Source organism: Bos taurus, chromosome 8 (genome assembly GCF_002263795.3).
Source record: "Bos taurus isolate L1 Dominette 01449 registration number 42190680 breed Hereford chromosome 8, ARS-UCD2.0, whole genome shotgun sequence".
Taxonomy (NCBI): Eukaryota; Metazoa; Chordata; class Mammalia; order Artiodactyla; family Bovidae; genus Bos; species Bos taurus.
Genome location: NC_037335.1, coordinates 74,303,459 through 74,364,406, shown reverse-complemented (window position 1 = coordinate 74,364,406; position 60,948 = coordinate 74,303,459). Strand labels below are relative to the sequence as shown.

At 43.4% G+C, this 60,948-nt stretch overlaps 1 protein-coding gene across 3 annotated transcripts; it reads left to right on the top strand.

The window, feature by feature from the left end:
- Positions 1 to 449: 449 nt before the first annotated feature.
- STMN4 (stathmin 4) lies at positions 450 to 24,147 on the top strand. 3 transcript variants are annotated; one of them, XM_005210294.5, is made up of 8 exons: positions 450 to 558; positions 15,864 to 15,942; positions 17,293 to 17,388; positions 18,070 to 18,150; positions 18,656 to 18,864; positions 19,779 to 19,970; positions 20,665 to 20,718; positions 23,556 to 24,140. In XM_005210294.5, exons 2-7 carry the CDS (start codon positions 15,930 to 15,932, stop codon positions 20,683 to 20,685), a joined length of 612 nt encoding a protein of 203 aa, XP_005210351.1. In that variant the 5' UTR covers positions 450 to 558; positions 15,864 to 15,929; the 3' UTR covers positions 20,686 to 20,718; positions 23,556 to 24,140.
- The last annotated feature ends 36,801 nt before the right edge of the window (positions 24,148 to 60,948 follow it).

Below are 60,948 nucleotides of genomic sequence, written 5' to 3'. Positions count from 1 at the left end.
CTGACTCACTGTTCAAACCCACCAGCCCTTCTGAAAGAGCCGGAAACAGGCACGAAGCCCTCCAGGGAGCTATTTTTAGGGTTCATCTGTTCTTTTTGATTTCTCCTCTAGATTCTATATTCTCCCACCCCCAGATCAGAAAAAGCTAAAGATTCTGGAAACCAGTCATCAGTCCCTCTGTCCAGGTGCTCTTCCTTTGCTGGGCAGCTCAGTTTGCAAGCTGGGCCCTCATCCCCACCTTCCCATACCACTCCTTCTCTTTCTTCTTCCCCAACCTCACCCTCTGGTTCCCCAGCTCCAGAGGCAGTGCAGAAGGCAAGCTATTTGTCTGACATCATCTTCTACTCCCTGGTCTGCTAAGAGTTACTCACTCAGGCAATCCCTGTTCAGCCAGAGGAGACTGTCCAATTGCCAAGCAACCCACTGTTGGCCAATCACAGAGCTCAGAGGTGATGTCATGGTGAGAGCTGAGCAGCGGTGCTGATGTGGAGAGAAGCCCAGGGTACCACTAATTGAGGGAGTGAAGAAGGCAGCAGCTCGCTTCTAACTGGACTGCAGGTAAGTAGAAATGGAATGCAAATTATTTGAAGCTTTACATACAAAAGAAAAGAAAAACAGCAGCTGTAGAGAGGAGAAGCGAGGAGTCTGGTATCTATTGTGTTGCCTTTTGGTTTCATTCAATTCAACTTTGCCAAATCCTGGGGGCAATGGGGTGAGGCAAAAAGGATGGTGCCTGGCAAAGGGGCAAGGGTGGGCTCTAGGAGTCTCTTCTATTCTGGACCTCAGGGGACAGAGGATGGGTGGGAATTGCCAGAGCTTCTTACAGATCAGCCATCCACAATGAGTTCTTTCTGCATAAAAATGTTTTGTTGCTGAGGGAGAAGGGTTTTATTCAGAGTCTGGCTTTCCCTGGATCATCTCTGGCCCCCCAGAGCCCTTACGAACTGAAAGCAGACCTGTGGTTTACATTTCCTTTCTCAGCCACAGTTATTCTGTCTCCCTTGCCCATTGGCAGCCTCCTTTGCTTTCTCCTCAGTCTGTACTGTGTTGCTTTTTTCTCTTGGTTCTAATAATACAATGAGCTCACCATTTCTTTCGCCCCGCCCCGCCCCTGAGGTCAACCTGGTCCTACCTAGGCAGGGACAGATGGCTGTGAGGCTGCAATCTGTGGGAACCCACACCTGCCACACCCTGTTCTCTGCCTGTAGCCTCAACCAGGGCGCGACACCTCCCCAGCCCCAGTGCTCAGCCCACTGCCTTCACCAGGAGTTTAGGCATTGTCCCCACCTCATCCTCGGGGACACAGGGTTTTGACAGCCAGCGGCCAGCTGTGTCCCTGAGTGGCATGCTGCCTTTGTTTTATTCCTCTTGGAAGGTATGGTCAGTTGTGGAGGAGTCTCATTGTCCTGAAAAGGTCAGGACCCCCTAGGGCAGCACAGAAATATACCAATAGCACCTGTCCAAATGCCTGGAGAAGGGACCCCAGAGGCTAGAACAGTGGTGGTGGGGGAGAGGCAGCCAGCAGTGACCTGTGGGGTGGGTGGGAGGTTGAGGGTGGATGTGGGGGAATCTAGTCTCCACCAAGGCTGAGGCTCCCTCAAGGGGGCGGAAGCCTCTCCTACAGTCAGGAGTCAGGGTGCCAGCGGGGGATGAGATCATCCTTCAGACTAGGGGATAATCCTAGTGCTGGAGCTAGCAGAGAGGACAGGTCTAATCGACAGTTCCACCGCAGGGAGGTGGAGTCGCCCGGAGACCCTGCCCCACCCTTCAGGGCCAGCCAGACCTGCGGTGCCTCGGCTCTCCCACGCCCCTACCTTGCCGCTGGGAAGACCTGTCATTTTCCCTGAAGCCCACTTCTCATCCATAGTGCTGGAGCACCTGTCAGCAAGTCCCAGCCCATCTGGGATCCCTGGCTCCACCCAGGCTGCTCTGGGAACAGGTTTGAAATGGGCAAGAATCCTTAACTGCTGAAGGTTCTGCCACAGAGCAAAGGAGAGAATGAGTCCCCCATCACTGGAGGCATCCAAGCCAAAGTCGGATGACCACCCAGCAGGGTAGCTATAGAGGAGATTTCTGCATTGTCTTGGAGATTGATCTGGATCAGTGTTTTTCAAACTGCAGACTGAGACCTGTTTGTGGATTTTGAAATCAATTTTGTGGGTTGTGACTTGTTATTTTCTTTTTTCAGATAAAATGGGATAAAATAGAGTAGGAAAAAAGTAAAAATTCATCCCATACAGTAGTGTTTTCCTATACCATTTTTAGTTGCATATTCTCAGTTATGTTAAATATAAATATATTATTATGTTTATAAATAATTTAACAAAATTCATAAGCAGATATGAATATATTTATGTTTATATTTCAGTTATATATATGTGTATGTATATACATATACATAGATATATACATATGTGTGTGTATATATATGTAAATACATATATATGTCAGTATCGTGGCATATATATATATTGGATCATGATATAAAATGTGGTTCTTTATTGTGGATTCCAGTAAGAAAAAGGATTGAGAAAAACTGGCCTAAATAACCTCTTACCACTTTTTCTAACTATAAGACTGTAAACCTTTGGATAACTCTTACTAGACTACGAAGTTCATTTAAAATTTTAAAAAATTCTTGATTGTGGTAAAATACACATAATGTGAAATTTACCATTTTAGCCATTTTTAAGTGTTCAGCCAGTGATATGAAATACTTTCACATTGTTGTGTAACCATCGCCACCATCTCCAGAACTTTTTTCATTTTCCCAAACTGAAACTGTCCTCACTAAACAGTAACTCCCCATTCTTTCCACCCCACCCCTGGCAGCTCCCCTTGTACTTTCATTATTGCGACTCTGAGTACTTTAGGTCCCCCATCAAAGTGGAATCCTACAGTAGTTATCTTTTTATGACTGGTTCATTTCACTTAGCAGAGTGTCTTCAAGGTTCATCGCTATTGTGGACTGTGAGCTTCCTACAAGAAGAACTGTTTTATTCATTAGTGCCCCAGGTACAAAATAAGTGCCCAAACTCCAAGTGTTGCTTTAAGTGGAAAACTATATCTCTTTAGGGAGAGACGATTCTAAATGACCCATCAAAGACAGAGAAGTCTGGTGTAACATGGTCCCCTCTGAGCAGACTATGGAACAGATACTATGCTGATGGGTAGTGGGAGTGTCTTTTATTTCTGGCTTCATATCTAGATTTCACTGTGGCTCAATCATAGACATTCTAGGGACAAGTGAGGTTAGCTGTCTTCTCTTGTCCAACTAGGTCGTTTTAACCACACTTTCCCTGTGGGACAGACGTGAGCTGACTGGCAAGATTTAAAATAGAGCAATAAAGACATAAGCTGAGATCCAGTGAGCGAGGTCCTAGAACAGAAAAGAGAGACAATGGCAAAGAAGGAGCATAAGAGAGAGCTAGAGAGAAAGTGCCTACATGAAACCAACCATATAGAATGGGAAAATTCAGATCTTTGGGGTTCTTGGTTTTAAATCATTGAATATTTTTTAAAAAGTCAAGATCAGAAACAAAGAAAGGCTTCATTTTTCCTGAATTCCTAAGATCCTCTCTCCAGATCCCCTTGCTATTTTTATATTATTTCCCACTTACCTGGAAACTATAGTTTGGAGATACAGAGATACAGAATTCCCAGAGATTTTGAAATCCTGAGTAGGTGGACATTTTGGAGGGTGGGGTGGGAGGAGAAGAGAAATTTGGAGGAAAATTCTAAAACATGCCGTGTGTGATGGCCTGTAGGGAACCAGACTCTCTCCCTTCCCATCTCACCTCCCCTCTTTTTTGGCTTGGGAAATAAACATGCATCATATATAACTTAATTTACTTTTAAAATTAGAATTTGCTGTATTTAGAGATGTGGTAGTCTTGGGAAAAGGTTACTTTTTGTCCTTTTCTTTGAGGGAAGAGTGAGAACCAAAAAAAAAAAAAATGTTCCTTGACATTTTAAAAAGCATTTTTGAGATTTGTACATTTTCAGTCCCACGAGGAAGACAAGGATACACACAAATAAAGGTATTGGGTTGGCTAAAAAGTTTGTGCGGATTTTTCCATCACATCTGGCTAAAAATCCGAATAAACGTTTTGGCCAACACAATACACCATGCCTGCATCCCGATACACAACGATTCTGCTTCCCCAGTAGAACTCACTGGTTTTTTCTATCATTGCAGACTGATCATTGTGTGTCCACTCTTTTAGGGTCCTGCTTTTAGCGGTGGGTGGTGGGCAGAAGCCAGACTGAACAGATCAGAAGGGGTAGGAATCTGGGGGTGGTGGCCTAATTTATGACAGGGCACAGGTGACCTGAGAGCTCAGAGAACAAAGTAGTGAGTGTGAATCCTGAGAAAGGAGCTAAGCGCAGACTCTGTGTTGAAAGACCCAGCGGGGTGGGGGTTGGGCAGAGTGCAGTGTTCCAGTGGGTCATTTGGGTATGGGGGCCCAGAAATCCAGACCGGGTAGAGAGCGTGGTTCAGACTGTGTGTGTGTGAACAGGTGGACCGACTATCTACTGATTGCACAAACCAACTGGGCTGTTGATCCCACAGTAGGACTGTCTGTTTCCTACACCTGCCACCAAACCAGATAGCAAGGACTCAACAAGGATTCCATGAACCCCTCCTGGAAAAGAATTACTCCAGCATAGTCTAGATAATCAGAGTTTTATCACATTAAAGGACTCAAGTACAAAAAAGATGGGGTATTGATAATGACCACCAAGAAAGAAAACACTAGAATTTAGAGTCATTGCCTAGTTATAATCAACATGCTCATAAAGGTGAATGCAAATGTTAAACATCTGGAGGCCAGGGAATATATATATATATATATATATATATATATATATACACATCATCGTATTTCTCCTTAGTACCTCGCCTTGTGCTTATAGTAAATATTTCTCCAAAAGTATTTGTTGAATGAATAATGTAAGAAAGAAATCAATAATGATACTCTAGAACTGAAAATCCAAGTCACTATGACGAAAGTCAGGTTTGTAGGGAAAGGAAGTAAAAGTGTGCTAAAGCTCTTATCTCCTAAAGAAAATCATTAGATACTATTCTATTCGTCTAATGAAATTACATGCATTCCTCATTTTATTGCGCTTCACAGATATTGCAGTTTTTACAGACTGAAGGTTTGTGGCGATCCTATGTTGTCAGATGATGGATAACCATCATTTTTTAACAATAAAGTATCTTTTAGACAAAATGCTACTGCACATTTAGTAGACTCTAGTATAGATAAACATACCTTTTATACCTACCAGGAAACCAAAAAATTCATCTGACTTGTTTTATTGCAACATTTGCTTTATTGTGGTGGTCTTCAGTTGATCCTGCTATGTCTCCAAGGTCTGCCTGTGGACATAAATGATTTTAACTTCAAGATAAAATCAAGATGTAAAACTTACAAAGCATCGGAGAAGAATGAAAGAACAGAGAAACAGGAGTAATATTGCAAAAGAGAAGAGTCTCCCTCTCATGTAGCTAGACGTGGGGCCAGAAACCAGGCTCTGCGTAGTCTTGGGAACAACACTGGACCTCTTGGGTCCTCTGTCTTCTTTTTGAACACAGATGTGAACCAGACACACTGTAAGATCTCCATGGCTCCTCCCATTTATGGGCACAGAACTTGACCCCTGGAAGTGTTCACAAATCTATTGCTTGTTCTCTGCTGACAGTGAAAATGATTTAATTGATTGACTTGGTAGGTCATGTGTGTTCATTTTAACAGGGACTTTCTGAAGCAATGCCTAACGCAAAAGAGGGCTCAGTGCTGAGACTAAGGTACTTGTGGTTGGGAGGGAGAGTTGGGACAGGCAAGCTTTTGTGTGCCCTTCAAACACATGCCCCAGGCAATCATTCATCTTCCTTATGTTAACACTTGGCCTCGAGTCTCAGGAAGTACCATGGAACTGTGATGTTGGGCTGACCAAAAGTTCATTCAGCACTATCCATAACATCTTATGGGAAAATCTGAATGAACCTTTTGGCCAACCCAATATAAGAAGACTTTGATAAATCCCATTTTTATGGGATCCCATAAATCCCATCTTTGTGATTTTCAACTTATATGACTTTAGGCAAATCAAGTCACCTTCCTGAATTGATCATCTGTAAAGTGGGTTTAATAGAATAGAATAGAATTTAATTCTCTCTAAATTCTATTGGGTAGAATTAATAAAAGTGATGATAATGATGTAAAAATAATAGACATAAATAGAAAACTAGAAGGAAATACCAACAGCAAAGAGTAGCAAAATGCCAGAGATTTGTTTCCTTTTCTCTGTCACACAGATGATCTGAAATGTATTAATATGTTTGTAATTAAAACATTATCAGTAAAAGGAATATATATATATACACATACACACACATATGAAAGTGCCTGGCAAGCTGTAGAGCACTATGAAACATTCCTGTTGTGACTAGGAGTAAGATCACAGGGATTTGCTCTATGTGCTGATGCTTCCAAAGGCTTTGACCCCAGGATGTGACACAGAGCTGGGTCCCAGGTCCTTGTTCTCCATCCAGCAGCCCTTCACCGAAGCCCATGCCCCTGACTTGTGTGTGTGTGTGTTTCTAAGCTTAAAAAAATTTTTTTATTGGATTATAGTTGCTTTACAATGTTTTGTTAGTTTCTGCTGTATAGCAAACTGAGTCAGCTATACGTGTATACATATATCCCCTCTTTTTTGGATTTCCTTCCCATTCAGGTCACCATAGAACATTGGGTAGAGTTCCCTAAGTATACAGCAGGTTCTCATTAGTTATCTATTTTATACATAGTACCGTGAGTGTATATGTGTCAGTTCCTCCATGTGCCTGATTCATACTTCTAGTATGTTGATTCTCCTGTATCTATTGAATGGAAAATAAAACTAGCCCCCAAAGCACCATCACAGTGGATTATTTGGGGCTTTCTGTTTTCCAGACTTCATTTTGCTCCTCTGGCTTGCCAACAACAAGGAGGGGCCCCTCAGCCTTAGGCCATCAGAGCTCTGCATTTGCCAGCAGGTGATGTCTCCTTGTTTCCTAGAAGCACTGTTTCTAGGAAATGAAGCTGCATTTCTCAGCCTGCTAGGGACAGTCTGGAGGTTATTCTTGGCCAGGGCTCCCACCATTTCTTCCCCTTGGAGCCTCAGAAGCAGACCCAAGCAGGTGCTGATGAGACACTCGTCAGTTCCCCAAATCACTTAAATCACAGGTTGCACATACACGGGCAGGCAGGGCCCACTGAACCACACCAAGGACTTGAGCATCCAGGGATTTTGGTATCCACAGGTATCCTGGAACAGATTCCCCCATCGATCCGGAGGAATGACTATATTCTGCTTTGTCTAGTGTCTCTCTGCAAGTCTCAACCCACCGTTCTTGGCCCATACCCTAATACCTATTCTTTCTTCCTTTATAACATGGTCCTTATTATTGCCAGAGATTTGCCCAAGGCTAGCAGAAACTTCTGAGACTCTAAATTCACACCCAGGGGACCCATTCATTTTTTTCCTTATTGAAAACCCTTGTGGTTATTTTGGGACCTGGCTGAGGGCTTGGCATGGAATTAAATATTCAACAAATATTGTGGAAAGAATGAAAACCACAATCATGAAAAAATAATTTATCTCTTCTTTTAAAGAAAACCCAAATGAGACACATGACTGCCAATCAGAGCCTTTGGATCAACATGAAATAACCAGGTTTACTGTACGGACATGATATGATTCCATGACATTTAGGCAGCTTGTGCAGTGTATTTCAGGTTAATGTTATAATTTCAACAGGACTTTAAAAAATACTGGTAATTGGCACAAATCAAAAGAGCCAGCTTCCTCTACTGCTTGTGGGTAAAGGAACTGGGTCAGAACTCAGAGCTTCTACAACATGATTCTATGAGTTCTTTTACTGTCTCTGAACACTCTTTCCAGGGACCACTCTATTCAAACCATTTGGATGCACATTAGCTTTTTTTCCTCTGGAAAATAGTCTACAGGGGATTTGACACATCCTGATGGCATTTTCTGGGCAGAGCTTGCAGTGACAAATAAAATGCTTGTTCACTCGGATCATATGGATGGTCAGAGATGCCTCCGGAGGTCAGGCATGCATCCAGTAAATGGCCATATGGCATCTGAGAGCTGGATGCTCTTCTGTATTGGCTCTTGGCTATTGATTGCTTTATAGAAAGCCTGAGGGCACGAGTCACAATTTCTGGTCTTGTAAAAAATGTCCTTCAGCATCCCTATCACCATCAGTGGCTCTGGTGGAACCCCCACGTCTCCCCCCGCCCACCCCGCCACCTTGTGGGATGTTCCTGTTGTGTGGGAGGAGAGAGGGAAAAGCACTGACTCTGGAATTCAGAGGTTTGGTTCCATCTCTGCCACCAACTCAGTGTGGCGTCTAGAAACCCAGTCCCCAGGGAGGAACACACTGGCGTTATGGAAGGGACAGTCGTTGGTTGTGTGGGATTGTTGTGTGCCATGAAGGACGTTTAGGCTACCTGGTACCACAGGGATGCCTGTAGCACCTCCAGTCAAACAGTCCTCCAAAAGTCACATGTATTTCCCAGGAGTGAGGTTGCCCCTAGTTGAGAATCCCTTAGTTAGTGATGGCCAGTTCTTCCTTCCCTGACATTTTCATGGTCTTGGGGGAACTGGAGGCTCTGATCTCTTCATTTTCATTTTTTCCTCCCACCAAGAGATCCCTCCTCTGTCAATAGCCTTGATTCTAGATCTTCATGGTCAGCTGCCCTACCCCCAACCAAGATTTCCTCCTTCTGTGTCTTCTGATGACCTAGACCTCAGCTCGGTGGGATTACCGCTAACTGATTAATTTTATCAATTGTGCTAATGGTTCAATCCATCAACAAAAATGTGTAAATGCTTGCTTTTCCATACACAGACTCTTAGATGCTGGAGCTGGACTAAGAGTAGGGAGCAGTTTGCAAAGGGGAAAACAGTGTCGCATGGGATGCAAACAGTCCAGGGTTTAGCTCATTTAGGCAGGCCCTCATCCCTTTGGGCCTCACCTCAGCTCCTAGTCTTCTTCTCCCAGCAGTATAATCTAAAGAGAGAGATGGGTTTTAGACTGAAAAGTCCAGCCTTGCCCCTTACTACCAGTAGGACTTAGTGTACTTAACCTGACTCTGTTGAGCTCCAATTTCCTCATTATAAAAGGACCTCAGAAAATAAAACTGAGATAATGCCTATGATTTTTCTGGTACCAAGGAGGTGCCCAAGAAGTGGTAGTTATTATTATTGCAATGATCCTCAGCATCACCATTTTTCCTCTTTTTTGTTTGTATTCAAAAGATGCCAGTGGCTTCCTACTGAATAGAAGATAAAGTACCTTTCCCTGGTCTGGAGGTCTGATCTTCCTATTCCTATTCTAGCAACTGGTCCCAATGCATCCTTCATGCAGCCCAGTGGGTCTTCTCTGTTTCACCGGTAAACCCAGTTCACACACCCAGCACACAGGCAAGTTCTAGAGCCACTGCAAGACTAGAAGCCGGCAGAAGCCACACTGCATCATAACCCCATCACCCTCTCACCTTTGCCACCTGAAGCATGAGTCCTCTCGCCACTGGCTGAGCTTGATTGTACCTGACAGCAGAGGGGTTGGGCTGCCCAGGGAGGCCCTGCCTCTCCAAAAACCAGTCTGCACCCATCAGAAATGTGTGGGAGTGAGCACCAGGGGATGGGACAGGGGAGGCAGGGGCGATTGGGAGGCTGTGGTCCTGAACTCTGGCTCTGGTTCTGTGGTTATCAGCTGAGTGATTGAGACATGTTCCCATTCTGTTGCGGCAGGCCCCTTTGAGCTTCTATTGCTAGATATGGTCAGTTTCCTAGTCTTCCTTAGGGGTAACCAAGGAAGGTTAGGGGCAACCCAAGGCCTGGAATTGGCCTCTGCCTTAATAGAAAACATGCAAGGACACTCTGGGAGGGCCAGAGCTGTGCCTCAGCAAGGGTTTTTGCCAGATGATGTTCTGATATCTGGTGTCTTGGATAGAATCTCCCACTGATGGGCCTGACTTCTTAGCTTTACCCCCTACTCTGGCCTCTATGGTCTTTTAAACTTCACCTGCCTCCCTAAATTCCTAGCATTCTGTCCTCCCTGACCTTGGCAATAACACCCCTTATTGCCCCTCTCTGGTAGTCCCTGGTTAGGCCTGGTGGCCCCACTCCATTGCAGGTATTCTGCTGTGACTTGACAACCCAACCCACACTGTCAAGCCATTTGACAGATTCCACAGCACTGAGACAAGCTTGCAGGGCCCAGGTCTCTAAACTAATGCTGGTCTGTGGGCCTTTGGGTTCATGGGATGCACCCAGGAGAACGGCCTGGGCTGTTGGTGTTCAAGATGGGAGAACAGAGGACTGAGAGCTGCTTCGAAGGGCCTGAAGGTCAGGGGTTAGCATAACTAGATCTTTCTAGCTGTGAGTGTCCAATCTGGGTGTCACCCACAAGAAACTTGGACTACTCAGGCAGCAAGGCTGAGTGCTGAGGAGGGGGTGGGACCGGCCCACCACCCACATTGATGCCACAGGTTAGTTAGGGATGCAGTCAGGCTCCCTGCTGTGGCCACCACTACCCAGGGACTCAGGACCACTTTGCATTGTTGGCCCTTGCAGAAGAATCTTCCCTCCCACCTCTCCCGCCTTCCGCCGCCACCCCCCACCCCCCGGCCCCGTTATATCCTTTCTTAGAACATTCTTTTGAGTCTTAAGTGCCATAGAAGTGACGTGACTATTGGCATGAAGATTTATGAGGTTACTATGTACCTCAGGTACACATACACAGGTCATCTTTTTTTTTTGGTTGAGCTCCAGGACATTTGGGATCTTAGTTCCCCAAGCAGGGATCAAACCCATGATGCCTCCATTGGGAACCCAGAGTCTTAACCACTGGATCACCAGGAAGTCCCAGAGATTATCCTGAGAACCAAATCAGACCATGTGAAAATACTGGTAGCTGAGATACAATGAACGAGTGAATCATGGATTTGAATGAATCCTGGCCCTGTTGCTTATCAAGTATATTAGATTGCTTGGGCTACTGTAAGAAATGATCACAAACTTAGCGGCTGAACACAACAAAAATTCATCCTCGTGCAGTTCTGGCGTCCAGAAGTTCAGAAATGAAGATGTCAACAGGGTCTTACCCCGCCCAGAGACTTGGAGGAGGGTTCCCCCTGCCTCTTCCAGTTTCCAGTGCTCCAGGCCTTGCTTGGCTTGTGGCAGCATCACTCCAGCCTGTCTCCACCTTTCCAAGGTCTTCTCTCTGTGCATCTCTCCATGCATGTTTCTTATAAGGGCACTTGTACCACCTGGACAGACAGAATGATCTCATCTTGAGATCCAACTTACTTAAACGTGCAAAGAAGTCACATCCCCAAACTGCAAGGGTTAGGATGTGGACAGGTTTAGTTCGAGGACACCACTCAACACACTACACTGAGTGACCTTGGTAATGCCATTTAGCCTCTCTGAGCTGCAATTCACACCTCTTTAAGACAGGGGTAGTAAGTCCTACATCACAAGGTTATGATGAAAATTAAAGTGAAAGCACTTGTCACATAGTAGATGCTCTATAAATACACATGGTTAATGATGCAGATTTCAACCCTGTGAAACTGAGAGCTCGCAACTGCAAATCTCATGGGCATGAATACCTCTGCTCATCTTTTTAAAAAATTTCTTTTGTTTATTCACACTGCATGGCCTGTGGGGTCTTAGTTCCCTTACCAGGGATCGAATGAACCCTTGCCCCCTGCATTGAAAGCACAGAATCTTAACCACTAGACTACTGGGGAAATTCCCTCTGCCCATCTCTAGGAGGTCTCCTCTTCCCTGCCCTGTCTTCTTTCTCTGCCTATCTGACCTGTACTTGATTCCTCCTGCAATTAAAACTCCTCACATAGTATCTTTCATTGATGTATACAGAGTGCCTAGTACATAGTCTTCATTAAATCATATCCTGAGGTTAGACTGCCTTTCCCTGAGTCCCCAGGACCATGGAGGAAACAGTAGTTAGCATTCAGTCCTTCCACTGGCTATAAGAGATGAGCTTTTAAGTCAGAAGATTTGAACCAGCGCTACACCAACTAGCTGTGTATCCTTAGCTAAGAATCTTAACATCTCTGAGCCCCAAGTTCTTCACCTAAAAGCGAAGCTGACAATGCCTGTCTTATCAGCCCAGCCAGCCTCCTGCAAAGATCGACTGGGATAATGTAGGCAACCAGGACTGTAATTAGTCACATGCTCCATGAGTGTAGGGTCTTAATTATCATTTTCAGCTCAAGCCAAGGGACATAGTCCCTGACTCTAGGTAGCCATGCTCACAGAAAAAGCCCAGCTTGGTATCCTTCCTCAGGGTGTTGTACTTACTCTGCCTCCTCTTTCCTATTTGGACCCCCACTTTTAAAAACAAGTATCTATTTATTTTTCTATTGAATTTTTTGTTTTGGCCTCACCCTGTGGCATGCAGGATCTTAACCAGAGATGGAACCTGCCTGCCCTGCCCCCTGCAGTGGAAGCTCAGAGTCTTAACCAGTGGACCGCTCTCACTTCTGATCCATTACCCAGGTTGAGGTCTGAGCCTGTGCCCTCTCCTGGAAAGGTCTCCCTCCCTCTGCCAGTCGCCCCATCAAGCAGCCTGGTCATGAGTGGGAGATGGTGTGGAATGGAGCTCATGACCAGGGGGGTCGTTTCCGGGCACTCTGCCCGCATCTCTGCTCGGGGACTCACTGGTGCTGCCAGGATCAACTTGACTCCAAGGACAGAGGCCCATTGTATTGTGTTGGGAGGGGCCCTGGCAGGGACCTCTGGCTCCAAAGCACAAGGAGAACACAGAGGCCCTGAGGGGAATAGAGCCCTTCAAGTCTTTTGACCTGGTTTCAAATCTCTGCACTTTCGCTTTCTAGCTGAGTGACCCTGAGCAAGTCACACAAACCCTCTGAGCCTCCATTTCCTTGTGTGCAGATGGGAATGACAGTCCTTACCTGTAGGTGTGTGATACCTGGTAGTGAGCTTGATGTAAAAGGCTGAGGAAAGGAAACTAATATTTATGAAATTCTCCCTTTTGCTGGATGCTTTTCTCATTTCATTTGGACAACTCTGTGCAGAATTAAGATGGGGAGAACAAGGTTAGATGTGTGATGTGACTAGTGATTGCTACAAGAGAGGTGAAGCCTGTGTCTGACCCCACACTGGTCCAGCCTTAAAGCCTTGGTGGAGCCTCTTGTTCCCATACACTCCCCTGCCCATCTCCAGTCAGTACTCCTTCTGATCACAGAAGGAAAACACCCCAGTAAGCAAGGAAAGGGGTTCTAAGTTGGTTCAGAGTCCCTTTCCTTCCTGGGGTGGCAGACAGTGAGCTCATGTCACCTTCTGCTGGCACAGTGACCACTGAGGATGACTGGGTTTGTCAGGGTTCTCCAGAGAGACAGACCAGTAGGCTACATATAGAAAGAGATGTATCATGAAGGACTGACTCATGAAGTTATGGAGGCTGAAAAGTCTCGCTATCAGCAGTCTGCAAGTTGGAGGCCTGGGAAGGCCAGTGGTATAATCCTGTGTGGGTGAGTGCTTAGTCGCTTCAGTCATTTCTGACTCTTTGTGACTCCACGGACTATAGCCCACCAGGCTACTCTGTCCATGGGATTCTTCAGGCAAGAATACTGGAGTGGACTGGTGTGCCCTCCTCCAGGGATCCCCAACCCAGGGATCAAACCCACATCTCTTATGTCTCCTGCATTGGCAGGTGGGTTCTTTACCACTAGTGCCATAGGGGAAACCCTGAGTAATCCTAGTCCAAGTCTAAAGGCCAAAGAACCAGGAGCTCCCATGCCTGAGGGCAGGAGAAGATGGATGTCCTAACTCAAGCAAAGAAAATCCTCCCTTTCTCCACTGTTGTGTTCTACTCTGGCCCTCAACAAATTGGGTGATGCCCACTCAAACTGGGGACGGCCACCTTGTTTGCTCAGTCTCTCGACTCAAACGCTCACCTCTTCCACAGACACCCTCACAGACACACCCAAGGAGACACACCCAAGGATGTTGTTTACCAGCCATCTGGCCATCTCTCTTAGCCCAGTCAAGCTGACACAAGGATGAACCATCACAGTAACCAAGAATCGAGTGGTGCCCATGATGGTGGCTCACTGCTGGTTGTTCCTCACTCCATCAGATAGAAGGTTGCCTCCTATCTGTCCTCCAGACACGCTCCAGTCTGTTTCCTTCCTGCCTCTTATTTCACCTCCTTCTTCACACTTTCTGGTCCAGCATCAATCAGCTTGGGACCCTCATAGCTTTCTCACCCTGACTCTCTCTTTTACTAAAAAAAAATATGTATTCATTTGTTTGGCTATGCTGGATACCAGCTGCGGCATGCAGGATCTTCATGTGGGATCTAATTCCCTAACCAGAGATAGAACCCAGGCCCTCTGCACTGGGATTGCAGAAGTCTTAACCACTGGGCCACCAGGAAGTCTCCCTCACCCTGACTCTGGCATGTGCTGTTCCCCCAGAAGAACATCCTGCTTAATTTTGACTCATCATTTAAGACTCAGTACTGGTACTGCTAACACCAGGGGTCCTTTCTGGCTCCCCAGACCTCATGCAGAGTCTAAAGCCCCATCTCTGTAGTCCTGCAGTAATCCCCAATGCTGATTTCCATCTCTGCATGAATCACATGATGATCACATTAATATTCAATATTTGTCTCTTTTCATAGTCTAGGATTGACTTAAAGGGGGTCAAGCAGTGTTTAGGACAGTGGTTCTGGAGATGAGCAAAAGAGAGAGGGCAACTGAAGAGGTATTTTGTTGGATTTTTCTTTACATTTTCTAAAAGAAATTTATTTCATTTTATTATGACATTGTAGAATAACTATACTCTAACTATTCTTTTTTAAAAACTGGAGTATATTTGCTTTACAATGTTGTGTTGATTTCTGCTGTGCAACAAAGTGGATCAACTATATGTATACGTATATCCCCTACCTCTTGGACCTCCCCACCATGCCCACCCCCATCCCACCCCTCTAAGTCATCACAGAGCACCAGGCTGAGCTCCCTGCATTATACAGTAGGTTCCCACTATCTATCTGTTTTACACGTGGTTAGTGTATATATGTCAATTCTAATCTCCCAGTTCATCCCACCCTACCTCTCCCCACCTGTGTCCAAATGTCCATTCCCTACATACATGTCCGTTCCCTCCATCTGCATCTCTATTTCTGCCCTTCATTAGATTCATCTGTACCAGATGAATCTTTCTGACTTACTTCACTCTGTATGACCGGCTCTAGGTCCATCAGTGTCTTTACAAATGACCCAGTTTCATTCGTTTTTACAGTTGATATTCCATTGTACACACGTACCACACTGAAGAGGTATTTGACATCCTCTGTCCACTGTCATATGGTCTGGACAGGAAGGTCCAGGGTGAGTGGACCTTCACAGAGTTATTTTGTGAATACGTCCCAGGTGATTCTGACTTAGGGTTGGTCTCTCACCTCAACCTTTGCCTTGGACCAGGTGACTGAGCCGCACAAGGAAACAGATGAACATCTACTGATACATTCAGTTTGGGGAAACCCGTGTTTGAGGCTTGAGGGGTCTTGAGATTGGGAAGTCAATGATGAAACTCTTATTGTGCTTGGAAACTGAACTTGACTTGGGTGATGTGGAAGAGGTGGCTTGGTGTTTGGGGAAGGGAAATTCAGCCTGGAGGTGGGGGACAGATGATCCTGAAATTTCCTCCCTGGTTGTATAAAGACCTTCCTCATGCGAATAACCTGTCAACTAAAATGCTCTTAATTTTTGGATTTGTGACAGTGTCCTGAGCTGACATCAGACTTACCTTGACTTTCACTAGGACTCAGCTCTCATATTCCAGAAAACATGACCCTTGCTGGTAAGTACAAAAACCCATTTATGTTATGGGCGCCACAACACAGGGTATTTCTGTACACATGTGTTTGTACTTACATGTGCACAGAGAAGATAAAAGGCTGACAGGAAATGCACCTAAGGGTTAAAGAGATTATCTCTAGGTGGGAGGTGGGATCATAGCTGAGCTTTTCTTCCTTGTACTCATCTGAGTGTGTTTTTTGTTTTCTACAATGGCTATGTAATATTTTTGCAATTAATCCTGCTTTCAATTTGTAAAAGGAAATGAGGGGTGAGTTGCAGCAGTGGGGGTGGGGAAGGGACTGACAGGAGCACACACCAGGGCCTGGAGGAGTTGGGTTGGACTGGACTCAACATATGAGCTCCATGGACTTCCCTGGTGGTCCAGTGGTTAGGACTCCATGCTTCCACTTCTGAGGGCCCGGGTTTGAGCCCTTGTTGGGGAACTAAGATCCTCTAAGCCGAGTGGTGTGGGGAAAAAAAAATCAGCTCTAAACGTGACATCCTGGTTTCCAAACCCTCTCCAGACACAGAGTGACCAGATAGGGGTGGGGGTATGTGTCCAGCCTTCACGGAGGGACACCAGCCCTTTTGGCTTTGACCACTGCATTGGGATGATCAGGGAAGGCTCACAGCCTAACCTTGTCACCCAGGGAAGGACACAATCACAGGAATGGTGGCGGCCTTCTTTGCCCTCACAGAAGTACTGCCAAGTACCTTGAGAATGGAGTGTGTGTTGCCTCTATCCTAGAGTGAAAGGAATGGAATATCCTGGGCACGTGGGGGGAAATAGAGAGAGGTCCAGGGTGCATGCTGGGGTGAGGGCACTGGTGCTTGGGGTCCATGTTGTTGCTGTTTAGTCGCTCAGTCATGTCTGACTCTTTACGACCCCCAGGGACTGTAGCCCACCAGGGTCCTCTGTCCGTGGGATTTCCCAGGCAAGAATACTGAAGCAGGTTGCCATTTTCTTCTCCAGGGGATTTTCCCTGACCCAGGGGTCAAACCTGCATCTCCTGCAAGTCTCCCGCATTCTTTATCACTGAGACCTGGGAAGCCATTGGGGTCCATACCTGAGGGCATTTTTTGCGTTCAGTATCACAAAGGGAGATGATGCACTGGAGAGAGGATAGGGTCCTCTGGGAGCTCTGGCAGGCTCAGGTTCTCATAGGTGGGCAGAAGTGGGTCCAAATCATACATAGGGGTTCTAAAGAGAGCTGCTCAGGGCAGAAAGGGCTGTGTCACCGTGCAAGGGTCTGGGTGGTTTGGGTGCCTCTGTGGAGCCTGGTGACACCCGGGGTCTGGTTTCTGAGTCTAGGAAGGGGGTCGCCCTCTTCACCTGTCCGTGTTTCCACAGCCTACAAGGAGAAGATGAAGGAGCTCCCGCTGGTGTCCTTGTTCTGCTCCTGCTTCCTGGCCGACCCCCTGAATAAGTCATCCTATAAATATGAAGGTACATGAGGGCCACCGCTGGGGGACTAAGGACCGAGGCTTCCTGTAGCTTGTCTCCAGGAGCCCAGTATACCCACCCTTGTTTCCCGAGATTCTGCCCTACGTCACATTTTATTTCACAGAGCCAGTAAAGTCACTGCAGCTGATTCTGGGGGGTCTACATGCAACACGATGGTGGGAGTGGGGCTGCAACCCGGGGGACCAGACAGCAGCTGAGGGTCTGAGTCAGACCCTCTCAGAGTGCCCTTGATCTCAGCTTTTGTTCACTTGTGTGACAAACAAATGTGGTGGAAGATGCAGAGGCCAAGTAGACAGAGAGTCTGCCCTCAGGGACACCTAGCCTAGAAGAGGGACAGTCATGTGTCAATCACCAGACACCCTGGCCCATTGTCTCTTTAGTGAAGGGTCAAGAATGCTCTGAGCGAGTCCAGAGGTGGGAAGGGACTTCTGTGCTTTGGCCACCCAAGGAGTTTCTGGGATGGCCGTGTTGCCCGAGCCCTGTGACAGGTCCCAGGATACAGACAAGGAACATTGATTGGCCATGTCCTGATTGAGGGGGGTTGGTGGCTGGGGAAGCCAGGTCACCTCTTAATTTCCTGGGGCTTAAAAGGACGGTACGGGTTTGGTCTGGAAATGAGAGATGGGAATGCTCGGGTCACCTGAGATTGTTTTTTCTGTTTAGGCTGGTGTGGGAGACAGTGTAGGAGAAAAGATGAGAGCCAGCGGAGAGACAGTGCTGACTGGAGAGAAAGAAGAGAGCAGGGTAGGAGGGGGCGGGGGGAGAGGTCTGCAGGCCGAGCGTCAGATCTGTAGTGGAGTGAGGAGTGGACGGGTGGTGGGTGGTGAATGTCTCCGTGTGTACCAATTTGAAAGTGAAAGTGTTAGTTGTGTTCAACTCTTTGAGACCCCACAGCTGTAGTCCATCAGGCTCCTCTGTCCATGGAATTTCCCAGGCAAGCCAGTTTGAGCAAGAGCCCAGCTAAAGGGGGACCCTTGTGGCAGAAGCAAAACAAAGGCAGTTGCTACAGCCATGATTAGAAATCCCCTGTCCTGGGGCTCCTGCTCTTAGAGCCAGAGACTCTCCAGTGGCTGCCCACTCCAGATGCATCAGAACCCAGCAAGCTTGGGTGCTATGTTCAGGACAGACCCAGAACCCTGGCCTTTGGTCAGCCTTGGGGACCCTGGCCCTCCCTCATATGTGTGCATGCTATAGGGGGCCCATATGGTCTTCAAGGAGGGGTGAGCAGCCCCTTTTCTGTTCTCTGCAGCAGACACAGTGGACCTGAACTGGTGTGTCATTTCCGACATGGAAGTCATTGAGCTGAATAAATGCACTTCTGGTCAGTCCTTTGAAGTCATCCTGAAGCCACCCTCCTTTGATGGGGTGCCTGAGTTCAATGCCTCCCTCCCCAGACGGCGAGACCCATCACTGGAAGAAATCCAGAAGAAACTGGAAGCAGCTGAGGAGCGGAGGAAGGTAAGTGGCTCTCCTTTTCTTCCCCGGTAGGGCGTGATGGGGAGGAAGTTGAAGAAGACAGGTTCTGAGCTGAAGTCGGGTCACCACCAACTTGTAGATATGAAGGCAGCACCTCCAGATACCAGGAAGGGAATGAGACACTATGGAGAGAAACAAAGACATAAAAACCCCAGGTGTTTAGGAGCTTGCTTAGGGGAAGAAGATGCTATATTACATGCCTCCAAGGGGTGACCTTATAGTGACCTGGGCCAACACTAAGGATTTAAGGAAAGGCTGGACAATTAAGGAAAGGGGTCCTTAACTGGGAGAGGGGGAAGAAGGTCATGGCATGGTATATTGGGTTGGTCAAAAAGCTTGTTTGGGTTTTTGGTTAGTGCTTACGACAAGCCCAAAAGAATTTTTTGGCCAACCTGATACTTTCACCCGTTGGTGTGCCTTCCTTACTTTCTATGGATTCTTATGGTTCAACTCCGATGCTGTTTCTGTGTAAGCTTTCCTTCATCTTTGAAGCTGAAAATGATGATCACCCTTGAATTCCTATAGCACTTCATTTCTGCCTCAAGGCATACGTCACATGCTAGCCTGGGTTAGAGTTATTTATATATGATTTGTCTCTACTAGACTTTTTTTTTCTTTCCCAAGCTGCTAGAATAGTGTCTGCTACACTGTATCTGATCACTTTTTTGTGAATGAACGAATGGATGGATAGATGGATGAATGATGGCAATGAGAAAAAGAGGACTGAGAGCCCAGTGGGAGAACCCAAGAAGCATCCTTGCTTCCTGCCAACAGGCCAGGGGCCCAGGTTCAGGGAGATGTGCGCTCTGGGTGTGCAGCTCTTAAGTTATGATGGTAAAATCACACCCTGGCTTGCTCACCTGCAAGGGCCTCCTTTTCACTTCATGCTCCCATAGTACCAGGAAGCAGAGCTCCTGAAGCACCTGGCAGAGAAGCGAGAACACGAGCGGGAGGTGATCCAAAAAGCCATCGAGGAAAACAACAACTTCATCAAGATGGCAAAGGAAAAACTGGCCCAGAAGATGGAATCCAATAAGGAGAACCGGGAGGCCCACCTTGCTGCCATGTTGGAACGGCTGCAAGAGAAGGTAAGAGGTCTCGGATTGGAGAGGAGACTCCTAGGACTTGCTCTTCCTTCCACGGCAAGTACGATGGACATGCCTATCATTTCAGGGAGCAAGTAGCAAGGCAGGAGTGGCCACATTTCTCTTAGGTTAGATCCTTAGAGAGTTCCAAGGGATTACTTGGGAGGTGGCAGGCAAGAACTATAAACTGAGCCAAGAACCATGAACCAATGAACCAAAAACCATGAACTCCTTGGGGGGATGAATTGCCCAGCTACACAATTGAAATTTCTCATTGTCTGAGGGAGATTAGACCACTTATCTTCCAGAGAAGCCTGCTGAATGCTTTTGTACATTCCTGGCTTCATTCTTAAATGCCCTGATTTGATTTAATGAAAGATGCTGACTTGAGCTCTTGGCTTGAGGCCAAGGGCATGACCAGCTGAGCTGCCCACTGAGCAGGAAACACGATCCTCTCCAAACCTCTTGATGTGGGCTGAGTGGGTCACCGGTGTCTCCAATATTCTGCCTTTTGTCAATAAACCTAACGATGTCACCCGAATATGAGAAACGTGAGAGACTGGGGTTGGTCCCGCGTGTCAGCAGAAGCACAGCCCATTCTGCTGAGAACACGCTGGCCTCGTTTCCTGAGTCCCAAGGCTGCCCCAGTTTCTCCTGCGGCTCCTGGGAGAGCTCCAGCTCTGTGTTTTATTTCCAGGCGCCGCCTGCCGCGCGGTGACTCCCGGGACCCGATCGGTGGCCTCATCCCATGGTGAGCAGCGTGGTCTCCGCTCCTTCCTGCCCATCCACCTAGAGTCTCAGGCCCTTGGCACAACTACTAGAAAGATCTGGTTTCTTCACAGGGGATCTGGATGTTGTGTAGGCCCTGCAGCTGGCCAGCATGTGGCAACCCCCATCCACTCTCTTTCTCCATCCTTTGGGGGGCAACGAGCCCTCCATAAGTATCAGATGGGAGGGAAGTGTTCTGGGTCTGATTTCAGGCTTCCTCAGTTATTGAGAAATGGGTAGGAACAAACTCTTGCAGGAAAAAGAAATCAGAGACTGGGACAGGATGTGGCCTGGGCATTCAGGCTAAACCTGAGACAAATACTGAGGATAAAGCCATGATATGCGATTTGAAAGACTGCAAAACACTTTTATTTCATCATACCCCTATCCTCACAATGCGATGAGCAGGATGGGCATTATCCTTATTTTACCAGTAAGAATCCATGTCAGAGGAAGGTCCAGTGACTTGCCCAGCGTCACATAGCCACTAAGCAATGGAGCTGGGAACAGAACTGAGTTCTTTGACTATGAGTCTAGGTGGCTCTTTCTATGCTTGTTTCAGGAAGACCAGACCACAAGCATCCTGCCAGCTTTTTGTCAGACAGGGAGCCACTTGGAGGCCAAGGAAAGGGAGTCCAGAAACTAGGGATCCATCCAGTAAGCAGATATAGGGAATAGAGAGAGGTTCTGAGCTAGAGAGGCTGGGAAAGTCCAAGGTCTGGAGGAAGAGCTATGGGGGTGAGATAAGCCTCAAATGAGCACGATGTTAGAGCAGACGTGTGGGTGGGCCTCACTCCTCTGGGTTCCCGACCCCTCTTCACCTTTGCCCCTCGATGAAGACAGGAGGTAGGATGAGATAGGTGTGTGGTGTCTGCTCTGCTAGGCACCTATAACAATGCCTCTGCATCAGTACTTGCGTGAGTCACCAAGCGTCAGCACCAGACTTACCTGGTGTAAAGTTGAAAACTATAGGTACTTGGACCCTAACCCCAGACCCACCAATCCTGGCTCTCTAGGGATGGTGCCTGAGGACCTCAGTGGTTTTTTTTCATATTAAATTTTTTTTTATTAGAGTATAATTGCTTTACAATGTTGTATTAATTTCTGCTGTATAGCAAAATGAGTCCGCTATATGAACACATACAACCTGTCCCTCTTGAGTCTTCCTCCCACCACCCCCCCATCTCACTCCTCTGGGTCATCACAGGGCACTGAGCTGAGCTCCCTGTGTCATACAGCAGCTTCTCACTAGCTATTTTACACATGGTGGTGCACATATATCAGTGCTACTCTCCCAGTTCATCCCGCCCTCCACTCCACCCTCCCCTGTGTCCATGTAGGGCCTCAGTTTAATAAGCTTCTAAGATCATGCTGACATGTGGCAAGGTTGAGAACCACTGCCCTAGATGTACCATTCCCCATGCTTTCTTCAGGGCCATGGAAAGTTTTAGGGTCTCTCCAGGGACAGATCTGTAGTCTAAGGTACCTCCTGGGACCTTGGGCTGCCTCAGTGGGTCTTCCCCAGGCTGATTCATACCTGGATGTGAATGGATAGAAGGCTCTGGCAGAGACACACTTTACTGAGCATCTATTATGTGCATGGTGCTAGATGAGGAACTGGAGATACTAATACAAAGAGGAAAAGGCATGCTCCCTGCCCACAAGGAGGACCCAGATGTCTTCATCATGATCAGGGATGGAAAGTAGACCATGAAAAGCCCTAGAGGTGAACCCCAAAATTACAGAATTCTAGAGGTAAAAGAGCCTCCTTTCCATTTGTTGTTTAGTGGCTAAGTCACATCTGATTCTTTGTGACCCCACAGACAGTAGCCTGCCAGGCTCCTCTGTCCGTAGAATTTTCCAGGCAAGAATATTGGTAGCCGTTTCTTCCTCCAGGGGATCTTCCCAACCCAGGGATTGAAACCAGGTCTCCTGTATTGCAGGTGGATTCTTTACCACTGAGCCACAGTGATGTCTGTGGCCCTCCCTGAGCCTGATCAGTGAAGTGAGTTGGTCAAGGTCACACAGCTGATGGGCCTTTGAAGTCAGAGCCCATTGTTTGGTTTGATGATGCTCAGAAACAAAGGGAGCTTCCCTGGTGGTTCAGACAGTAAAGAACCTGCCTGCAATGCAGGAGACCAGGGTTCAGTCCCTGGGTTGGGAAGGTCCCCTGGAGAAGAGAATGGCAACCTACTCCAGTATTCCTGCCTGAGAATTCATGGACAGAGGAGCCTGGCAGGGAAACAAAGAGTTGGACACCACTGAGTGACCAACAGTCACTTTCAAGAAACAAAAGAAGATTCTCTATCACACTTTGTGGAACTGGACATTTTCCAAAATCCTTTATTTGATTTATGCTTTACAAGCCCTTGTCTTTCATCCAGGGGCTTAAAACAACCTTCACTAAAGAGGTGGACCAGAAACACAAGGGCAGTCCAGTTGCCTGTGTGTAGGGGCCACCTGCGGTGAGTTCTCCTGAGCTACTCCTGGCATCAGGTCAAGCAGTGTAATCAGCCCCAAGATGGCCAGGTGAGGGTGGCAGAGGCTGATGGTCCCTGCCAGGTGGGTCCCCCAGGGAAGTTGTTCCCAGGTAACAAGCATCCTGGGGCCAGAGGCACCAGCAAGCTCCCTCACCTGTCTCCTGCCAGGCTCACCTGCCTCCTCTGGTCCCTTCTCAAGATGCCTTTGCAGACCCTGCGAGTCTCTTCCTGTGGTGGCCAGTGGTGACCACACTGTTTGCTTCGGCCCTCCAGCCCCTCGGTCTCCCTTTATCCCGGGGTAGTCGGTGTGACCCGATCTTTTCTCTCCCTTCCCTCCCAGGACAAGCACGCGGAGGAGGTGCGGAAAAACAAGGAGCTGAAGGAAGAGGCCTCGAGGTAAAGCCCAGAGGCAAAGAAGTTTCCAGAACGGCCAGACAGCTCCAGCAGCTCCGCAGTTCCGGAGGCAGCCTGGCCCATCGCTGGCTGCTCTCCCAGCACTGGGGTTTGGGGGGAGGGGGGTGGCCAGGGGCGTTTCCTCTGCTTTTGGTGTTTGTACATGTAAAGAATTGACCAGTGAAGCCATCCTATTTGTTTCAGGGGAACAATGATGGGGTGGGAGAGGGGAGTGAAGGAGAGAGGTGGGGAAAGAGAGATGGAGAAGGACTCGTGGACATTGTAATCCAGCCCAGGTCAAATTCTAGGCTTTTCTTCACAGTGAGCATCCGGGCACCGCCTTGAAGGAAGTTAACAACAGGCGGTAGAATTCCCAGCAAAGGGCAGAGTCCTGGGTGGAAGGAGGGCTGCAGGGCGTGGCCGGAGACGCCAGCAGCGAGTGGGGGGCCCTGTGACGGGGGGATGAGGTGTGAATGTGTGTGCGTGTGTTAACCATTATCTTTTGATCATCATGACCAACAATGAAACATTTCCTCCAAGTCTCCAGTTCTTTATTTCCTGAATTTGTCCTTTGTGTAATTTATAGAATGTTCTTGAATTTGGTTTCCCCCCATCAGGGGCCAGATGCCCCCTTATTTGTTATTTTGACCATCAGGGCATCTGAGGTGCTGGGTGAGGATAGTTGAGACATGCCATTCTTTGGCATTGTTTGATTTTTCTTCATTTTTACCCGCCACTCCCCTCGCCTTTCCTGGGCTGTCCCATGTTGTATTGAGTGCACTGAATTGATAAAATTAATATTCCTTTGAGTGGATTGACATTCCAATGTGGTCTCCAAGAAGAAAGAGGGCTCCCCTGGTGGCTCAAATGATAAAGAATCCTCCTGCAATGCAGGAGACCTGGGTTCGATCCCTGGATCGGGAAGATCCCCTGGAGAAGGGAATGGCTACCCACTTCAGTATTCTTGCCTGGAGAATTCCACAGACAGAGGAGTCTGGTGGGCTACAGTGCATGGGATCGCAAGGGTTGGACACGACTGAGTGAAAGAAGGAAGGAGGAAGTCTGCCTCACGTGAAGGATATGAGATGCTAGGTGGTCACAGATAGTGAGTAACTGAGGAAATAAAGTTTGTTAGTGGAAAGCAGAGAGGATCATTTCATGATCCAGAACATGGAACCACAGCTGGGAAAGGAGCCTCCCTACTTCTCTCCCTGCAAACAGAGGGGGTGGAGACAGCCTGTATGTGAACAGGGTCCCAGGGCACCTTGCCACCTTGTCCTTCCCACTGTCTTATACAACTCTGTAAATAAAATTTTTTTTCTTCCCATTAGTGGCACTGCAATTTAGATTCATTTAGAGTAGGATAACAGGAGGGATCAGAGATGTCATTTTTTAATTGTGTGGCAGGAATTTTGATTAGTACATGGGGTGGACACAACTCTTCCTTTGAGCGGGTGGAGACAAGGATGATAGATATACACCAAGAGTATGTCCACACCACACTCACCTTCTGAGTGTAAGTGACAAACCTGCTTATGGTTATCTAAGCCCAGAACTCAGTTTTACATATAAGCACAAACTCCCTCCCCCCCACCGTGGTGGCTTTTGCAGGAATGCAGTCCCTCTGCTGTGCTGGTCTTAGGTCTTTAGCCATTGATCTATCTCATTCCTCTGTGCTCTCTCCTTGGCTCTTGAGTCCTATTCTTCTCCATTTACCTGTCCTTGGAATTAATTCTTTTCTCCTGCTCAGCACCTTCTCACAGACAAGAGGTTAACTTGAATCCACTCTGACAAAACCTAAAAGCAATCTTTGAAAAAAATTACACTGCTTTCAAGCAAATTATTGGCATGCCAGAACAAAGTCCAAACTGAGCCCAACAATGTAAAATTAAAAATATCTGGTATCTAGTAAAAATCTACAAGACATACAAAGAAGAAGGAAAATATTGCAGATAATCAGGAGAAAAATCTATGGAGGCAAATATAGAAAGGAAAACTTTGATGGAATTAATAGATAAAGATTTTAAAATAGCCACTAAAATCTGCTTCATATGTATAAGGAAGTAATAGAAAACAAGAAAGAAATGGAAGATATATAGAAAAAGACCCAATGGAAGTTCTAGAATAAAACAACATAATATTTGAAAAAATTACACATATACACTGGATGAGATTAGTGGCTGGTTAGTCAAAAGAAAGCTTGAAGACAAAACCACAGAGATTATTAAAGCTAATTACAGAGTGAAAAGTACTAAAGAAATGAGGAGGGTAGCAGTGATCTGAGGAATAAGAAAGAAAATGTTTCAGCACATGTAAAATTTGAAGAGAGGAGAGTACAAGGGAGATGAGGGAGCAAAAAATTATTTTAAGAAATAATGGCTAGCATATTTGAGATTTCATAAAATGTATAAATTGGAGAAGGAAATGGCAACCCACTCCAGTATTCTTGCCTGAAGAATCCCATGAACAGAAGAGCCTGGTGGGCTACAGTCTGTAGGGTCACAAAGAGTCAGATATGGCTGAAGATACTTAGCAGCAAAATGTATAAATATCAGTTTTAAATCTCAACAAACCTCAAGAAGAATAAACAGAGAAACAACACCAAGATACACCCCAACCAAATCGTTGAAAAACGGTGATAAAGAGAAAATTTTTCTCCGCCTCCCTGCAGTTTTTTGAGGCATATTCAACCTACAGGACTGTATAAATTTAAGATGTTCAGCATCATGACTTGACTTACATATATTGTGAAATGATTATCACAACATGTTTAGTCAACATTTATCATCTCATATAGAAATGCTCACTTTTCACTTTCATGCATTGGAGAAGGAAATGGCAACCCACTCCGGTGTTCTTGCCTGGAGAATCCCAGGGACAGGGGAGCCTGGTGGGCTGCCATCTCTGGGGTTGCACAGAGTCAGACACGACTGAAGCAACTTAGCAGCAGCAGCAGCATTCATAGTGATGAGAGCTCATAAGATTTGCTCTCTAAACAACATTCAAGTATACCATGTTGATAATTACATTACATTACCCTAACCCTAATGGGTTTCCCTAGTAACTCAGTTGGTAAAGAATCTGAGTTCTTTACCTGGTTCAGAAGGAAAAGGCAACCCACTCCAGTACTCTTGCCTGGAGAATTCCATGAAAAGAGAAGCTGGGCAGGCTACAGTCCATGGGATAGCAAAGAATTGGACAGGACAGTGTGACTTTCATTTTTTCTTTTCTTTTCACCATAACCCTGAATTATGTAAACACTCCAATTACAAAGTATAGACTGCTACATCAAATAAAAAAGCAAAGTCCAAGCTATTTGCTACATACAGTGGGTTCATTTTCAATATAAATATGAAGATAGGTTAAAAGTAAAAATAATAAATAAAGATATGTCATGTAAGCACCACTCAAAAGAAAGCTGAGGTGACCACAGTCATATCAGACTAAGTAAGATTTCAGAACAAAGATCATTACTAGGAATAAAAAGGACAATATATAATAAAGGAGGCAATTTATCAAGAGAAAATAATTGTAAATGCTTGTGTATCTAATAACAGAGCTTCAAAATACATTGGGAAAAGCCTGATAAAACTGAAACAGAAATAGTTGACTAGCTTGACCACCTGGAATACTATCTCCAACAACAGTGGAGTATACATTCTTTTTCAAGTACACATGGAATTCACCAAAATGGACTAAATTCTGGGTCATAAAGCAAGTGTCAAAAAGTTCAAGAGAATGGAATCATACAAAATAAATTTTCTGACTCTAGGGAATTAAAGCAGAAATTAGTAACAGGAAGATCTCTGGAAAACCCCCAAATATTTAGGAATTAAACTACACACTGTAAATAACCCATGAGTAGAGCCAGAAATCATACAGAAATTTAGCATGGAAAAAAATGAAAGTCGTTCAGTCATGTCTGACTCTTTGCAACCCCATGGACTATACAGTCCTCCAGGCCAGAATACTGGAGTGGGTAGCCTTTCCCTTCTTCAGAGGATCTTCCCAAACCAGGGATTGAACCCAGGTCTCCTGCTTTGAGGGCAGGTTCTTTACCAGCTGAGCCACAGGGAAGCCCAAGAATACTGGAGTGGGTAGCCTATCCCTTCTCCCGTGGAACTTCCTGACCCAGCGATTGAACCCAGGTCCCCCTCATTGCAGGTGGATTCTTTACCAGCTGAACTACCACGGAAGCTCCAGAAATTAGCATACTTTGAACTAAAAGAAAGTATCACAATACATCATAAATTTTAGGAAACAGCTAAAGAAATGCTTAAAGAGAAATTTATATTTTAAATGCTAATATTAGAAAAGAAGGAAGATTTCAGATCAACAATCTAAGGTTTCACCTTAAGAATTTAGAAAAGCAAGAGCAAATATATCCAAAATAGGCAGAAGGAAAACATAAAGATAAGAGCAGAAACCAATGAAATTAGAAACAGAAAGACATAGAGGGTAAACAGGAACATGAAAAATGCTTAACATTGCTAATTACTAGAGGAATAATTGTGCAAATGAAAGCTACAATGAGGTTTTAATATCACCTCACACCAATCAGAGTGGCCCCATTAAAAAGTCTACAAATAATATTTTGGTTAGCATTCTGTGATTGTGTTATTCCTTCTGGAGGTTGCAGGATTGTATTCTTGCTTCTTCTGTCTGCCCTCTGGTGGATGAGGATAAGAGGCTTTTGCAAGCTTCCTGATGGGAGGGATTGACTGTAGGGAAAACTGGGTCTTGCTCTGGTGGGCAGGGCTGTGCTCAGTAAATCTTTAGTCCAATTGTCTGCTGATGGGTGGGACTCCTTGTTAGTTCTTTGTCCTGAGGCAACCCAGTCCCGGAGACTGCAGGCTCTATGAGACATCCAAGAGGACTTGCCAAGACGTATCTCCCAGCACTGCTGCTTCCAGTGACTATGTCCCCGCCAAGGGCCCCTGCCAACCTATGCATCTGCAGGAGATGCTCCAACACTAGCAGGTAGGTCTGGCTCAGTCTCCTGGGGGGTCTCTGCTTCTTACTCCTGGGTCCTGGTATGCACAAGATTTTGTTTGTGCCCTCCAAGAGTCTCTGTTTCCCCAGTCCTGTGGAAGTTCTGTAAGTCCTGCTGGCCTTTACAGTCAGATTCTCTGAGGAGTCCCTGTCCCTTTGCTGGATACCCAGGCTGGGGAGCCTGATGTGGGGCCTAGAGCCTTCACAATAGTGCAAGAACTTCTTTGGTATTATTGTTCTCCAGTTAGTGAGTTGTCCACCCAGCAGGTATAGAATTTGACTTTATCATGATTGTGCTTAGTCGCTCAGTCATGTCCAGCTCTTTGGGACCCCAAGGACTGCAGCCCGCCAGACTCCTCTGTCCATGGGGATTCTCCAGGAAAGAATACTGGACTGGGTTGCCATATTTCGGCCCTCCTAACATCTCGTTGTGGCTTCTCCATTGTGCTTGGACACGGGGTATCTTTTTCTGGTGGGGTCCAGTATCTTTCTGTCAGTGGTGGTTCAACAGCTAGTTGTGATTTTGGTGCTCTGGAAGGAAAAGATGTGCGCATGTCCTTCTACTCTGCCATCTTGAACCAACCCTCACTTAGGCCTCAAAAAGTCTACGAATAATAAATGTTGGAGAGGGTGTGGAGAAAAGGAACCATTCTACTTTGTCATTGGCAATGTAAATTGGTGTAGCCACTATGGAGAACAGTATGGAGATTCCTTAAAAAGCTAAAAATAGAGTTATCATATGATTCTGCCTTCCTACTCCTGGGCATATATCTGGACAAAACTGTTACAGAAACCACAGAGATGTGAGTTCTATCCCTTGGTCAGGAAGATTCCCTGGAGGAGGGCATGGCAACCCACTCCAGTATTTTTGCCTGGAGAATCCCACAGACAGAGAAGCCTGGCAGGCTACAGTCCATGGGGTCACAAAGAGTATGACAAAACTGAAGTGACTTAACACACGTGCACATTATGTGATGCAGAGTAAGGCTTCTCAAACTGGGCACATGATATCTGGGGATATACAAAGCTACAAGACAAAAATTTCACATCTTCCCAGAAGACCGTCTTTATTGAAAAGCTGAAGGGAGACATTGTTATGATAAATATGAAAAGCAACTACAAAACAAAAATGCACCTCAATGTTTTTATTGTAGTAAAAAAACACAAAATGTAAGACGAACCATCCTAACCATTTTTAAGTGTATAATTCGGTAATATTCATTATATTCACCTTGTTGTGAAACAGATTTACAGAACTTTTCCTCTGACAGAACAAAAAACTCTGTACCTTTTAAACAACAATTTCCCTTTCCCCCCACCCTCCAGCCCCTCCCTGGTAACCACAATCTACTTTATATTTCTATGCATTTGACTACTTCAGATAACATACATAAATGGAATCAGGCAGTATTTGTTTTTTGTAACTGGCTTATTTCCCTTAGCATGATGTCCTTAAGGTTTCTCCATGTTGTAGTTTGTGCCAAGATTTCCTTCCTTTTTTAAGCTGAATAATATTCTATTGTATATATTTTGCTCAGGCTTCCCTGGTGGCTCAGTGGTAAAGAACCCTCCTACCAATACAGGAGACTCGGGTTCGATCCCTGGGTAGGGAAGATCCTTTGAAGGAGGAAATAGCAACCCACTCCAGTATTCTTGCCTGGGAAGTCCCGTTAACAGAGGAGCCTGGTGGGCTACAGTCCATGGGGATCACAAAGTGTCAGATATGACTTAGAGACTGAGCACAAGCATGCTATTTTGTTTATCCATTCATTCATTGATGTATACTTGGGTCTCTTCAACCATTTGGCTAATGAGAATAATGCTGACATGAATATGAGTGTACACATATCTCTTCAAGGCTCTTCCTTCAATTGTTTAGGATGTATATCCAGAAATGGGGTTGTGGCTCATATGGTAATTCTATTTTTAATTTTTGGAGGAACTATCATACTGCATATGCTGAGCTGTGCTTAGTCACTCAGTTGTGTCTGACTTTTGTGACTCCATGAACTGTAGCCCACCAGGCTCCTCTGTCCATGGGGATTCTCCAGGCAAGAATACTGGAGTGGGTTGCCATGCCCTCCTCCAGGGGAATCTTCCCAACCCAGGGATCTAACCCAGGTCTCCCACATTGCAGGCAGATTCTTTACTGACTGAGCCACTAGGGGAGCCCAAGAACACCGGAGTGGGTAACCTATCCTTTCTTCAGAGGATCTTCCCGATCAAGGAATCAAACCGGGGTCTCCTGCATTGCAGGTGGATTATTTACCAGCTGAGCTACCAGGGAATCCCACTGTTTTTCATAGCAGTTGCAAAAGTTTTCATAGATTTTTGAGGAAAAAACAAAAGCTTCTAGGATTTCACTTGCTTCTAAATGGCCAGGTCTGTCTACACTCCACACACCCCAAGGATCAGCTTGCTCACTTCTCTAACATTATGCTCATTTTGGTGGAAAAGTTTGGGAAGTCTTGACGTAGGGGTTGAAAATAACCTCTAGAATCATTGCAATCTGGATTTATGAATATTGGATCTACTGTTACCTCTGTGACTCTTGATAAGTGACTAAACCTTTTGAAGTTTTAGTTATCTATCTCTAAAATAACTAAGACTAGTCACTACTAAAGCTAAAATGCTTAGTACTATGCCTGGCACACACCTAACGCTCAGTGAATAGTAGTTAGTGATATTCTATGGCTGTTCTCCTCTGCAATGAGACTAAGTTTACTTCCTCTTCCTCATGATAATGTTATCATAATCTTCATGATAGATGTTTAAAAATATCTAACATGTTTCGCCCTTATCCTCTGGTAAACTTTCCACATTTATCTCCAATGCTATGCTATGCTAAGTCGCTTCAGTCGTGTCCGACTCTGTGCGACTTCATAGACGGCAGCCCACCAGGCTCTGTCGTCCCTGGGATTCTCCAGGCAAGAACACTGGAGTGGGTTGCCATTTCCTTCTCCAGTGCATGAAAGAGAAAAGTGAAAGTGAAGTCACTCAGTCGTGTCCGACTCTTATCGACCCCATGGACTGCAGCCTACCAGGCTCCTCCGTCCATGGGATTTTCCAGGCAAGAGTACTGGAGTGGGGTGCCATTGCCTTCTCCATTATCTCCAATAGTTACTCGCATATAATCTTTACTTTCTATAGAGACTTTCAAGTTGCCCCGTATCTCTCTTTCTATAGAGACTTTCAAGTTGCCCCATATCTCTCTTAAGTGTGATGTTCAACTTTCCTGAATCCAAATGGGTATGGCCATTTTAGCAAACCATTTGGTGATATATAACATGACCCTAAAAAACGTCTATTGTTGTTGTTCTTGTTTGTTGTTCAGTCGTGTCCAGCTCTTTAGGACCCCATGGGCTGGAGCCCACCATCTCCTTTGTCCATGGGATTTCCCAGGCAAAGAATAGTGGAGTGGGTTGCCAATTCTTTCTCCAGGGGATCTTCCCAGACCAAGGATTGAACCCACATCTCCTGCGTTGAAGGCAGATTCTTTACCACTGAGCCACAGGGAATCCAAATGTCCATACCCACTGATTTACTTACTTTCTAGAAATCTAAAGAAATCTGAAATACCAAGTTTATGGACAAAATTCTTATGAGAATATTAAATATAATATTAAAATGCTGCTCATGTTACTGTCTGGCAATAGGGAAATAATCTTAAAAGTGTGGGACAATTATACAGGGGATGTTTGTAAAAATTTTTAATGTTATAGGGAGCTTGACTCGGCAGCCCATGTGAAAAAAATGATATAATTTAAGTGGAAAAAGCAGGACATAAAATTATATATAATTTAGTAATTCTTAACCATATAAAATTACACAGGCAGTATATGCTAATTTATGTGTTTAGCTTTTCATTCTGTTGAGATCCTATTGTAATTTAGATAAGGGCAAGGTTCTGAAGATACAAATAGAAACACAATAAAAATTCTTTTTCTGGAATGTCCTGTAATCTAGATGAGTTATATAGATTTTCAAAGTATTGTGATAAGTCATATAATGAAAGTAGATGTTTTATGGGAAAGCCTGACTGTTCAGTGGAGTGGGAGGAGGTGAGGGAGCAGAGATGTTTACACAGGAGAGGGTTATCTGAGCTGACTTTTGGAGAATTACCAGAAGTGGGTCAGGCAGGCAGAGGATGGGAAGAAGAGGGTTTATTGTTGTTCAGTCCCTTCAGTTATATCTGATGATTTGTGACCCCATGGCTGTAACATGCCAGACTTCCCTGTCCATCATCAACTTCCAGAGCTTGCTCAAACTCATGTCCATTGAGTTGGTGATGCCATCCCAACCACCTCATCCTCTGTTTCCCCCTTATCCTCCTGCCCTCAGTCTTTCCTAGCATCAGCGTCTTTTCCAATGAGTTGGCTCTCTGCATCAGGTGGCCAGAGTATCGGAGCTTCAGCTTCAGCATCAGTCCTTCTAATGAATATTCAGGACAGATTTCCTTTAGGATTGACTGGTTTGATCTCCTTGCCGTCCAAGGGACTCTCAAGAGTCTTCTCCAACACCATGGTTCGAAAGCATCATTTCTTCAGTGCTCAGCCTTCTTTATGGTCTAGCTCTCACATCCATACATGACTACTGGAAAAACCATAGCTTTGACTACATGGGCCTTTGTTGGCAAAGTGAAGTCTCTGCTTTTTAATACACTGTCTAGGTTTTTCATAGCTTTTCTTCCACGGAGCAAGTGTCTTTTAATTTCAAGGCTGCAGAAGAGAGTAGGGGAAGGAAGCAGAGAGCCTTCCGGACTGAGAGAACAGCCTGTGCAAAGGTAAGAATGCGACATGGCATTCTGGAAGTGACTAGTAGTTCCCTATAGCACGGATTGATAGTAATAAAGGATGTGCCAGGAGTTGGAGGTACAAGAATTGGCTGGACCCAGATTCTTCATGGAGCTAGAGGAGTTTGGGAATGCTGGCTGCATCCTGTGAGATTTCTGGAGGGTTTAAAGCATGAGATCTGTGCTATGCTTAGTCATGTCCATCTCTTTGTTACCCCATGAACTATAGTCTGACCGGCTCCTCTGCTCATGGGGTTCTCCAGGCCAGAATACTGGAGTGGGTTGCCATTTCCTCCTCCAGGGATCTTGCCTGACCAGAGGATCAAATCCATGTCTCTTGTGTCTCCTGCATTGGCAGGCGGATTCTTTATCACTAGCATCACGTGGGAAGCCCAGAGAGGAAAGAACTGTGGCTGAAGCAGGGAGCCTGCAGAGGAATGTTCAGGAGATCAGGCAGGGTGAAAGCCTGAACTAAGTATGTGATGGTGAGGCGTTAGAGGGAAGAGTTGCAACAGGAAGAATCAATGGCATTAGTGACTTAATAAAGAGATTTCCAGGTTTCTAGCTTGAGCAGGTGGGCAGATGGTGTTGCTACCATTAAGACGAGAAAAGAATATGGGAGAACAGGGAAGGTTACAAGGGAAGCATTCAGTTTGGGGGATGGTGAATTTAAGATTTGATTTCTTTAAATAATATAACCAAACTGATTTCTTGATTACAATTAAGTTACATAACTTGCTTATGAGTTGCTTTTCATAAAACAGCATTAGGGAGTAAGTAATGGGGCTCTGTGTTCAACAACCAAGGCTGGGGTCAATAGTCCTGCTAAGTGTAGGAATAGGCAATCTCAGAAGCAGTGACTGCAATAATATCCTAACACCTGATGGAGATAAATTTAAGTTACAGCTATAAATACATACAAAAATTTATGCTTGAATATAGAGTAACTAATTAATGCTAAATGTATTGGACATTAACTTGTCATGAGCATAACTTCAAATTATCATAAGTCATTTCAGTTTCAGGGAATCTGTTTCATGAGTATGTGTTTAGTTTGCATAGTAAAACTTTAAATAAAAAACTCAACCTCTCCTGTTGTTGGTTTATTCATTTTTGACCAGGAAATGGAAACAGTACATACAACTTCTGGGAAGTGTTTTTATTTTATTTAAAAAAATTTTTATTGACATAATTGTTTTACAATGTTGTGTCAGTTTCAGGTATACAGTAAAGTGATTCAGTTATATATATCAGTTCAGTTCAGTTCAGTCACTCAGTCGTGTCCCACTCTTTGTGACCCCATGAATCCCAGCATGCCAGGCCTCCCTGTCCATCACCAACTCCCGGAGTTCACTGAGACTCACGTCCATCGAGTCAGTGGTGCCATCCAGCCATCTCATCCTCTGTCATCCCTTTCTCCTCCTGCCCCCAATCCCTCCCAGCATCAGAGTCTTTTCCAATGAGTCAACTCTTCGCAAGAGGTGGCCAAAGTACTGGACTTTCAGCTTTAGCATCATTCCTTCCAAAGAAATCCCAGGGCTGATCTCTTTTAGAATGGACTGGTTGGATCTTCTTGCAGTCCAAGGGACTCTCAAGAGTCTTCTCCAACACCACAGTTCAAAAGCATCAATTCTTCTGTGAGAGTTCAACTCTCACATCCTTACATGACTACTGGAAAAACCATAGCCTTGAATATATATATGTGTGTATATATTTTCTTTTTTTACATTATCTTCCATTATAAGTTATTGTAAAATATTGAGTATAGTTTCTTGTGCTATACAGTAGGTCCTTGTTGGTTATCTATTTTATATAGAGTAATGTGTATATTTTAAGCCCAAACTCCTAATTTATCCCTCTTCCCTCTCCCCTTTTGTAACCAGAAGTTTGTTTTCTATGTCTGTGAGTACATTTCTCTTTTGTAAATAAGTTCATTTGTACAGGAAATGTTTTCATTTGAAGGAGTGTGTTCTTTTTCCCTTTCCTATCTCTTGCCTTCCCTGTCTCTTGCTGGATTGAATCTGGGTGTGATATCTGGAACTGGAGGAGCCATTTTGGATCCTAAGGTATGCATGGGAACATAACAGGGTCACAGAAGCCTGGATCCCTAACACCAAAACTTACTTCAGATGTATAAAAGAGAAATAGACATCATTTTAAAAAGAGATGCAGACACAGAGAACAGATCTGTGGACACAATAGGGGAAAGTGAAAGTGAAGTCGTTCAGTCATGTCCGACTCTTTGTGACCCCGTGGACTGTAGCCTACCAGGCTCCTCCCTCCATGGGATCCTCCAGGCAAGAGTACTGGAGTGGGTTGCCATTTCCTTCTCCAGAGGATCGTCCCCACCCAGGGATTGAACCCAGGTCTCCCGAAACAATAGGGGAAGGAGAGGGTGAAATGAAATGAGAGAAGAGCATAGACATTTACACACGACCATGTGTGAAATAGATAGCTAGTGGGAACCCGCTGTATAGCACAGGGAGCTGAGCTCGGTGCTGTGATGACCTGGAGTGTGGGATGTAGGGTGGGTGGGAGGGAGGTCCAGAGGGAGGGGATATATGTATACATATAGCTGATTTACTTCATTGCACAGCAGAAACTAACACAACATTGTAAAGCAACTATAATACAATTTAAAAAATAAAAATTTTATTTTTAAATAAAATTTTCAGTTATAATTGGATCTAGTCATATTAGATTTAATTTCTGTATTTATCAGTAAAATTTATATCAATTTTTTGTCCTAGCCACTTCCTGCATTTGTGCTAATACACTGAAAGCACTGAAGTGATAGATATGAATAAAAGGACCCCAGAGCTTGTATTCTATTAAGGAAGAATCATACAGCACCAACCAAAACAACAAGTCATAGGTTCTATTGTTGTTTGCTGGGGGCCCAGAAGAGGAACTCCTTAGCCCAGGCTGAGTAAGCGTGACTTTGAACTGAATCCTCTGCATGAGGAGGCTACCACCAGCTATGGAAGGGGTGTGGAGAGAGGGCATTTCAGGGATTATACAGTATGAGAAAAGGAAACAGCACATACAACTCCTAGGTAGTGTTTTCTGGAAGTATTTTAGGAACAATAAGTTATCCAGGGGCTTCCCAGATGGCTCAGCGGTAAAGAATCTGCTTGTCAAGCAGGAGACATGGGTTCAGTCCCTGGGTCAGGAAGATTCCCTGGGGGAGGAAATAGCAACCCACTCCAGTATTCTTGCCTGGAAAATCCCATGGACAGAGGAGTCTGGCGGGCTGCAGGAGTCCATGGGGCTGCAAAGAGTCGAACATGACTAAGCAACCAAAACAACAAATTATTGTAGTGACCAGAACCCCATATACAGTGGGGTTGCCAGAAGATAACCCTAGCATGATTGTGTCATTGAAAAGGGTTCTGAATTTCAAACAAATCTGGACTTAATCTACAGGCAATTAAGAGCCCTCAAGTGATCTACAATGAAAATAAATCTCTTCACAGACTGCCATGGCAATGATCGTACAGTCCTATATTCAGAACATCAGTTTGTTGTCAACCAAATGGTGAAGGAACTCCCCATGGAAACACAATATAATTATAATTTTCTTCCAAGGGATTCATATAACTGTGGGGGCAAGAGGTGAGAGTTGGAGGAAGGAAAGGAGGAAGTGAGGGAAGGACACATACACACACACACACACACACACAGAGACAGTGAAAGAGCGAGATAGAGAAAGATAAAATGAGACAAGAGTGTGCGCATGTGTGTGTCTGTACTTTTGCTAGAGGCTACAGATGGTAGACAGGGGAGGGAAAAAAGCCTGAAGACTTGTAACAGAAAAGCCTTCAAAGGAATGGAAAGAAGAATCGAGATGAATTTTGAAAAGTTTAATTAAAACCGTGGAACGTTTCTGCCTCCGGGAAGGAGAAAACAATCTCTAGATTTATTTGTAATGAGATCTTCACACTTTCTTCCTCGGTCTATTTTTGTGGTATCTCTACAGGCTAATGGTAATAGATGTTAAATGTCTTTTTTGATGGAGTTTCCAGAAGTGTTAATATATGTGGTATTTATTTGATTTCAGATTTATTCTTTATAAAACGGAATATTTATATGTAGTCTCATGCTAAGTCATGTCTGAGTCTTTGCAACCCTACGGACTGTAGCCTGCCAGGCTCCTCTGCTCCTGGGATTCTCCTGGCAAGAATACTGAAGTGTGCTGCCATTTCCTCCTCCAGAGGATCTTCCTGACCCAGGGGTTGAACCTGTATTTTTTGTCTCCTGCATTGGCAGGTGGGTTCTTTACCACTAGCACGACCTGGGAAGCCCTATGAAACTGAGGGAAAAGTTAAATCTTTAAAATTATATTTTGTACAGGGGACAAGAGAAAAAAAAAATACATTGCTCCTACAATGTGCCTTTTATCTCGTGGCACTTAGCTTGTGTTATGTCATTTAGTTTAATCATCACTCTAACCCTATCAGAGAGGCATTGCATTCATTTAACAGAAGGAGATGAGCATCTCAGAGACTGAGGATAATGACCAGATTGTTCTTGAAGGAGAGAACCAGGATTTGAATTCTGCTCAGCTTGACAACAGAACCTGTATTCTTTCTAAAACACTGAGAATATTCTGACTTTGCCTTTCCTTGGCTAAGAGAACCTGGGCAAGTGTTACAGCCTCATGAGGCGAACTGAATTCCCAAAGGAGAGGCTTTTGGGAACCTTGAAATGAGGCACACTAGTTACTGTGGGCGAAATTTCTCATGGGAAACAAATACAGCACTTACATATATATATATATATATATATATATATATTTTTTTTTTTTTTTCCCCTTGTTAGCAGGTTTACTTGAAGCCCTCGAATTTATGCAGAGAAAAGCCTTCTGAAGCCACTTGAAATGCTCTGAACTCAGCAAGGAAGGAGGAGTAACTGAGAAATTCTAGGGAGCTTTAGGTCACCAAATGTCTTTATATATAAATCATATGATTCCTTGCAAGGTCAGGAGGGTCCATATGGGAAGCTTTAAGAACATGGGAATGCCTAATGACTGGGCTATTTCAGTCGTGTTGTGTCAGAAGTCTTGAATATCTCACACAGGATATTAATCTGCTTTCTTTATCTTCTAAAATTCAGTGAAAGTATTTGCACAGTCATAGCAATGTGCATTTAAGTTTTCTTACTTCTTTTTCTCTGTGGTTATTTTATGGAACTGTCATGTATGTAGAGACAAAATGGAGTATTATGAGTATAAGGCTCTGTGGTTGGGTGATGAGACCCTGAAGCAGGAATAGGAAATAGAATTCCAGTGGTTAAGACTGCGCTCCCAGTGCAGGGGGCAAGGATTCGTCCCTGGTCATTGAAACTAAGATCCTGAATGGCATGTGGTGCAGCCAAAAAAAAAAAAAGAAAAGAAAAAAAAATGGGGTATCTCATATTGCCCTGTAGTCCAGAATTCAAGAGTTCACAAATTCTGGCATTTATCTCCCACTTCAAACTTCTTATACTCCTTCCAGCAAAGCTCTTTTGTCTACCAGTGTGTTGTCCTTTATGTGCTATATGTTATTCTTTGGGCCTTCTCTTCATCAACTCATCTATGCCCTGCTCTTTTTTCATTGAACAGCTCTAATCTCACCTCTGTCAGGAAGGCTTTGTGGTTCTTAAAGCCTGCCCTGCTCCACTAGGCGGAAATATAGAGGAATCCTTGGGGCTCCCCTGAATAGGGGACAACTGCTCCAGGGGAAAAAAAGGCAAGAACAGCCACTGGGAACCTTGAGGGTGCAGTCAAACCAAAGATTTACTGGAGACAGCTGCTTCTTCAAGCAGCAGCTTCACCAAAACAAGCATAGGAAACTGCACAGGGATCATTTTGCCTCCTGGGTCCCCCACGGATTTTTCTCTTCCATCATCTTAGGCTGCTGAATCACTGAGTAGTAATGTAGACTCTTGTCAAGCTGTGTTTTAGTTTATGATCTGATAAGGACGCTACATAAACTAGTTGTTTAGTTGCTCAGTCATGTTCAACTCTTCGAGATTCCATGGACACGCCAGGCTTCCCTGTCCTTCACCATGTCCCAGAGTTGGCTCAAGTACAAGGCTTTTCTCTGCAATTGATGGCTCAATCATCCATTGAATTGGTGATGCCATCCAACCATCTCATCTTATGTCATCCCCTTGAGCACAAAGAGAATCTACTGACTCTGCCAGATAGAACTGTCCTTGTTCAAGGATATGTAACAGGGAAAAACCAATCAGACTGTGATAAGGGATGAAAGTACAAAATAAACCTTTCACAGCACTCAAGTTATATAGGAATACTTGGTATTTTTTGAGAAATATTTACTATCATGGAACAGAGAAGAATTTTTAAACTTTATATTTTGTATAAGAATATAGCAGAAAAAGCCTTGAATAGCCAAAGCATTCTTGAGAAAGAAGAATGGAACTGGAGGAATCAACCTTCCTGACTTCAGGCTCTACTACAAAGCCACAGTCATCAAGACAGTATGGTACTGGCACAAAGACAGAATTATAGATCAATGGAACAAAATAGAAAGCCCAGAGATAAATCCACACACCTATGGACACCTTATCTTTGACAAAGGAGGCAAAAATATACAATGGATTAAAGACAATCTCTTTAACAAGTGGTGCTGGGAAAACTGGTCAACCACTTGTAAAAGAATGAAACTAGAGCGCTTTCTAACACCATACACAAAAATAAACTCAAAATGGATTAAAGATCTAAATGTAAGACCAGAAACTATAAAACTCCTAGAGGAAAACGTAGGAAAAACACTCTCTGACATATATCACAGCAGGATCCTCTATGACCCACCTTCCAGAACATCGGAAATAAAAGCAAAAATAAACAAATGGGACCTAATTAAATTTAAAAGCTTCTGCACAACAAAGGAAACTCTAAGCAAGGTGAAAAGACAGCCTTCAGAATGGGAGAAAAAAATAGCAAATGAAGCAACTGACAAACAACTAATCTCAAAAATATACAAGCAACTCCTACAGCTCAATTCCAGAAAAATAAATGACCCAATCAAAAAATGGGCCAAAGAACTAAATAGACATTTCTCCAAAGAAGACATACAGATGGCTAACAAACACATGAAAAGATGCTCAACATCACTCATTATCAGAGAAATGCAAATCAAAACCACTATGAGGTACCATTTCATGCCAGTCAGAATGGCTGCGATCCAAAAGTCTACAAGCAATAAATGCTGGAGAGGGTGTGGAGAAAAGGGAACCCTCTTACACTGTTGGTGGGAATGCAAACTAGTACAGCCACTATGGAGAACAGTGTGGAGATTCCTTAAAAAACTGGAAATAGAACTGTCTTATGACCCAGCAATCCCACTGCTGGGCATACACACTGAGGAAACCAGAAGGGAAAGAGACACGTGTACCCCAATGTTCATCGCAGCACTGTTTATAATAGCCAGGACATGGAAGCAACCTAGATGTCCATCAGCAGATGAATGGATAAGAAAGCGGTGGTACATATACACAATGGAGTATTACTCAGCCATTAAAAAGATACATTTGAATCAATTCTAATGAGGTGGATGAAACTGGAGCCTATTATACAGAGTGAAGTAAGCCAGAAAGAAAAACACCAATACAGTATACTAACGCATATATATGGAATTTAGAAAGATGGTAACAATAACCCTGTATACAAGACAGCAAAAGAGACACTGCTGTATAGAACAGTCTTTTGGACTCTGTGGGAGAGGGAGAGAGCGGGATGATTTGGGAGAATGGCATTGAAACATGTATAATATCATATATGAAACGAGTCACCAGTCCAGGTTCGATGCACGATACTGGATGCTTGGGGCTGGTGCACTGGGATGACCCAGAGGGATGGTATGGGGAGGGAGGAGGGAGGAGGGGTCAGGATGGGGAACACATGTATACCTGTGGCGGATTCATTTTGATATATGGCAAAACAAATACAATATTGTAAAGTTAAAAAATATAAAAAAATTAAAAAAAGAGTATAGCAGATTAACTGGAGAGGGAAATGACAACCCACTCCAATGTTCTTGCCTGGAGAACCCCAGGAACGGGGAGCCTCATGGGCTTCCGTCTATGGGGTCTCACAGAGTCGGACACGACTGAAGCAACTTAGCAGCAGTAGTAGCAGCAGCATAGCAATTAACAATGTTGTAATAGTTTCAGGTGAACAGTGAAGGGATTCAGCCATATATATACATGCATCCATTCTCCCCCAAACTCCCCTCCCATCCAGGCTGCCACATAACATCGAGCAGAGTTCCATGTGCTATACAGTAAGTCCTTGTTGGTTATCCATTCTAAAAATAGCAGAGGATATGGAAAATTTAAATTGCAACTGCTGCGGGGGATGTGGGAGGAATTGGCAGATTAGGATCAATGCATATATACTATATGTAAAATAGATAACTAGTGAGAACATATTCTATAACAGAGGGAACTCTACTTAATGCACTGTAGTGACTTGAATGAGAAGAAAGGTCAAAAGGGAGGGGTTAGGCTTCCTTGCGGAGAAGGCAATGGCACCCCACTCCAGTACTCTTGCCTGGAAAATCCCATGGGTGGAGGAGCCTGGTAGGCTGCAGTCCATGGGGTCGCTAAGAGTCGGACACGGCTGAGCGACTTCACTTTCACTTTTCACTTCCATGCATTGGAGAAGGAAATGGCAACCCACTTCAGTGTTCTTGCCTGGAGAATCCCAGGGACGGGGGAGCCTGTTGGGCTGCCGTCTCTGGGGTCGCACAGAGTCGGACACGACTGAAGTGACTTAGCAGCAGCAGCAGCAGCAGCAGGCTTCCCTGCTAGCTCAGTGGTAAAGAATCTGCCTGCCAATGCAGGAGACGTGGTGGGTTCGAGCCCTGGGTCTGGAAGATCCCTTGGAGAAGGAGGTGGCAACCCACTCCAGTATTCTTGCCTGGGAAATCCCATGGACAGAGAAGCCTGACGAGCTACAGTCCATGGGGTCACAAAAGAGTAGCACGATAGTTAGTGACTAAACAACAGCATATATGTATGTATGGATGATCCATTCTGCTGCACAGTAGAAACTAACACAACACTGTAAAGAAACTGTACTCCAATAAAAATTTATTAAAAAATAAATAGCCCCTGCTATGTGTTAATGAAATTCAAGAAGTTTGGCCCAAATTACAGCTAAAAGATGATAAGAAAACACATTAATATGGAATAGACTGAGAAGAAAGAGGAAGAAATATGGAGATGCATGCAATATTGGGAGCTATTGAAGGAAAATAAAAATGTACGCCAGAATTAAGACACAGAATAGTAAAATAAATTAATAAATCACTCACCATAAACAGATGATTTAAGCCAGGTATAAAATGAGCTTAAAGATTTCTCCTAAAAATGCTGAGGGGAAAAAGAGAGGTAAAAAATTTACAGTGAACAACAAATGAATAGAAAGTACACTGTTAGCATTGGGTTAACCATTCATTTTAAAGGGAATATTTATTTACTTATTTACACATTGTTTATTGACAATGGCGAATGCAGTTACAGTAGATCTCAGGAGAGTCTATGGGGAAACTTATTTTCAAGAAATTAACTTGACTGAACTTGATTCTATTTTCACATTCGAATTCCTACTTTCCTATTATGTTTTGAGAGTGTCCCTGGGTTTGGACCTTCCTTATTCACTGACATAAGAATGGGAGTTTATAAATGTGCAAATTCTGTATAATCACAATTCATTTCTTTCTGGAAATTGGGAGGGTTCACGCAGTGTGCAAATTTTGTCATTCTGATTATCAGGCATGGCACCTCAAAGCGGGCAGGAGTGTGCAGGGAAGAGTGGTAGCCACCAGGTGGTGCTCTTGGTTCTTGCTGATTTCATTCTGGGAGTTTGAGCAGTTGTTCTGCAAAACCACAAGACTCGCCCAAGACAGGTTGCTACACCAGAGCTCACAGAATTGGTAATTAGGAGTAGGGTTGCTATGGAGATGGCAGGGAGCATCTTGGGATGTTTATGGCTTTGTAGGAGCCAGTGCCTATAAGCCATCAGATTGCTTCCTTTGATGATAATGGCTGGTGTAGCAAGGTCATGAAAATCCTTTCAGATTGTGCACATTGCAATGGTCGCTGTTCTTTCAATGATCTTCTTGATTCGTGGGTTATAGCTGGGGTGTTGAGAATGACAGAATGTACTTGTTTTAATATGTTTATCTTCTACTGTATTGTACTTTTGGCATTTTTCCATATTTGGTTTTCCTCATCCCTAGCATTTCTCAATTTTTTTTTCATAAAAATACTCTATGAAGAAAGACTTGATGGTCTAACAGGTTTGAGCAAGACTGCATGTTAATTGCTTTTGAAGATTCAAAATATCCACCGTATATTAAAATCAATGCAAAGTCCTGTTTTATGTTAAAAAGATCGTGTGACAATTGAACCTATTTTAGTGGAATATTCATTAACACTTAGGGATTCTTCCCTCATTTTGTCCCTAAGATGTTAATGAATGTTCCATTAAAATGGGTTCAGTTGTAGTAATTTATTATGTTTACATGGGTCTCCCCAGGCTTATTGTCTAATCGAGGTTCAATAACCTAAGAAATATTTTTTGGTTGAATTATCTCTCTGTGGATACTATCGGTTGCAATTTTTTAAAAAATATTTATTCATTTGACTGTGTCCAGTCTTATTTGCAGCAGACAGGATCTTTGTTGTGGCTCTTGGGATGCACTAGCTGTGCCATTCAGGCTTAGTTGCTCCATGGCATGATGGACCTTAGTTCCCAGACCAGGAATTGAACCTGTGTCCTCTGCACTGCAAGGCAGATTCTTAACTAATAAACCACTGGGAAAGTCCCACAATTAGTGTTTATAAACAATCTTTAGCCATAAGTTTTAGTGGGGTTCCAACAGCAAGATATAGCAACACCATTGGTGATAAGTCATTTGTAACTACGTGGGTTGCCATTTCCTTCTCCAACCAAATTATCACCACGTCCTCATGAAACGACAAAAGAATGAAGCACTTTTGCCTCTACTCAACATTTGTTTTTTGTCTTATTGCATATTCTCAGTGTTTCAAGATCATTATGTTGCTAGCAATTTTTCCGAGAGACACCATTTCCCCTGTGAATAATCTTCTGCGATTGATCATAAAATGTAATCCATAAAAAACTCACAAAAATGCAAAAACACTGAGCATTTGCTCATGCGTCTTTTGTTTCCCCAGGGAGCCATCCTTACTAACATTTTATTGCGTGCATGACCTTATGTCTCTTGCCTTTTTTGGAAGTGTTATGCATGTCTGAACTCCTACTAGCATAAAAAGAACAATAACCGTGGGGGCATAAAGGGGATGCTATTTGTTGAAACCTGTATCAGGACTCCAAGCAGAAGGCTCTCTGACTCCTTTTCTTTGAGTAAGTCTAGGCTGCATCCATTGAGGTGGGTTCTTCTACAAAGAGTATAGCCTCTTCTTGTTTCTGTATTTAAACAGATCAAGGCTCTATAACCTTTTTCTGTTCCTACAAGTTGTGCAAGACTGGGGAGAGGGGTACCTCTGAGTCTTTGTCTTATTATCTCTGAAATGGGTAATAAACCCCAGCAAATGAATTACTTTGAGAATCAAATGTGATAATGTATGTGATGAAACAGCAGAGTCTGTCATATCGGTAGGCACTCTGTTGAGGTCACTTCTCTTGTTACCTTCTTACTTTTTCCCTTTCTTGGCCCTGGAAACAAAAAAAATCATTGAATCTAAGGACATGGGATGGAGCTAGAGTAATGGCAGAGACATAGCTAAACTCTGAATGTTTGTGTCTCACTAAAATTTATGTGTTGAAATCTAATGCCCAAGGTGACAGCATTAGGAGGTGAGAACTTGCAAGGTGGTTAAGTCATAGGGGCAGAGATCTCATAAATGGGATTTGTTGCTATTTAGTTGCTAAGTTGTGTCTGACTCTTTGCAACCCCATGGACTGTATAACTCTACCAGGCTCCTCTGTCCATGGAATTTTCCAGATCAGAATACTGGAGTGGGTTGCCATTTCCTTCTCCAAGGGATCTACCCAACACAGGGATTGAACCCAGGTCTTCCGCATTGGCAGGCAGATTCTTTACCACTGAGCCACCAGGGAAGCCTCTTTATAAGATTACAGTGAACATTAATCATATAACGTATGCAAAGCTCCTAGCACATTTTTGGGAGACAGTATTCCAGGAATGTTAGTTCTCTAACATCCTTCCATTCTTCCTTCCTTCCTTCTTTCTACTTTTTTCCCCTCTCTTCTTCCATCTCTACCTCTCCTTTCCTTCCTTCCTTTTCCTTTCTTCCTTATTTTCCTTCCTCTGAGTATAAATAAGTCTTTTTTGGATATCTCTGAAAACTATACTTTACTTACTCCCTTTCTAATGTCTCAGCAGAAGAGAGAGGGGAGAAGGGAAGAAATCAGAAAAGATTTTCTGTCAGAGAAAGATAAAATGATTGCCCTAAATAGCATTGGAGGAGTACAAGTCTTTCTCTTGTGTTCCATCCTACCTCTTGGTTTGAGAGCCTGGAAAATCGCATGGATGGAGGAGCCTGGTAGGCTGCAGTCCATGGGGTCATGAAGAGTCGGACACGACTGAGTGACTTCACTTTCACTTTTCACTTTCATGCATTGGAGAGGGAAATGGCAACCCACTCCAGTGTTCTTGCCTGAAGAATCCCAGGGACGGGGGAGCCTGGTGGGCTGCCATCTCTGGGGTCGCACAGAGTTGGACACGACTGACGTGACTTAGCAGCAGCAGCAGCAGTGTCCTGGTGGGCAGTATGTGAGTGTGTGTGTGAGACAGGGATACATCTGAGGCTTTGAATTAGGAGTTGATGCTCTCAGAGGGGAAAACCATGACTCTCCCATTTGGTATTGCTCTCTTATTTTTCCTGAGTCCATTCCCCTTTTTGGATTGTTTCTCTTTGTAATTATTCTCTAATTTGACTGATACAAGATGACTTGGTATCTCCTTTCACTTTTAAGAAGGCCATACCCCACGTTCCCCTGCATCTCTCAGAAAACAAGGCAGTAAACAGGGTGGTACCCAGAGGAAATAAGACAGGTCTGTTCAGAATGGAATATTAATTAGGTGAAAATTAATTCTCCCCAGTTTGTGAGGAGTATACTTTCCTGAGCTCATACAGAGCCAGGAATCATTCAAGTTCCCTTGAGATACGGTGGATGGACCCAGCTGAATTCACAGAGCGTTTCAGAGAGACTCCCAGAGGGTTGCAGGTCACATGGGCTTTTTATCTCATCTGAATGTCTCAAGCATACACCACAAGCTTAACCTATTACAAACCAAACACTCGTTTCCCTCCTGATCTTCCAAAAGTCCCAGTTTTTCCCAATCTCCCTCATCTCAGTGAGTAAAAAGAAATATCCTCAATTAGACTCTCAAGTCAGAAAGGTGTGGGTGACCTTCTGAATCCTCTCATGCCCTCAGCACCCACATCAGCAGGTTCTCTAGTTTGTATCTCCCAGATCAGTTCAGTTCAGTTCAGTCAGTCAGTCGTGTCCGACTCTTTGCCACCCCATGAATCGCAGCACGCCAGGCCTCCCTGTCCATCACCAACTCCCAGAGTTCACCCAGACTCACATCCATTGAGTCAGTGGTGCCATCCAGCCATCTCATCCTCTGTCATCCCCTTCTCCTCCTGCCCCCAATCCCTCCCAGCATCACAGTCTTTTCCAATGAGTCAACTCTTTGCATGAGGTGGCCAAAGTACTGGACTTTCAGCTTTAGCATCATTCCTTCCAAAGAAATCCCAGGGCTGATCTCCTTCAGAATGGACTGGTTGGATCTCCTTGCAGTCCAAGGGACTCTCAGAAGTCTTCTCCGACACCACAGTTCAAAAGCATCAATTCTTCGGCGCTCAGCCTTCTTCACAGTCCAACTCTCACATCCACACATGACCACAGGAAAAACCATAGCCTTGACTAGACGGACCTTTGCTGGCAAAGTAATGTCTCTGCTTTTTAGCATGCTATCTAGGTTGGTCATAACTTTCCTTCTAAGGAGTAAGCGGCTTTTAATTTCATGGCTGCAGTCACCATCTGCAGTGATTTGGGAGCCCAAAAAAGTAAAGTCTGACACTGTTTCCACTGTTTCCCCATCTATTTCCCATGAAGTGATGGGACCGGATGCCATGATCTTTATTTTCTGAATGTTGAGCTTTAAGCCAACTTTTTCACTCTCCTCTTTCACTTTCATCAAGAGGCTTTTTAGTTCCTCTTCACTTTCTGCCATAAGGGTGGTGTCATCTGCATATCTGAGGTTATTGATATTTCTCCTGGCAATCTTGATTCCAGCTTGTGCTTCTTCCAGTCCAACGTTTCTCACGATGTACTCTGCATATAAGTTAAATAAGCAGGGTGACAATATACAGCCTTGATGTACTCCTTTTCCTATTTGGAACCAGTCTGTTGTTCCACATCCAGTTCTAACTGTTGCTTCCTGACCTGCATACAGATTTCTCAAGAGGCAGGTCAGGTGGTCTGGCATTCCCATCTCTTTCAGAATTTTCCACAGTTTATTGTGATCCACACAGTCAAAGGCTTTGGCATAGTCAATAAAGCAGAAATAGATGTTTTTCTGGAACTCTCTTGCTTTTTCCATGATCCAGCGGATGTTGGCAATTTGACCTCTGGTTCCTCTGCCTTTTCTAAAACCAGCTTGAACATCAGGAAGTTCACGGTTCAAGTATTGCTCAAGCCTGGCAGCACATATTGCTGAAGCTCCCAGATGGATATCTTTAATTCCTTCAATTTTCTTTATTTCCACTTTATTTTCTTTATTTCCACTGCCAACCATCTCCTGTCTCACATGTAACCAACTCAGTTATCACTTCCCAGTTAAACCTCTGCAAGCAGTTTTTCTGACCTGCTTCCAATTCATTCTTCATATATTAACTATGTGTGTGTGTTAGTCACTTAGTTGTGTCCGACTCTTTGCAACTCCATGAACTATATAGCCTGCCAGGCTTCTCTGTCCATGGAACTCTCCAGGCAAGGATACTGGAGTGGATTGCAATTCCTTCCTCCAGAGGATCTTCCCGACCCAGGGATTGAACCCTGGTCTTCTGCATCACAGGCAGATTATTTACCACTTGAACTACATGGAAGTCCTATATTAGCTATAGAACCTTTTAAAAACCTTAAATCATATCATGCCATCCTCCTAAGTTTAAACTTTTTAGTAGATTCCTATTGAACATGGAGAGGGCTTCCCAGGTGGCTCAGTGGTAAAGAATCTGCCTGCTAATGCAGGAGATGCAGGGTCCATCCCTGGGCTGGGAAGATCCCCTGGAGAAGGAAATGGCAACCCACTCCAGTATTCTTGCCTGGAGAATCCCATGCACAGAGGAGTCTGGAGGGGCTCCAGTCCATGGGGTCTCAAAAGTCAGTGAGTCAGTTCAATCACTCAGTCATGTCTGACTCTTTGTGACCCCATGGACTGCAGCACGCCAGCCTTCCCTGTCCATCACCAACTCCCGGATTCTACTCAAACTCATGTCCATTCCATCAGTGATGCCATCCAACCATCTCATCCTCTGTCGTCCCCTTCTCCTCCCACCTTCAATCTTTCCAGCATCAGGGTCTTTTCCAATGACTTGCTTTTTTGCATCAGGTGTCCAAAGTATTGGAGTTTCAGCTTCAGCATCAGTCTTTCCAATGAATATTCAGGACTTATTTCCTTTAGGATTGACTAGTTGGATCTCCTTGCAGTCCAAGGGACTCTCAAGAGTCTTCTCCAACACCACAGTTCAAAAGCATCAGTTCTTTGGCTCTCATCTTTCCTTATGGTCTAGCTCTCACATCCATACATGACTACTGGAAAAAGCATAGCTTTGATTAGATGGACCTTTGTCAGCAAAGTAATCTCTCTGCTTTTTAATATGCTGTCTAGGTTGATCATAACTTTTCTTCCAAGGAGTAAGTGTCGTTTAATTTCATGGCTGCAGTCACCATTGGCAGTGGTTTTGGAGCCTCCAAAATAAAGCCTGTCTTTGTTTCCATTGTTTCCCCATCTATTTGCCATGAAGTGATGGGACTGGATGCCATAATCTGAGTTTTCTGAATGTTGAGTTTCAAGCCAGCTTTTTCATTCTCCTCTTTCAACTTCTTCAAGAGCCTTTTTAGTTCCTCTTCACTTTCTGCCATAAGGATGGTGTCATCTGCATATCTGAGGTTATTGATTTTTCTCCTGGCAATCTTGATTCCAGCTTGTGCTTCATCCAGCCTGGCATTTCTCGTGATGTACTCTGTATATAAGTTAAATAAGCAGGGTGACAATATACAGCCTTGAGGTACTCCCTTCCCGATTTGGAACCAGTCTGTTGTTCCATGTCCAGTTCTAACTGTTCCTTCCTGAGCTGCATACAGATTTCTCAAGAGGCAAGTCAGGTGGTCTGGTATTCCCATCTCTTGAAGAATTTTCCACAGTTAGTTGTGATCCAGACAGTCATAGGCTTTGGCGTAGTCAGTAAAGCAGAAGTAGATGTTTCTCTGGAACTCTCTTGCTTTTTTGATGATCCAATGGATATTGGAAATTTGATCTCTGGTTCCTCTGCCTTTTCTAAATCCAGCTTGAACATCCGGAAGTTCAGGTCCCATCGGGTCCCATCACTTCATGGTAAATAGATGGGGAAACAATGGAAACAGATGGGGAAACAATGGAAACAGTGAGAGACTCTATTTTCTTGGGCTTCAAAACCACTGCCGATGGTGACTGCAGCCATGAAATTAAAAGACGCTTACTCCTTGGAAGAAAAGTTATGACCAAGCTAGACAGTATATTAAAAAGCAGATAGATTACTTTGCCAACAAAGGTCCGTCTAGTCAAAGCTATGGTTTTTCCATGTATGGATGTGAGGTTTGGACCATAACAAAAGCTGAGCGCTGAAGAATTGATGCTTTTAAACTGTGGTGTTGGAGAAGACTCTTGAGAGTCTCTTGGATAACAAGGAGAGCCAATCAGTCCATCCTAAAGGAAATCAGTTCTGAATATTCTTGGAAGGACTGATGCTGACTCTGAAGGTCCATTGCTTTGGCCACCTGATGGGAAGAACTAACTCATTTGAAAAGACCCTGATGCTGGGAAATATTGAAGGCAGGAGGAGAAGGGAATGACAGAAGACAAGATGGTTGGATGGCATCACTGACTCAATGGCCATGAATTTTAGCAAGCTCTGGGAGTAGATGATAGACAGGAAGCCTGGCATACTGCAATCCATGGGGTTTCAAAGAGTCAGACAGGACTGAGCGACTGAACTGAACTGAACTGATCTGAGCTTTTCTTAATTAAGTTACACTTGCTCTTATATTGTGAGACTATTTTATGTTTGAAATCACTATGGAAATACCTTTTCTAATTTGATATGTTTATTTTCATTTTATTGTTTTTATGATGCATGAATATTTTACATTTTTATTTAGTTATATCAGTTATATTTTTCTTCAAGTGCTTTGACTTTGGCTTAAATGTTCAGAAAGTTTTTCCCTACCACAAACTTGTGTTAACATTTATCTGTTTTTTCTTCTGATTTTTTTGGATTTTATTCTGTGCCCTCCATTTAACTACTCCATCTGGAATATATTTGGATATATGAATTGAGGTAAGGTTCTAATTTTAAATCATTTCCAGCCAGTGTTTTAATACTATTTTTGAATAATCCATTCCTTCCATATTGAATGTTCTGAAATGTCTTTAACATATGATGCATTCTTGTTCTTACATATTGCTGTTCTGGGATTTCCTTTTCTGTTCCATCAATCTATATTTTTATCCTTTATTCCAATACTATTTTCATAGGTGTTACTTTTATGCTTTAAAATAAAATAAGCATACTAAAATACTTTTTCTTTTGGTTCAAATTATGGCCAATCCATGAAATTCTTCCTCCAAGGGGAGAAAAAAAAAACTTTAGAAGCAATTTTCCAGTTCCTAAAAATTATATTGGAGATTTTATTGAAATTTGATAAAATGTATAGTCCCGGAGAAGGCAATGGCACCCCACTCCAGTACTTTTACCTAGAAAATCCCATGGACGGAGGAGCCTGGTAGGCTGCAGTCCATAGGATCGATAGAGTTGGACACGACTGAGCAACAGATTGCCAACATCCGCTGGATCATGGAAAAAGCAAGACAGTTCCAGAAAAACATCTATTTCTGCTTTATTGACTATGCCAAAGCCTTTGACTGTGTGGATCACAATCAACTGTGGAAAATTCTGAAAGAGATGGGAATGCCAGACCACCTGACCTGCCTCTTGAGAAATCTGTATGCAGGTCAGGAAGCAACAGTTAGAACTGGACGTGGAACAACAGACTGGTTCCAAATAGGAAAAGGAGTACCTCAAGGCTGTATATTGTCACCCTGCTTATTTAACTTATATGCAGAGTACATCGTGAGAAACGTTGGACTGGAAGAAGCACAAGCTGGAATCAAGATTGCCAGGGGAAATATCAATAACCTCAGATATGCAGATGACACCACCCTTATGGCAGAAAGTGAAGAGGAACTAAAAAGCCTCTTGATGAAAGTGAAAGAGGAGAGTGAAAAAGTTGGCTTAAAGCTCAACATTCAGAAAATAAAGATCATGGCATCCGGTCCCATCACTTCATGGGAAATAGATGGGGAAACAGTGGAAACAGTGTCAGACTTTACTTTTTTGGGCTCCCAAATCACTGCAGATGGTGACTGCAGCCATGAAATTAAAAGCCGCTTACTCCTTAGAAGGAAAGTTATGACCAACCTAGATAGCATGCTAAAAAGCAGAGACATTACTTTGCCAGCAAAGGTCCGTCTAGTCAAGGCTATGGTTTTTCCTGTGGTCATGTGTGGATGTGAGAGTTGGACTGTGAAGAAGGCTGAGCACCGAAGAATTGATGCTTTTGAACTGTGGTGTTGGAGAAGACTCTTGAGAGTCCCTTGGACTGCAAGGAGATCCAACCAGTCCATTCTGAAGGAGATCAGCCCTGGGATTTCTTTGGAAGGAATGATGCTAAAGCTGAAAGTCCAGTACTTTGGCCACCTCATGCAAAGAGTTGACTCATTGGAAAAGACTGTGATGCTGGGAGGGATTGGGGGCAGGAGGAGAAGGGGATGACAGAGGATGAGATGGCTGGATGGCACCACTGACTCAATGGATGTGAGTCTGGGTGAACTCTGGGAGTTGGTGATGGACAGGGAGGCCTGGCGTGCTGCGATTCATGGGGTTGCAAAGAGTCGGACACGACTGAGCGACTGAACTGAACTGAACTGAGCGACTTCACTTTCACTTTTCACTTTCATGCATTGGAGAAGGAAATGGCAACCCACTCCAGTGTTCTTGCCTGGAGAATCCCAGGGATGGGGAAGCCTGGTGGGCTGCCATCTATGGGATTGCACAGAGTTGGACACGACTGAAGTGACTTAGCAGCAGCAGCATAGTCCACATTTGGGAGAAGAGAATTGTTTTTCTTTTTAATAATTTATTTATTTATTTACTTCTGGCTCTGCTGGGTCTTCATTGCTGCACTGGCTTTTCTCTAGTTGTGGTGAACAGAGGCTACTGTCTAGATGTGGTACCCCGGCTTCTCATTGCTGTGGCTTCTTACTGTGGAACACAGGGTCTAGGTCACTTGGGCTTCAGTAGTTGCCACATCCAGGCTCTAGAGCACAGGCTCAACAGTTGTGGTACAAGGGCCTAGTTGCTCTGAGGCATGTGAGATCTTCCCATATCAGGGATAGAACCAAGATCTCTTGCACTGACAGGTGGATTCTTTACCACTGAGCCACCAGGGAATCCCGAGAACTGAATTCATTGTTCATTAAATATTTTTGTCTAGGAATAGAATGGCTTTTATTTTCTTCAATTATTCAAGTCACTTTTATATCCCTTGGCAAAGTTTTATAGTGTTCTTCAAATAGGTTTATAAACATACAGTTAATGTAGTGCTTGCATGTTTGCATGCTAAGTTGCTTCAGGCGTGTCTGAATCTTTGCAACCCTATAGACTGTAGGCCACCAGGCTTCTCTGTTCATGGGATTCTCCAGGCAAGAATACTGGAGTGGGTTGCCATGCTCTCCTCCAGGGAATCTTCCTGACCCAATGATCGAACCCATGTCTCTTGTGTCTCCTATATTGGCAGGAGGGTTCTTTATCCTACTAGTGCCCCCTGGGAAGCCCAATGTAGTGCTTAGTATTTTATATTTTATGTTAACTATTATTTTCCTAGCTTATTGCTAATGTTTTGGGGGAAAAAATCTTTGTATATTTATTTTGTGATTGAATATATAAACATTCACTAATTCTTAAACATGTTTAGTTAATTTGGTTAGGGAGGTGGATGTTTCCAGTTTACAATCTTTTTATTTGCAAACACAGTGGACCCTTAGTATCCCAGGTTCCATATCTGTGGATTCAACCAACTGTGGATTGAAAGTCCAAACAAATACCAAGTAGAACCCCTAGATATGGAAAACTGGTGACTGTATTCTTCCATTTTATATAAAGGACTTGAGCATCCATGAATTTTATATCCATGTGGGTTCTGGAAGCAACTCCCCACAAGTCACCTAGGGATGATTGTAGTGATTATTTGTTCCCTGCTCTGATGTTTATACATCATATTCTTTTTCCTTGTACATTGCACTAGCTAGAACCTTCAGAAAAATACTTACCAAGAGTAATTATGATGGGCATTCTAGCCTTGATCCAGACTACACTAGGACTTTTTCCAGTTTTTCAACATTAAGTGCAATACTGGTTATATGATTAAGAAATATATAGGTATATTAATCATATTTAAGGAAATACCTACATTCCAGGTCACTGAAAGTTTAACCAAATCAAAACAGATGTTCAGTATTATCAAATGTCTGTAAGAGTTGTATTTCTCAGGCGTGCTGCTTGGAAGCTAAGATGTACAGGTAATTGGCGGATGGATCAGTTGGTATGTTCTGAATCTACTCGTGTTCCACTGAAACCATGCTTCCCACCAGCTGCTCCCAGCCAGTGACTGAGGCAGCTGAGATGCTGAGATGCACGGATCTCCTCTGGTGGGTACCCTTCCTTCCCTTGACATTTTCCCCATCAACCTTGCCCAGAATTTCTTAGAATTCAACTGCAGTTTAAGGCTCATTCTACCCCAACTTCTTTCCTTCCCTCTCTTCCTCAAGGGTCAGCCCTGCCTCCTGGCTTGATGCCTTTCCTTACCTTCTAAAATTTCCTCCCCATTGGCCGCTACAGGTATATTTCCCCGACAAGTCTCTTGTCTCTCCAATCCCATCTGCTATACCATTGGGCCACAGAGAGAATTAAGTGAGATAAGGAAGGAAAATGGCAGTAGAAAGCCTTCAGTAAATGTTAGCATACAAAAACACTAAGTATTACATTTTATCACAGTGCTTAACACTCCTTTATGGATACATCCCCTTTCTTCTTCAGTTATACATTTGTAGATTTTTTTTGTTTGTTTTTTGCTTTTTTCTCTTGAGTGAACTTGCTAGAAATGTGTCCATATTGTTCTCTTTTTCACAGAATCAGCCCTTGGATTTATTTATGTATTTATTGATTCTAACATTAATTTAATAATTTTCATCTTTGTATTTATCAACTTCATCTTGATTGATCCCAAGTTTGTTGTGTATTCCACTTTGTAACTTCCTGAACTGAGTTTTTAGTTCTTTTGTGTTCATTCCTTCTTGTTTAGTAACGACACTGTTGAAAACATTTAGTTTTCCTAAGGAGTATGTCTTCGGTGGGACTGTATTGGTTTTGACGTGTCATCATCTCATTGCTGCATTTTGTAAATAATTGGTAATTGTAGTTTTGATGGACTCTTTGATTACTATCAGTAATCATTTTGTGTGCTAAGTTGCTTCAGTCGTATCCGACTCAGCAACCCCATACACTATAGCCCTCAGGGCTCCTCTATCCATGGGCTTCTCCAGGAAAGCATACTGGAGCAGGTTGCCATTTCCTTCTCCAGGGGAATCTTCTTGACCCAGGGATCGAATCTGGATCTCCTGCATTGCAGGTGGATTCTTTACTATTTGAGTCACCAAGGGAGGCCCCAATTATTTTGAGATGATATTTTTATTTATATGTATTTCTTTTTTATTATATTTCACTAATACCTTCTGTACAAACTTCACTTTTGAATTTATTAAAATTATTTTGTGGCCTAATGTATGACCAGTTAATATAAATATTCATGAATTTTAAACCAATACTAAAGCAGATGACACATGGCAGTGCCTGGTGATAAAAAGCACAGAATTTAGCATGAAACAGAAGTGGGTTTAAGTCCTGGCTGTCCTTTATTAGCTGTGTAATCTTAGATGTGCTATTTAATATTTCTGAGATTTAATTTCCTGTACTGAATATGGAGGTAATTGTAATATTCCCTTCACAAAGATGCTGTGAAGATCAAATGTAATTGAGTGATCATTTTATACTGTTGACAGTTGTACCTTTTGGCTGCAATAGTCCAGTTTTTACAAGATTATCTTTTGTTCTTTGTTGGGCAACATAGTGACAAAGCTTGAGAATGGAAATAGCTTGTAGATGGATTTTTTTTGGCCTAAGGTACAGTATAATTGATGGACTGTGTGTGTGTGTTAAGTCGCTTCAGTTGTATCTGACTCTGTGCCACTCTATGGACTACAGCCCGCCAGGCTCCTCTGCCCATGGGATTCTCCAGGCAAGAATACTGGAGTGGGTTGCCATGCCCCCTCCAGGGGATCTTCCCGACCCAGGGATCAAACCTGTGTCTCCTGCATTGCAGGTGGATTCTTTATAGCTGAGCCACCAGGGAAGCCCTCTCACAGTTGACTCCTTGCTAAAACAGCAGCTTTTAAATGCTCTCACTACACACACACACACACACACGCATATAATGGTAATTATGTAAGTTGATGAAGGTGCTCACTAGCTTTTTTTTTCTTTAAAACTATATGTTTATATACGTACACACTGCAGAAATAGTACTTAGTGATCTCAACCTTCATCAATGGAGTGTACCCATTGATTACAGGCTGTCAATTCTCTTAAGCTTTTGCATGGACAAATCTAGACAATATGTAATTTTGAAATAAAAAAATTAAAAAGTTTATACTAATATTTCCTATTTGGATATTAATAAAATTTCACAAAATATGTATGCATCAAATCATCACATTGTGTACAAACTTATACATTGTTATATGTTACTTATATCTCAATAAAGCTAAAGACAAAAAATGACTAGCACATCCAAAATTGGAATACTATGCAAAAGATGACTTCCATACAAGGATATAAAATGACCTCCAGGGTACTATTTCTGCTAAAAAGAAGCAGGAATTCCCTGGTGGCCCAGTGGCTAAGACTCCATGCTCCCATTACAGGGGGCCTGGGTTCAATTCCTGGTGAGGGAACTAGATCCCACATGCTGCAACCAAGACCAGGCACAACCAAATAAATAAATAATAAGTAGAATAAATATGTAAAAAAATAAGAAAAAAAGAAACAGGGATTCTGAAATAATAGTTATAGCCAGATACAGAGAAGGAAAGACATTCTTGAGCCTGGAATGTTTCATTATGTTCGAAAGTATGGTAGATGGTTCATTACGCTGGCTAGTAAGAGTGTTTAAATATAAAAGACTACTAAAAATACATGTTCAAAACATACAAGGGCCAAAAAAAAAAAAAAGAAGAGGTTCTCGCTGATCAAAGATGGACATCTTGAAATATTAAAAATGATATTGAATGTTATTGGTTGAAAACATTGACTATATAAAAACCTTGGAGTTCATAATTTTTAAAATGTCATTGGATACCACTGGAGTAACTGGAGCAAAACCAACTTACAGCAAAAACTGGAAATTAAAAGGAAAGAATTAGACATTTAGTCTGTCTTTCTTCATAAGCTGTATTTCAAGGTTATCAGAAAGCCTTGACACTCTAAAAAGTTTTTTTATTTAAAGGAAGTATTCTAGTTAAAACTGTGGAAGAAATGATGGAATTGTAATATCTATCTTGCAACTGTTAATGATCCCCAGTAGACTAAATATTAGCCTAGGTGAAAATTTGATGGGGAGATTCATAATGGGGAAAAGGGAAGAATCAGATTGCAGTCTTCTGAATTCATTCATCAGATGCCCACTAACTATGGGGCATCTAGATCCTAGCTCATAGTAACAGTGAAGAAGTATTCTTGCCAAAAAAAAAAAAAAAAAGTTGAAACTAATTCTAATCAAGCTTATAGATTTAACTCTCATTTGCAGGGAAATATACAGAAACAGTGGAGAAGGCAATGGCAAGCCACTCCAGTAGTCTTGCCTAGAAAATCCCATGGGTGGAGGAACCTGGTAGGCTTCAGTCCATGGGGTCGCTACCAGTCGGACGCAACTGAGTGACTTCACTTTCACTTTTCACTTTCTCTAAATGGAGAAGGAAATGGCAACCCACTCCAGTGTTCTTGCCTGGAGAATCCCAGGGATGGCAGAGCCTGATGGGCTGCTGTCTATGGGGTCGCACAGAGTCGGAGACGACTGAAGCGACTTAGCAGCAGCAGATACAGAAACAGGCTAAGACCCCAAGGAGGCAAATTCAGAATGTAAGATATTTTTATAGCTGGGTGACTTGGTTTCTGCAACATGTAAATGACTGGCAAGGAAAAAAGCAGGGGAGGAAAATTCCCACTTAACAGAGAATTAAGGCATAACTACCAAATATAATGAGTGGATTATATTTGGATTCTGGTTTGACCCAATCAAATGTAAAATCAACTTTTTGGAGGCAGTTGGAATATTTTTTATGAAAGGGTATTATGTGAAACCCTGAGAGTGAAAAAGCTGGTTTCAAACTGAACATTCAAAAAACAAAGATCATGGCAACTGGTTCCATCATTTCATGGCAAATAGTAGGGGAAACATTGCTAACAATGAAAAACTTTATTTTCTTGGGTTCCAAAATCACCGTGGATAGTGACTACAGCCATGAAATTAAAAGACACTTGCTCCTTGGAAGAAAATCTATGACAAACCTAGACAGTGTTTTAAAAAGCAGAGATGTTACTTTGACGATAAAGTTCTGTCTAATCAAAGCTACGGTTTTTCCAATAGTCATGTATGGATATGAGAGTTGGACCATGAAGAAGGCTGAGTGCCAAAGAACTGATGCTTTTGAACTGTGGTATTGGAGAAGACTCTTGAGTCCCTTGGACAAAAAAGAGATCAAATCAGTCAATCCTAAAGGAAATCAACCCTGAATATTCACTGGAAGGATTGATGCTGATGCTGAAGCTCCAGTCCTTTGGCCACCTGATGGGAAGAACTCATTGGAAGACTCATTGGAAAAGACCCTGATGCTGGAAGAGATTGAACGCAGGAGGAGAAGGGATGACAGAGTACAAGATGGTTGCATGGCATCACCAACTCAATGGACATGAGTTTGAGCAAGCTCCGGAAGATGATGAAGGACAGGGAAGCCTGATATGCAGCAGTCCATGGGGCCACAAAGAGTTGACATGACTGAGTGATTGAACAACAAATTATGTGAAACAAAAGAATGATTGTTAATTTTTATTAGGTGGGATAATAGCACCATGGTTTCATAATTATATTGTTAGAGATACCTTTTGAATCATGTATGATAAGACCCTGATGCTGGGAAAGATGGACGGCATAGCGATGGAACAACAACAGAACACATGGTAAAATAACATGGTGTGAGGACTTTACCTTAAAAGACTTCAGCAAATGGAAAAAAAGAAAAAGTAATAGATGAACCAAGTGTGGCAAAATCTGAATAATTGTTGAGCCCAGTAAATGATATTTGGAATTTCCTGGTATTGTTTTCTAAACTTCTAAGTATGTTTTAAAAATACATAATATAATTCTAAATCTAAAATTACTTGGAAAATAAAATATTAACATGACTTTTGGGGAAAGCATTGAAGAGACATTTGAAAACTATCTTGAGATATTGGTCTTCAGACAAAGGAAAAACATTGAAAACAGATTCATTTATATGCAGTTTTTCTGAAACTCTGATTACTCATTGAATGGTAAAGGTAGTACCACATTGGTTGACCTTGGACCTTGGTCTTTATATTAATAAGAAATACAGTGAATATAATTTGCATGCTATAGTTCCTGGGGAGGGGGCTCAAGGTTTCTCTCTAGTTCATTCCATTCCCAGGACGGTTTTTGGTTGTGCCAGTCAAGAGTCTGGGGCTGCCATAGCCCTGGGTGTGTTTTCCGCAAGAGAAGTCAAGAGGTTAAAGGTTCTTATTTCATATGGTTAAGTAATAGGATAGTCTGGGACATTTTTCTTCATGGGGGGAAGTATTTCACCTTCTCCACTTAAACCACTTGGGAAACAAAATGGGACAAAAGTGAGGAGAGTCATGGGGAAGGCCTCAGATCTCCTTCAACATGTCAATGATTTTCAAAATGTGCTCCATAGAATTCTGGCCAGCCCCAAATCATTTCAATGGAGTCTGTAAAATCAAAACTATTTTCATTTTAACACCAAGATATATTTTTTTATCTTTTCCAATGTGTTGACATTTGCACAGGTGATGCAAAAATAGAAGGTAAAATTCTGGTGTGTGTGCATGCTCAGTCACTCAGTTGTGTTTGACTCTTTGCGACCCCATGAACTGTAGCCCACCAGGCTCCTCTCTCCATGCAATTTTCCAGGCAAGAATACTGGAGTGGGTTGCCATTTCCTTTTGAAAGGAATCTTCCTGACCCAGGGATTGAACCCAGACCTCCTGCATTGGCAGGTGAATTCTTTAACACTGAGCCATAAGGAAGCCCCAAATTCTGGTGCTTTAGTGCAAATCAAAACAGTGACACAGATATGGAGTCTCTATAACATATACTCTAGGAAAAAGAAGACAGTTTTAATTAAGAATGTCCTTGATGAAGCAGTAAAAATTACTGATTTTATTAAAAATTTACTTTTGATATGTACCTTTTAAATACTCTGTGTGGTAAAATGGCAAATATACATAAAGCACTTCTTCTAAATACTGAGTATGATGATTGTGTTGAGAAAAGATACTTGTGCAAAGCTTTGCATCATGAACTGACTGCTGTATTTCATGGGACATCATTTGTACTTGAACGACTGATTGACAGACAAACTCTAATTACCCAGAGTTGGGTATTTACAGGCATTTTCTTGAAAATGAGTCACCTTGGTCACTTCAAGGAAAAGGACTGAGTGGATTTTGGCCAATGACAAGCCAATAATATTTTTCAAATGCTCAAAAAATATTAGACATTAGGAAATTGGAATTTTGGAAATGTTGCCTTCAATTTGTTAGCTGGACAGTTTTCAAACTGAAAGGTATTTCTCATGAGATAAGCAGTGATTTTTTGATACTATAATATTCATATGTCACCGTTTGAAAGATGTGCATACAATAGTGACCACTTGATGACATTACAAAATCATACATGAGTAAAAGTTCCATGGGAAATGTAAGAGAGATCCATGGGTTTTAAATTGTATCAATGAACAAAAAGTTTATTAACAAACTTTCAAGATCCTACTTT

Bases quoted from the DNA above. Each gene is read 5' to 3' on its own strand.
- STMN4 (XM_005210293.5), top strand. The intron at 17,389-18,069 runs GTACATGAGGGC...TTTTCTGTTTAG, and splicing joins GTCATCCTATAAATATGAAG to GCTGGTGTGGGAGACAGTGT. The intron at 18,151-18,655 runs GTAGGAGGGGGC...TGTTCTCTGCAG, and splicing joins GAGAGAAAGAAGAGAGCAGG to CAGACACAGTGGACCTGAAC.